General features: G+C 44.0%; 2 protein-coding genes across 2 annotated transcripts; both read right to left on the reverse strand.

The window, feature by feature from the left end:
- Window positions 1–10489: 10489 nt before the first annotated feature.
- LOC133446370 (trace amine-associated receptor 13c-like) lies at window positions 10490–11613 on the reverse strand. The gene is made up of 2 exons (XM_061724387.1): window positions 11441–11613; window positions 10490–11306 (listed from the first exon to the last, which is right to left on the reverse strand). Exons 1-2 carry the CDS (start codon window positions 11611–11613, stop codon window positions 10490–10492), a joined length of 990 nt encoding a protein of 329 aa, XP_061580371.1.
- Window positions 11614–44152: 32539 nt separating this feature from the next.
- On the reverse strand, window positions 44153–45276 carry LOC133446371 (trace amine-associated receptor 13c-like). Its single transcript, XM_061724388.1, has 2 exons — window positions 45104–45276; window positions 44153–44969 (listed from the first exon to the last, which is right to left on the reverse strand). The coding sequence occupies exons 1-2, from the start codon at window positions 45274–45276 to the stop codon at window positions 44153–44155; spliced, it is 990 nt and encodes a 329-aa protein (XP_061580372.1).
- Window positions 45277–72089: the final 26813 nt, after the last annotated feature.

Genomic DNA, 72089 nt, shown 5'->3' on the forward strand with positions numbered 1-72089 from the left:
CAGACACGCGCATCAATGCACATATATTTATTGATATGCATAGACTAGTACAGGGGTTCTTAACCTTTCTGACCTTGGGGCCCAATTTTTTCAGTACAGAGTGGCCTGGGGCCCATTAAATATAAACACTCTATAGCAGGGGTATTCAACTAAAACTGTAAGAGGTCCATTTAGAGAAAATTTACTCAAGCGAAGGTCCAGAACATCATAATATATATATATATATATATATATATATATATATATATATATATATGTGTCTGTGTGTGTGTGTGTGTGTGTGTGTGTGTGTGTGTGTGTGTGTGTATATATTCAAGTAGCCTCATAGTTGTATCAACATCTGCATCTGACTGTTATATTAAAAAAAGTACATATTTGCCAATGAACATGTTTAACTTGAATTAAACATATTTTTTTCTCTTAAAAATAAAGTAGATTTTATTTTATTTTTCAAATGCTATCTTATTTTATTTCTCTACCAGCAGTTTGAATTTCCCCTTTTCTTTGTTAATTGTCTCAACACATTTTTATACTAAATTAATATAAACACATCTTAACAATTTAACAGTTTTGCAGTTTTTCTTTCTTCCCCTCTTATAATCTTATGCCCCCCACTTTCTGTCGTTCAGTGAGAGAACTGAGCTCTAACTTCTCCTGTCAGGACTTTAAATCTGGGCTGGATGGTGTCAGGTTCTCATATGCATGTGGAGGTGCTCATTGTTGAGCCTGAAACGATATTTAGTTTTAATTATTTTCACTGGGCGTCAGCAGCATTTCGTGTCTATTTTTGAACAGTTCACTAATGCTTTGAGCTACGAGGCTGAAATTCTAGACTCTGTATCAGGAGGTGACTTTCATTCACTGTGCGGATTTTCAGACCTTCGGAAGTGTCAAAGGTCACGCTTTTCGGCCTGCCAAGACTATTTCGTGTCTTTTTTTGCATAGTTCACTAATGCTTTGAGCTAAGAGGCTGAAATTCTAGACTCTGTATCAGGAGGTGGCTCTCATCCACTGTGCCGAGGTCCAGACCCATGCGACCTTCGGAAGTGCCAAAGGTCACTGTGTGTGGTGCCTTTTTCGGGCCTTTTTTGTGTGTTTTTTGAATAATTCACTAACGTTTTCAGCTGGGAAGCTGATTTTTGACTATGTTGTAATGCAGAAGGCCCTTTGCTAGGATCTTTTGGTCCCGTGGCTGTACGACTTCCACAGAGCTAGTTGGCATTGCAGAGGGTTCACAGAGTTGAGACTTGGCAAGCCCAATCTAAGCCCCATATGGAGGCCACAGATCAAGTTTTACTTGGTTTGGTCAAATATTGTGGCAACGGTGTCCGTTCGAATGTTGGAAAAGGTGATGTTTCAAAGCCCCGCCCATCGAAAAGTACAGGTCTGATCTGCACCAAACTAACGTCTGTCTGATCAGGGGATGCCCCCAAACAACATATACAAATTTCAGATTTCTATGACTTCTGCAACAGTGTTTCCTCCAAAACGTTCTGGCTGGTTAGGAGGGTGGAGAAACCTCTAGCTCTGAGAGCCTCCTGACTAATGGAACAGGGCCTATTTTGTGTCTTTTTTTGCATAGTTCGCTAACGCCTTTAGCTAGGAGTCTGAAATTTATATATGTTGTTTGGGGGCATCCCCTGATCAGACAGACGTTAGTTTGGTGCAGATCAGACCTGTACTTTTTGATCCGGGTCCCTACTTACTAACAACCAGCCCCGTGATTGGCTGAGACTTACCAAGCGTACAAATCATTACTGGGCTACTCAAACAATTTGTTTCAGTTATCCATAACTGAAACAAATGGCCGGTAACTACTAGCAGGTTAATAGCCCCCCACTAGCCTACTTATGGGACTAAATAACGCCTCATTCAATGGGCTGATACCAGTCAACGGCACACGAACGAGCCATCTGTCACGTGTCCAGGATCCCCCCTCGTCCCTATGACGTAGAGGGAATTCCCAGAGGGTGTTCCAGAATCTTGAAAGTCAGTGACTTGGTAGCAAAAGGAATAGTCAGAAAAATGTATTTATACAATTCAAGGGGTATTATTTTAACCCCTCTACGTCTTTGTACTTTGGAACAAGTAGGCAGGGTACGTTTTTATGTGAGAGGAGTCGGGAGTGTAGTCTTTGGTTGTCATGGTGATTTGGTGATTACCCGCCCTGGGCGTCAAGTAATGCCGCAGAGGGGATTACGTTGGTAGATTGGGGGATCGGAAGAAAACGCGAAGGGGGCTTTGGGCGTCAGTCATGAAAGCAAAGGGGTCCTGCCAAAGCGTCCTTGTTGGACGCATCGGGGGTAGCGGAAAGGTGGGGGGAGGATATAAAGCGAGACGACGGCTACTAGTCCCCTATTTAAGTTTTTAAAATATATATACATCTCCCAAAAATGTCAGACAACTAGTAGGCTACAGCCACAGAATATATGGGAATTATAAACGCATGCATGCAATGCATTAAACTAAAAATATATTTTTCAAAAAGGCTGCTGTCGTTTGTTGGTGACCAATTCCATCCGCATTTCACTCTGGTCAAAGTGGAAAAATGCTTCTTAATAACTGATAAACCATGCATGATACTCACTGAACAGAGATTGTGGGATAAAAAATGCATATTTCTCGCTTGAAATGTCGTCAAACCACACTTTTAAGTACTGCTCTGAGCGTCACATATAGCCGCAGACGGGATTACATTGGAGATGTCATACAATTTGGTGTATTCTATTTGCGTCTGAAAATTTCTCGCTTGAAATGTCATCAAACCACACTTTTAAATTGAAGTATTTGCATTTTAAAAGAGGAATGAGGACACGGTGATCAGCTGCTCTGAGCGTCAGATATAGCCGCAGACGGGATTACATTGGAGTCAATTGGAGCCTACTTGCGTCTGAAAGAGACGCATGTGGGTACCTTTTGCGTCAGTAGATGTCGCCAATGGTTCGTGACCGTTCGTCGAAAAGCGACGCCTGCGGAGTGAGACTGTGTTGGATCAGATCATTGGAGTGGATATTATATGTAAATGGGTGTGTTGCATGAGCCAATGTACTACTAGTGTGTGGTGCATGTATGCGTGGCAAGTGATTCTATATAAGTGCTGTGTGTGTTCATACCTATATATATAAGATAAACAGAAAATGCAGCAGCAGGTTGGGACATAGAGGAATAAAAAAAGAAAAGAGAGGACCAAAAGGGAGGGTGAAAACAGGGAAAAAGGGTTGAGGGGGCGCGGGGGTGGGAAACAATCCTCACCATAAAAAAACCACCAGTGTGTGCTGTGTGTTATTGAGACGAGCAGTGTAGTAATTATTAATGATTAATATGAGCATACATTATTTATGTATCTATATTAATTACCAACATTGATGGAATACTTTATACTTATTAGTTCAGAGGAACCAGGGAGTGGTGTTCAGGTCCCGGTACAGCTGTCCGTTGACGTAAAAGCTTGTCAACGGAGATGACTCCCTGTGCGCTGCCCTCCATGAGTTTCCTGCGGATCGGAAACAGGAACCTGCGACGGTCCAGGATCTCTCGTTGGGAACTGATCGTTCACGCTGAAGGCCAGCACACGTAGATGCTGTCCATGGCTCCTCACCTGCTCCTTCTGTTTGAAGTATTCAAATTTGGCAACGATCAGTCTTGGTCTCTGGCCATCTGGCACTCACCGGCACTGATCATCCGGTTTCGACCCTGCCTGTCCATGACCTGTTCACCTGTCTCCGTTCTGGTAAACAACTCAGCCGTCCGTCGCCGACCACGAGTTCTGCCTGAGCGTCTCCCTGGGCTGCTCTGCGATTCCTCTGACTGATCAGCATTTCAGTTCCTGTGTTCAGGCTTCCATCTACTCAGCGGTCACACTAGCTGTTTTCTGGTACTCGCTCTCCTGCCACTCTGAGCGTTACCACGGTCCTGAGGACTGAACTCTGCTCTATTGACTACTGTGAGGTTGACTTTAATAAAGACTTTTACTCAACACTCTGTGCTGTTGTGCTGCACTTGGGTCCACGACACATCCTTGTAAAATGATAAAACAGGCATGTTTTTAGAATGCAACCAGGTTTTTGTGAATTTAAATAAAAATTAAGTGCTTCACACACTCAATTAATGGATAAAAAAAGTTAAATCACTGCTCTAAAATACTTAACCTGTGTTAAGTTGTGCTCTCAACCATATTATTTATAGTCATTTGAAGTTGTGTAATCTCAAGTGTTGATATGCTCCATATTACATGGTTTACCACCAGTTTGTTTTTGTATGAGCTTGTATTGTAAGCCACACGGCCAGCTTCCTGTGATGCTATTACTGTTGTGATTCTATTTTGTATGTTGAGACACTTTACGTTAATTCAGTGCACTTTACGGGTGAGATGTTAAGGAGCGGCAGCGGTTGTAACATGATATGCCATGGTTAATGCAGTGTTTTTACCGGTGCTATAGGAAGTCAAATAAACACAACATGTGAGACTGTTCCCTCTGTGTAATTCTTCTTATGGCTGACGAGGCTGAAAACGCCATACCTGCCATGGATGACGAAGCTGCAAATGTAACAACCTGTGTCAACTAAAATAACGCAAGCCTCTTGGGCTATTCCAAAATTAGTCCTCAAAGTAACCCGAAACTGTTGCAGGCCTGATGGAGGCTTGGAAAAATTGTGGTCCAAAGCTGTATGACCCTTTCACTCGCAAGCATAATATTTAATATTAACTGCATAATAATTTTATGAATTACCAAAACTCTGCAACTTTTTAACGTTTTACTGTTTTTATACTGAAAATTTTAGTTTCTCGTTACTCCTTTTCGAGCAAGTTGTCATTGTCATGTTGTACGATCTTTATCTTTAATATTATTTGTTTGAAATAGTGCATTCATTCATGCCTTGGTTTTATTAGCTATGCAGGCTTTGTGTCATAGTTTAGGGTTTTTGTTAGGTTTTGTCACTGAGGTGGTTCATAGCTCCTCCTCAGTGGCAGGGCACCGGGGGTGGATGACATTTGCCCTGAGTACCTCAAGTCTCTGGATGTCGTAGGGCTGTCTTGGTTGACACGCCTCTGCAACATTGCATTGAGGAAGGGGACAGTACCGCTGGAGTGGCAAACCGGGGTGGTGGTCCCTCTTTTTAAAAAGGGGGACCGGAGAGTGGGTTCCAACTATAGGGGGATCACACTTCTCAGGCTCCCCGGGAAAGTCTACGCCAGGGTACTGTGGTGGCAAAAATTGTTGTTCAAAAAGAATGTCAGGACACCTCAGCTGTCTTTCGGAAGTTTAATGAAAAGAGGAAGAACATTCAATTGAATGGAGCCACACAGAGCAACCGGTCACATGAACCGTCAGTCCGGAGTGAGCTGAAGAAGATTAGAGACAAGTTATTTTATACTTGGGAGCTGGAAAAGACAAAACATCACCCATCACCCTGGCAACCGTGCCAGGCTCTGTGTCAAAGGAACATGACCTCGGCATAGGAATGAAAACAGGCAACAGACAGTGTTATACCAAAATTTTCCATTACAGTACTGGAGAGGAGAATATGGCCGATAGTTGAACCTCGGATTCAGGAGGAACAATGCGGTTTTCGTCCCGGTCGCGGAACACTGGACCAGCTGGACCAGCTCTACACCCTCCGCAGGGTGCTCGAGGGTTCATGGGAATTTGCCCTGGAGAAGGCATTTGACCGTGTCCCTCGTGCCATTCTGTGGGGGGTGCTCAGTGAGTATGGAGTCCGGGGCCCTCTATTAAGAGCTGTCCGGTCTCTATATGATCGGAGCAGGAGTCTGGTTCGCATTGCCGGCAGTAAGTCAGACTTGTTCCCGGTGCATGTTGGACTCCGGCAGGGCTGCCCTTTGTCACCGGTCCTGTTCACAATTTTTATGGATAGGATTTCTAGGCGCAGCCAGGGGCCGGAGGGGATCCGGTTTGGGAACCACAGGATTTCGTCTCTGCTTTTTGCAGATAACATTGTCCTGTTGGCTTCATTGAACCAGGACCTTCAGCATGTGCTGGGGCGGTTTGAGGCCGAGTGCGACGCGGCAGGGATGAGAATCAGCACCTCCAAGACCGAGGCCATGTTTCTCCACCGGGAAAGGGTGGCATGCCTTCTCCGGGTTGGTGGAGAAGTCCTGCCTCAGGAACAGATAAGCGGCCGACGATGGATGGATGGATGGATGGATGGATGGATGGATGGATGGATGGATGGATGGATGGATGGATGGATGGATGGATGGATGGATGGGTTAGGTTTTGTTTTTTTATCCTTTTGTTTACTTGGCTCTTCTGGTTAAGTCTTGTGTTTGACTCGTTTCCTGTTTTTGTTTTTTGGTGATTTTTTTATTGAATATATGGACTCTGCAGTGGATGCTGTTTGTTTTGTACCTTAGCTCCCGCATCAAAATGAATGGTTTGTCAGATTCGTCTGATCTGGTCTGCTTACTTGTGGGGTTGCTGCATCTTTCTTCTCCTACTGCTTCAGCATCTCTGCCCTGACATCGCTCACCCACCGCCTCGGAAATACATCTACCGTGGCACTCGACGAAGCTACCACAATGACGAAATCACTACAATCAACTCCAGCTCTTTAGCAGCTCTTTAGCAGCTCTCTCCTCAGGTATGACAGCCCCTCAGTTTCATTCACTCCTCCTCTTAATCAACTGGTTACCCTTTACAATGACCATCTCCACACTCTGCTGAACTCACTTGCCCCTGCAAAAAATCGGACTGTATCATTCACCCACTCTCCTCCCTGGTTTTCACCTCTTCCGCGACAACTTAAAATGAAAGGTCGTCAACTTGAATGGCTCTACAAGAAGACTGGACCCTCTGTTCAAAAGGAAATGTACCACTCCCACATCATCTACTACAAAAACACTCTTCAGTCAAATCCCAGGTCTGATCAGTGCTGGTGATGTGAACACCAGGGCCCGATTCTCAGTGCTGAACTAAATACTACGCCCCCCAGACTCTTTTCCCCCTTATTTCTACTCCACTGAACATTGTAACTCCCTAATGTCATTTTTCAAATCAAAGGTAAGTAAGATGCCCCAGCAACTGACCCCTCACTCATCCTGCAATCCGTCTCCTCTGGCTTCTTATGCCCCCCTCTTTCAACCGTTCTTAAGCTTTCAACTCCCTTCTCCTATCGTAATTTCAGACCTCATCCTGAAATCAAAAATATCCACCTGCCAGCTCGACCCACTGCTGACCTCTTTAGTCACTGCATGCCTTCCTTTTCTGTTGCCCCTGATAACTGCTATCATTCACTCCTCCTTAACCTCTGGCTCTGTTCCATCATCTTTCAAATCTGCAGCTGTAACACCTATTCTCAAGAAACCTGGTTCTGATGCCAACAACTTCAATCACCTTTGTGTTCTGCTCCCGGGACGTGCGTCGCTCTCAGGGAGAAAAGACGACTGCAGCTGAGTGAGTGAGTGAGTGAGTGTGATTGAAGTTAGTTAAGATTATGAATCATTCAATGGTTAAAGTTGTATTTAAAGGGTTAAAATCCTGAAAATGTTTTCATGGGGTTTTTTTTCAATTTTTTTCCCCATTATATCACTCAGTGCTCCTACCTAAGTGACAGTCCTGGGAATTGCTCCCTCTACCAACCCCGGGAGGCCTTACACTGAGCTCAGGTCTCCTTCTTAAAGGGAACCCTGCATATTAAGACATGTAGTCCCTAATTAGCCACAATTGTTCTCTTATACTAAAATATGTTGTTAGAAACACATAAAATAATCTAATTGCTTTAAAAATCTACAATGTTTATTACATATTTTGACCTGCGGGAGGCGCCATGTTTTACCTGCGCAATGCATTCTGGGGGCGATGACGTACGACGGTGGCTCTGGGAAGATAAGCCCCATTAGTTTAACTGGGACAGGTATCTAAAACATAGTTGAGCAGCTCTCTCCCGGCCGTGGAGGCTGACGAGGGAGCCCATAAGACGTCTCGGTTCAGGCAAACTGGATCAAAGTTCTGTGATGCACGGGAGATCTGCAAAAATGATCAATGTTGTGCGCATCTTACCAGTGCATTAGGCTCCTGCGTAGACGGCGTAGCCTACGGCGTCGACGGCGTAGGCTACGGCGTCGACGGCGTAGGCTACGCCGTAGCCTGCGTAGGCTACGCCGTAGCCTGCGTAGGCGGGGCTCTACAGCCCGCAGCGCACCGCCATCCGCTCTCCGCTCTCCGCTCTCGCTACCGCCGCCGGGATGGAGACGCTGGTGGGCAATATGCACGTTTGGATGGGCATAGCCCACCCCTCTTCCCCCCTAAAACCGGCCTCGGTGCTGATGACAGACCAGCGGCTGAGGGGACTGGCCCGGGACTTTGACGAAACGGGAAGCGCAGACTTCGCTTCAAATAGTCAAGAACATCTTTATTTAATTTAATGACGCCAGATCTGGCTGGGGTTTTTATTGTAGCATCGGTTATCTGCTAGTTGAAACGTGTGGTCTGTTAGTCTCTGAGTTTTATGGTGTTTTTATAGTTCATGCTGTATGGGGCTGCACTTTTTTTTTATTTTATTTTACTTTTTCGTAGGTGCGCCGTCACCTTAATGTTCAGCTGTGTTTTCATCTGTGTTTCTGGTGCGCCGTCATCTGTTTAGCTGTGTTTTGATCTGTTTCTGGGTGTCAGAACAGTGGACGGGGGCCAGCAGGTGCCACCGTGTGACGTACTACCCAGCATGTAAAAAACAATGGCGACCTACATGTTAAATTATATTTTCAAATTTTATAAAAACGAAGACATCAACAAGGTTTTTTATATCACATTGTTATAATTGATACCAACATTTATCTTTTAAGACCTACATGTCTTAATATGCAGGGTTCCTTTTAACCTGAGGAGTGAGCAGGCCCCTAGTGGGGCTTCTCTGGCCGGACGTAGAGCGTGGAAGGATCACGTTATCCCCGCCAGACACTAAAAGGTTGCATCACATGCTTACTTTTAATGAATCAAGTGTCGATGTTGCTGCATGTTTTTCTTCACCCCTCTGATTGCAGCGACGCGTCTGAAGCTGATATGTTTATCATGTGACACTCATCCACACACGTGTGAACAAACTTCCCGTCTAGAGGGGTTCCCTGCCATTAAGTAGCCATTAGGAGCAGATAATGGACCATACAACATTGCTCACAGAGAAGCACGTTAAACGCACGCTTTCTTCCCTCATTTTGAATACCAGTTAGTCTATCTAGCTCCCTGATAAAATAATCTCTGATTCAACAAAATAGAGACATTTCATCAGTTTATTTCATACAATGTGCCAGTAAAAAAGAAAAAAAAATATACAGATCCTGGTTTCTGGACCAGTTGTTGTCATCAGAGACACCCGCATCTCTGTGGCTCACACCAGTCACATTTCCACTACCCTTAGATTTGCACAAAACCTAAATATCATGAAGAAAACCTTGTAATGGAACCTATAATTCGAAAAAGCTACCAAAAATCTTTTTATGTTTTGATGAGGTGGTTTTTTTCAAACTAGATAATTCAGTTTAGTGCTAAAATGGAATGGAAACACTTTTTGCACATTTGCAGTTGTGCATGTCTCCTGCATCACTGCATGTGAGGTCGCCGGTCAACTCATCAAAATCTAGTTTCTAGCTGTTACTGGCGCCATTTATATGATGAAATTGTGCTACAACACTACTTAATCAATATAAATTACATAAGGGCTTTGCCTCTAAATAACTTCATCATCTGGCTATTTTTTAAATGTTTTTGTCCATCTTCTTCAAAGCTGAGATCTTCTTTGTCATTGTTTTGAAGAGAGGTCTAGCAGGATTAATTATAGGAATACACGGAGAGAGAACTAAGAGTTACACAAATAAAAGGAAGGGTTAGGGTTAGGGTCAGGCTAAGGACTAATATTTCCATCACATATGTTATTACATTTCTTGTAGTTTTACCCCACTAACATTCAACCATTAAACAGATTTGAAGACAGTTCAGCATAGTGATCCGCCTGCCATATTGTGAAGGGCATATTAGGGGGCAAAACATTGTTCATAATGTGCTTCAGAAGATAAGAAACTCATGAAATATGCTTTAAAACTGCTCGTTCCGAGATTCCGAGGTGTATTGCTGGGTATAAAAGTCCCTGAATGCTTCATTTATTAGATTGATCTGTAGTTACAAGGCTATTTGGTAATCGAATCTTAGAAATATTTTGTTTAATCTTAGAGCTTTTAAGTTGGTTGGCTAATAATTTGTCAGATATGTCTCCATAAACATAAAATATGTTTGTACATGTGTATATATATGGATTTAAACATACATGCCTGTATAATAAACAATAAATGACACCAAAAGAAAACAGCAACTTAGTTGTTTGATGAAGTTATCAGCGTTATGATTTAAACACTATTGCTTAGCTTAAAATAAAAGCGGTAAAATGTTTTTTGTTAATGTACAATGTGTAAGAAGAAGATTCATTCACAGACTGCAAATTTCTGTAGTACTTGTATCGTCTCAATGAGTCCACCGTCTCTCTACAACACGCTGGCCTCAGAGGAGCCCGGTTGCAGTATCTGCAGAGTGACAATGAGTTTAACAGATTTTCTGAACCAGGCGTAAAAAAAGGCATAGATTAAAGGGTTTATACAGGAGTTTAAAAAAAACAGCACAAAGACAAAGGATGCATATGATGAACTGGTCACGTAAACCACAACAAAAGAGTAAACATAATATGGGGTGTAGCATATTAGATATACAAGTACAAGAATACCAAGAGTCCTGGCTGCTTTAAACTCAGATCTTCTTGGCTTTACGTTGATTGAATTCTGCAAGGTGAAAACAGTAGTGCGTAAGTGAACAACACGAGCCTGAGATAAAGCCGCCACAAACACTCTCATGTATAAAACCAAAATAACTGTGACTGGCAATATGAAGTTTAAAATGAGATCCACAGTTCGTGTTGAATGGTCAATAGCAAATTCACATTCTCCAATGCATGAATTACTCCTGCCTGGCTGAATCAGGTCATATCTCATGAAGAAAATGCAGTAGACAGCATAGTAGAGCCAACAGAGACAAACCAAACTTTTTGCTCTTGCCAAGGTGATTCTGATGGAGTAATGCAGGGGATGACAAATAGCCAGATAACGGTCAACTGATATGAGAATAATGTTTCCATTTGAAGCAGCTAAAGCGGAGCAGATCAGATAATAATACAGAACACAAATGTTATCCCCTAGAAACCAGCAGGATGTGCCCCTGAGCATTTCTGCAGGCATCAATACGAGACCCACGAGAAAATCTGTGACCGCCAGAGAGAGGAGGATGATGTTAGTGGGAGTGTGGAGCTTCCTGGAGGTACACAGAAAACATTGATTACCAAAAAATGACATTGAAATACCTTGCATACAAAAAACTTTCCTTAACAGTTATATCATGCAACCATATCTTTACATTTATTTAACCAATGATAGAATAAACTCTGCCTGAAGTGGGAGATTGAGATGATGACGAGCAGGTTGAGAGCTACAGTGATGGGAGAGATGAAGGACATCAGGATTTTCTGAAGAGCAGTTTCAGTCCACTGAAATGTCGGCTTCTTGCAGGAACTGTTGAGCAGTTGTGGAAAACAGAGCTCATCTCTATTCTGGACCTCCATGATGAGACAGCTGCATCTCCGGCAAGTCTCTGATCAGAGCTTTGACCTTGTCTGTTTTATCGTTTTCAAAAGGTCCCTCCCCTCTCTGTGTTCAGTCACCAAGGAAAAGTCTTCACTCCTCCCTCATTCTACACAAAATTAGATTTTTTTATCTTCTCTTCACTACTTACTTTCTTAATGTCTAATGGCAGGTCGTTTGTGTGTGTACACCTGTCAGGTGTCAATAATGATATGTATTGACATTTATAAACTGTTAGTAAACTCATCTTTGCCTGAACCGTGTCAAGTATGATAATGATGCACAGGCTGACACTGGCAGTGGTCACAGCAGTAGAAAATGAAGCTGTACTGTAATTGCAGAGAATTTAGAGGAGGAAGAGACCCCCTCCACCTCCAAGACGACCAGCATTGAAGGGCCCGATGGCCCAGGACTAGTAGCCCTAGCAGAGGAGGTCGACCTGGAGGGTTGGTCAGGGTGTTCCCAATGGAAGTCTGCAATGAGACGAGGGCAGAGGATGCGACCAGCAGGGACCCATGACCTCTCAGTCGACGAGGTATTGGAACCCCCGGCCACGACGACGGGACCGCAGCAGGTGATGAACAGAGTATGCTGGTCCTCCATCGATGAGGCGAGGAGGCGGTGGAGGAGGAGTGGGGGGCACCAGTGGGCTCCCCAAAAATGGCTTGACCTGAGAGACATGGAAGATGGGAACTGCCGCGACAAAGCATCAGGCTTGACATTCCGGGATCCGGGGCGATAGGAGAGGGAGAAGTTGAATCAGGTGAAGAAGAGGGACCAGCGGGCCTGGCGGGTGTTTAGTCTCTTGGCGGTCCGGATGTACTCCAAATTTTTGTGATCGGTCCACACCAGGAACGGTAGTCAGGTCCCCTCCAGCCAATGGCGTCACTCCTCCAGGGCCAGCTTGATGGCCAGCAACTCCCGGTTGCTGATGTCGTAGTTCCTTTCAGCAGGGGAAAGTCGTCGGGAGAAGAAGGCACAGGGATGGAACTTCTGATCCGAAGCGGCCCGCTGAGACAGGACGGCTCCCACACCGATATCGGAGGCATCCACTTCCACGACGTACTGGCGGTCAGGGTCAGGAACCTGAAGGATGTGCGCCGACGTGAAGCGTGCCTTGAGGGTCTGGAAGGCCTCGTCAGCCAAAGGGGTCCAGCGGAAAGGCACCTTGGTGGATGTGAGGGCTGTTAGGGGGGCGGCAACAGTGCTGTAGTTGTGGATGAAGCGGCGGTAGAAATTGGCGAATCCCAAGAAACTTTGCAGGTGCTTGCGGGAGTCTGGGATGGGCCAGGACGTGACTGCAGAGACCTTGGATGGGTCCATCTGCAGGCTCCCCGGACCCACGATGTAACCCAAGAAGGAGACAGATGAGGCGTGAAACTCGCATTTCTTGGCTTTGACGAAGAGAGAGTTCTCGAGGAGGCGCTGGAGAACCACCTGAACATGATTGACGTGCTCCTCACAGGACTTGGAGAAGATCAGAATGTCGTCCAAGTACACAAATACAAATCGGTCGAGCATGTCTCGGAGCACGTCATTAACCTGGGCTTGGAAGACGGCCGGGGCGTTGGTGAGACCAAAGTGCATCACCAGGTATTCGTAGTGGCCGGTGGGGGTGTTGAAGGCAGTCTTCCATTCATCACCTTCCCGGATGCGGACCAGATGGTAGGCGAAGATCTAGCTTGGTGAAGATGGTGGCCCCCTGGAGGAGCTCAAAGGCTGAGTAGACGAGGGGGAGTGGGTAGCGATTCTTAAGTCGTTGAGGCCCCGATAATCTATGCATGGCCTCAGTGTCTTGTCTTTCTTTTCGACAAAGAAGGACAAAAGGCCCCGCAGGATATGAAGAGGACCGGATGATGCCTGCTGCCAGAGAGTCATTAATGTAGGCTTCCATAGCCTCTTTTTCAGGGCGGGACAGAGGGTAGAGCCCTTGGGTGGCGTGGTACCAAGCTGCAGGTCAATGGCACAGTCATATGGGCGATGAGGAGGCAGGGATGTGGTCTTGGCCTTGCTGAACACCCCTTGAAAGTCATGGTATTCGGAGGGAACCCTGGTCAGGGTAGGCGTGGTGCTGGAGCAGGCTTAGTGCTGGGGAACGCCGGCGTGTCTCAGGCAGATCAGGGGGTTATGACGGCGGAACCAGGGGTACCCCAGAATCAGAGGAATGTGGGGAGAGGACAGAACGTGGAATTGTACAGTCTCATGGTGGTTGCCTGAGAGTAGCATGGGTACCGGGATGGTCTCATGGGAGACAGTTCCCGGGAGGTGTCCATCGAGGGCGCGAGCGGGGACCGGACGAGGCAGGGGAATGCGTTATATCCCCAACTGAAGTGCTAGCTCCTCATCAATGATGTTGGCGTCGGCCCCAGAGTCAATGAATGTAGCTAAAGGATGAGACCTGTCAGAGAAGAGGAGACTGGCATGAAATACAGGTCTTTGATGGGGGACAGTCTTAGAAGAAGTTTGGCTCAACAGTATGTACCCCCCTACTGGTGAGTCCTGGCTTTTACTGGACAGCGAGAGATGAAATGGCCGGCCCGACCACAGTATAGGCAGAGGTGGCTTCGGCCTCTGCTCCCCCTCCTTCCCCCCCCTTACACGATGCATACGCACATAGGAGAAGGGGCGAGGGGTCCGGGTCGTGGGGGGCATTGTCCCACGTGGCCCGGCACTCCCCGCCTCATGGTTTTAACAGCACTGTAGACACTGCACATTCAACACTTATTAAATACATTTGACAAGGACATTTAGTTCGGGAGGGGGGGGTCGGTGTCAAATTGATACCTGTCCTCCCCCTCCCTGTTTTTATGGCATTAATCACATGCACTCAACACCAGGGGCGGGAGGGGGTCCCACATCACCCCCGCTCCCTCGCCGGCCTGGGACAGGTGGGTCGCGACGCCCGGGCCTGGCGGGGCTCGCCGTGCAGCCTGGGGTGCTTTCTGGCAGTGCTGGACCCCCCCGGGGAGGGGGAAACGGTGCGTGAATGTGGGTCTGTGTCGTGAGAATGCGGTATGGAAGGGTCCTGCCATCGAGGATTTGGGCCTCCATTGGCAGGACAACAAAATTTAATAATTTATTAATATTATGTCATACAAAGATGGTTATTAATTATATTATTATTATTATTATTATATTACAATTATTATTATTATTATTATTATTATTATTATTATTATTATTATTATTATTATTATTATTATTGTGATAGTATATCATATTCTTATTAGTATAGATATCGGATAGGTGAATGGATGAATGAATGGGATGCCTGGGTCTGGGGCCCTCTGTTCTCGGGCCCGCGCGGGTGTCGCCCTGTTGGGGGGTTCCCTCTCTCCGGGCCCGTCTCCAGTCCCCCCCGCTGCCTCCGTGGCGGGGTGCCCCTCTGGTCTTGGAGGGCCACTTTCGTGGGGGTGGGTGCTCCTGCCCGCGTCGGCGGCCGGGGCGGTTCTGTCTCTCCGGCAGGCTGGCCCCTCGCCGGGTGGGGGTCGTTGGCCTGGAGGGTGAGGGCCTCCTGGCCACGTGTCCGGCCCGGACCAGGTGGCCGGGGATTGTCTGGGTCGCGGTCCGCCGCCGCGGGATCCCTGGCTGCTTCTTCCCGTGTTGTGGGGGCCCTGCCCGCGGGCCCCCTCGGCCACCGCCGGGGGGGGGCCTCGCTGGCGGTGGGTTGCCTCCTTCCTACAGTACCTCTCCCCTCTGTGGGGTTGCTGGTGGCCTGTGTTCCGGGTTCTTCCTGGTCGGCCCCTGGTCTCGTGGGTGGCGTGGTTGCTCCCCCCCCTCCCCCACTATAGATACACTTCAGGTGGAGCTTTGTTTGGTTTATTACACGCACACACACACACACACACACACACACACACACACACACACACACACACACACACACACATACACATACATACACACACACACACACACATACATATACATAGCGACATAGACATATACACACTCACGTATACATATTCATACATTCATGCATGCACACATACACACACATAGCCACACATATGCATACACACACACAGTTACATTTAGCCACACATACATATACACGCTCATACACACACACACACACTCACACATATATAGCCACTCAGTCACACACGTATACATACACATACACACACATACACAGCCACACAAACGTATACATACACACACACACATAGCCACAAAGACATGTACACACACACGCACGCACACTCACACACACACACACACACACACACACACACACACACACACACGCATGATCATATACATACACTCACACACACACACATAGACATACATACTGGCTTGTTCACCTGCATGCTCGCTCTGTAGTTTTTGGGGTTAGTTAGCGGTAGCTTAGCTCAGACTGTGATTTGGGTTGATTGCTGCTTGTGTTTTGGTCGGCTCCATATAGGTTTTGTTGGTTTTGTGTTTTGTTTGTGGTTTTTGTTGCAGATTTCCATTGCTTGACGTGTGCCTCTGTGTGTTCCTGCTTCCTGGATTGGCAGTGGATGTCACCCCCCCCAAAAAAAAAAAAATCACTGGGTTTGTATGTATATATTTATGTATGTATGTATGTATGTGTATGCGTATGTAGGCGTATATATGTATATATATTAAATATAGCAATAATGCACATATATATGCCTTTGGTTTTTACCTACATGGTATCAATCATTAATATGTGTGCAGACAAGGTTAAAAAAAAAAAAAAAAAAAAAAAAAGAACAGCACACAGAGCACACACTAAAGGCTGATTTATGGTTCCGCGTTACATTAATGCAGAGCATACGGCATACGGTACGGGGCGACCCGCACCGTACGTGGAAATGCGTACGGTACGGTTTTTTTCTGCTATTAAAACATGATTTGTAATGTGAATTTGCAACACTTTGCAACACAAAACTACAAATAATAGTTTTTGACGTGACATCAGAGATTGTGCATGCTCTCTGCGAAAGGATGAGGCAAATTGGGTCGTAGTATTGCTTCAACTGTGCGATACCTTCACGAAGAGCGACCAGGATTTCAAACACACTTGATTTTCTTGCGAGCTCACGATTTGTGATCGGGAGCTCGTCGTGAGGTGTTAATCTCTCGTCGTTACCCCACGTATACTGTGTGAGGCACGAGCAACGATTGGGTCGAAATCCGTCCCGATCCAAAAAATAGTCGCACGACTGGAAAATCGGCTCAAAATGAGCCGATAATCGCACAGTGTATGCCCAGCTTAAGACAGAAAACAAACAAACAGAAACAGGAACAGGCAGACCACTGACCACTGGAGGAGGCAGCCGAAACACCTACGGTGATGGACCAGGACTCACCCAAGCCCCAGCCACCCGGCGTGGGCCGATCACGCGGCCAAGAGGTCTACACCCTCCAGATCCCACAATAGCAACCCGGCGGGGCCACCCCAACCTCGATGCTGACGGACCCCCCCCCCCCCCCCCCACAGCCAAAAGCCCAGCCCAGCTGCAAGGAAGGCGGAGACGGGTACGGAGCGTGAGAACCCCCAACAATGAGCCACCAGGACAAGCCCAACAGCAAAAAGCCCCAAACCCAGGTTAGACAACGCTCACCCATTCATCCATCCATCCATCCATTTTTTAGACCCGCCTTATCCTTTGCAGGGTCACGGGGGTCTGCTGGAGCCACACCGCGGACTGGTCGCCAGTCCGTGCACAGCCCAGCACCCCCCCCCCCCCCCCACGGCAGCACAGCGAGCCCATACATGGGTCCGGCCAACAGCCCCTCCAATGGTCCCCCCGCCACAGGCCGAATGTGGGAAACATGGGTGGAGGAAGACCTCACTCCCGCCCCCACTGATGAGTGGGTGTGACTAATGCGGTTAAAACAGGGAAGGGGAGGTCAGGGCACCACATGGCTATGCCAGTAGCCACATTTGCCAGTGCCCCCCCCTCCAAAGACCCTATGTGCAAGTGTCCTTGTCAGGTGTATACATATCTGTTGAGTGTAGAGATGTCTAAGATGTTATTAAAAACTGAGGAGCAGGCAGTCCTGGGGTATGCCACGCCCCGGACTCCCCAACCCCTCGGACCTAAGTGAATGTGTGCGTGAGTCATGTAGGGGAGCAGCAGGAGGAGGAAAAGAGCATGAAGCCTGGAGGCAGGGCCAGAGGTACTGGCCCAAACAGGCACCCACGTTCCCCACAGGCCACTCCGGAGCGGGGATGCCCCGGTCAGAGTCGTCTGGGAGATTTGCGAGGCCCTGTGTGGAAAGGCCGGGGGGGCCCTCGTGCGCTCGCTACGCTCGCGCGCGCGAAATTTTGGGGTTTTTCGGGTCGGATCGGGTGTCTATATGCGCAATTTTAACTCTCAATTAGCAAAATACTGGATACCCTCCCCTGCCTCATCATCATTTGGCTTGCCTCGACGCGGGGCCCCGCGGCTGCTTGAGGTCGGATCGGTGATTTTTGTAACAAATTTATCAAACAAGCCTTTCAGAGAGGCATTAAACTCCTCCATTTTCTTTCGTTTTTTTCTTTTTTCCATCCCCTGATGGAAATTTCCTGAATCTGTCTCATTCTCTCGACATTGTGTGACAGTTTGTTCCACACTCCACCCGTCTGGATCAGAGCTCCTTGTGTCAATGCGCTTGGTCTGACGCAGTTGTATTGAACAACAGACACGCGCATCAATGCACATATATTTATTGATATGCATAGACTAGTACACATTTAGGTCTGTAATGGAACGTGACTGTTTATATTTATAAGGGAAAAGAGAAAAAAAAAACGAAAAAAAAAAAAATTGAAAAAGAAAACAAAAAACAAAAAAAAACAACCCATAGCGCGAGGCCCCTTCGGGCGCGAGGCCCCGTGCGGTCGCACGGTTCGCACACCCCTTGCGGCGGCCCTGTCCCCGGTCCACCAGGCCCGGTCAGCGCCATGCCACACCCCCAGGAGTGGGCCCCCGCCGCTGTCAGAGCCCCCAGTGTGGAGCGGGAGATGGTACAAACAGTCCTCCATTCACACCCAGGACAAAGAACATGGAAACCTGAGAATGAGTCCCCCAACTGCCGCGCCCATCCGAGTACCCCCCCGCCGGGGGAGACTTTTGTTTCCAGTTCTTTAGAGCCGTGATTCCCAACCCCCGGTCCCCGGACCGGTACCGGTCCGTAGAGGCGTTACTACCGGGCCGTGGAATGGCTTGTGTTCCGATCATAATTAGGGCTGCAACGATTCGTTGACGTTGTCGACAAAAAGCGATAATCAAAATTGTCGGCAATTGTCACCAGACGTTTTTTTCCCAATGGAGTGAGGCATCTCACTTCACTTCACCTCATACAATCTCTGCGTACAGCCGCGCTGCAGGACAGGGTCTCTCTCAGCGCAGCTTCTTTTTTTTTTTGCGTCTCAGCGCAGCTGCGGGTAACAAAACTTGGCACTGGCGGTTCTAGGATTTTTCTGAAACAGGGCCATTATGGGGCCAAATGTAACCTTCAGGGGCCAACAGTATTAAGCCCCTTTCAGGAGGGCGCAAAGCGGCGACCGCCGCCGGCTTTCCCATTCATTGTGTATGTACTACCGCGGCACAAGAGTGGACCGCTCTGCTGGCGAGCTTGGCGGCGCGCGAGAGGCCACCTTCCACGGGCGTTTCACCTGCCTGCGCCTGAATTGAACATTTTTTAATTTCATCGCGCTGTGAGGGCATCTCGGTGCGACCAATAGGAGAGAAGATGGTTGTCATCCTGCTGAGGACTCACTCCCCAGCAGGCTGTCAAACTGCTCCCTGTTCAATCTGAAGTAGACCTGGTCATCATTGAGCTGTAGCTCCAACGAGCCTCGATTCCCCCAAATCCTGTCTTCTCATGAGGATTTCATGGAGGGTCCATGAAATCCTCATGAGAAGACAGGATTTGGGGGAATCCTTGCTGCTGCTGCTCGTCTCCTCCTCAGAAGAACTAAAGCCAGGGCTTTTCTTTGAAGCAGGGACAGATACATTTTGCAAATTGAGCTGTAGCTATACTGTATGTCCAAACCAGTGGGAAAAGGGCGCCAGATCGGAAAAACTTTTTTCGGTCGCCTAGCAACAAACAGTACTGGAGTTGAGGGGGGATGAGGGGGGGTGGCATCCCCCCTGAAATAAAAACGGTCCAAATCATCCCCCCCTGAAATAAAAACGGTCCAAATCATCCCCCCCTGAAATAAAAACGGTCCAAATCATCCCCCCTGAAATAAAAACGGTCCAAATCATCCCCCCTGAAATAAAAACGGTCCAAATCATCCCCCCTGAAATAAAAACGGTCCAAATCATCCCCCCTGAAATAAAAACGGTCCAAATCATCCCCCCCTGAAATAAAAACGGTCCAAATCAACCCCCCTGAAATAAAAACAGTCCAAATCATCCCCCCTGAAATAAAAACAGTCCAAATCATCCCCCCCTGAAATAAAAACGGTCCAAATCACCCCCCCTGAAATAAAAATGGTCCAAATCATCCCCCCCTGAAATAAAAATGGTCCAAATCATCCCCTCTGTAAAACTGCCATCCCTCCTTTCCATCTCTTATGTAATTTCATCAATGAATGTGGTTTTACTGCTATTTCAACATTTAGAGTCATCACCAGAAAAATAACACCAGAAAAATAACTTATTTGACAATTTTCACCTGTTTCAAGTAAATTTTCACTTGAAATAAGTAGAAAAATCTGCTAGTGGGACAAGATTTATCTTCTCATTACAAGCAAAAAAATCTTGTTCCACTGGCAGATTTTCCTACTTATTTCAAGTGAAAATTTACTTGAAACAGGTGAAAATTGTTGTTTTTTATTTACTTTTTGTATGAACAGCAGCAAAGTTGAATAAAATATTTATTTTTTATTGAAGTAGCCATCTTTCTAGTGTTTATTATCATTTGCCACATAATTAAAGCAACCTCATACTAAATTTAAGAAAACAATTTTTGCATTTTTATGTCATATAATTAGGTTAGGTTCAGTCAGCTGCAGAGATGAGCGGACCTCAGCAAACCTCCATGAGCCGTTTCTTTACTGGTTGTTCGAGTAAAAGAAATAGTGATGAACAAGTGGAAAATCCTACCAAAAAGAAAAGCAAAAGCTTTAATCGCAAGTACGACATTATGTATATAAAATACGGATTTGTTGCAACGGGCGATTTGGAGACGCCAAACACACTATGTATTTTATGTGGAGAAACGCTCGCCAACGAAGCAATGAACCCATCCAAGCTCCAAAGACACTTAAATACAAAACATCCTTCTCTCAAAGACAAACCAGTGGATTTTTCGAAAGGAAAAAACGTGAGTTAGATTTGCAGAAACAAGTTTTAAAGGCCACAACATCAGCTAACGTCGCTGATGATAGCCTGCATTTTAAAATGCATTGTTTTTTTCTGAAATGTTTATTAAAATTGACATAAATTGTCAATCGGTCCCTGAGCTTTTTGTTTATACTTCTGCTGGTCCTTGGCACAAAAAAGGTTGGGAACCCCTGCTTTAGAGTGGTTTTCTTTGCGATACATAAGGCATTGATAACCAAGTGAGCCAAGTTAGGTTCCATGTGGATATCACCAAGGTGACCTAGTATGCATAGTGTAGGGCACATTGGAATTCTGTAATTGAGCCATGTGGATAAATCTTCACATATTTCCATCCAGAATCGTGTTCTATTAATGAATCGGTTGAAGACGTTAGCAAGTGGCCAAATGGGTTGTCGTCCCGGGGCGGTCCCTCCCCCCTCACCGCGGAGCTGTGGAGCCTCGAACCCGGACTGAGAGGGTCATGAGCGGCCAGCGGATCCCCGAGCTCCCGGAGCGGCTCCCGGAGGATCCGGAGCGGCTCCCAGAGGATCCGGAGCGGCTCCGGCCGGCCCTGGAGAGCCTGCGGCGGCGGGCGGAGAGGGTGTGCGGGGTCCCCGGGTCCGGAGGGGTCCCCGGGAACCCTCCCAGGTCCGGGGACCCCGCCGGCTTCGCCGACCGCTTCCTCCTCAAGTTCCTGCGGGCCAGAGACTTCGATGTCCCGCTGTCCCTGAAGGTACAAGCCGCCGCAGGAGCACGGTTGCTCTGAAATGATCCTGTCGGAATCCTATAAAACTTCAGTCCGCCGGTGGAATAGCGATTCGTACAACTGTATACGCAACAACCAGACATGTTGATGCTGGGAACAGTTTGTTAAATGCTTGCTAACCAGTTGCTACCTTGTGTTTCAGTCGTTAATAAATAATACATCCATGGTTTCATTCAGAACTGCTGGAGAACAACGCCACTTCTGTTGCCAACATGCGCGCGCAACATTATGTGACGTAGGCTGAAAAAGGGTCTATAGTCATTCAATGGAAATTGTCCTCTTTGCAAGTTAACTTTGTTTGTTGAAATTTGATCATTTGTCCTTACACATGCCTTGGGAGAGCTATATATTATCTTCCAATCTATCCAATCAATAAAAGATTTGCCAAATCCAAATTTCTGCAAAGTTGCCAATAGAAATTCCAGTTTACCTGATCAAATGCTTTTTTTTTTTCCAAACGTTTGGAAAGAGCTTTTGCAGATTACTTTGAGATCTACATTTATAAGGGATATTGGGCGGTATCTCAATGGGAGCGTAGGATCCTTGTCTAGTTTCAATAGGAGGCTGATATTAACAGAGTTCATATTTGAGGGTAAACTTTTATTCTCCTTAACGTTTAAGATCATTTTATGAAATGTTGATGCCCATATCCTCCAGAATTCCTTATAGAATTCGACTGGAAAGCCATCTGGGCCCGGAGCTTTATTATTAGGCATATACTGGAGAGCTTCATGGAGTTCTCCCATTGAGAGGAATTAATCTAAATTCATAACCTGCTCATGATGTAACTTTGACAGGTTGACATTTCCAAGAAACTGATCAATGGATTGGTCTGGTGGATCCATTTTTGATGAGTATAACTCACAGTAAAAATCTCTGAAGATTGAGTTTATTGAACAGGTGATATTCCAGGTTGATATTCACTGATTGATCCTTAATGGATGTTATAATAGTTTTTTTTTCCTTGTTTACTTTTAATTGATTGACTAGATATCTCCCTGATCTATTGGCATGTGCAAATTTCTCTAGACAAAGCCTTTGTACTAGAAACTGTGTTTTTGTATAAATTATTTTATTTAATTCTATCTTAGTTTTCCTTTTCCTTATTTTGTTAAGGATAAGAATGTATTCATCAGCAGAGGCCCGGTAGGCATCCACCAATGCTTTAATTTCACATTCTAATTCCCCTTTTTTTTTTCTTCTTTCTTTTTCTTATTTGAAAAGGAAATTATTTTGCTTCGCATTACTGCTTTACCTGCTTCCTACAGAAAACTTGCTGACGTTTCCGGTTGGTCGTTGTTTTGCAAATATATGTCCCATTCTTTTTTTTTTTTAATTAACAAAGATAGGATATTTAAGTAATGGTGTGTTAAATCTCTGTAAGGTGGTACGATTCCCTTCTTCACCGGAGTAAAAGAAACTCATGCATGATCGCTGATAATTATAGGATGAATTTTGGATTTTGAGATATCTCTCATCAGAGAACTGCTGACTTAAAAGTAATCTAACCTGGGATATGAGTGGTGGACTGCCGAAAAGAAAGTAGTCCCTGAGAGTTGGGTGGAGAGAACGCCATGCATCCCAAAGACCAAGATCATTCATATACTTGCGGACTGCTAACTCCTGTGGTTACCTGCGTTAATGAGCCTGTCCTCTCCAGGGTCCAATACCAGGTTGAGGTCTCCTCCAATGATGACTATCTAGCTGATCAGAGAGTGAGGACAAAAAAGAGTGGAAAAACAAGGAGTCATCAACCTATGTACCTATGATGAAAATCACAGGCCTCTCTCATCTTTTTAAGTGGGAGAACACAATTGGTGGCTGACTAAATACTTTTTTGCCCCACTGTACATTAGCAATACATAAGTTCATATTTTGAATGCATAAAACTAATATTATAAATCTACCCTCTGGGTCTACATGTATGTCCTTTACAATAACATTCACTTTCTTGTTAATGAGAATAGCCACCCCTCTTTGTCTGGAGATATAACAGACTGAGAACACATGAGAAAACTGTGCTGTGATGAATGTATCTACTATTGTTTTAGCTAGATGGGCCTCCTGTAATAAGACAATGTCTGCCTGCAGGGTTTTTATTTGATTAAATGGTTTTAGTCTCCTCTCTCTGGAACCAGCTCCAGACACATTCCAAGTAACAAACCTCAATGTGCTCATGATCAGACAACACAGTCTCACTCCGCAGGCGTCGCTTTTCGACGAACGGTCACGAACCATTGGCGACATCTACTGACGCAAAAGGTACCCACATGCGTCTCTTTCAGACGCAAGTAGGCTCCAATTGACTCCAATGTAATCCCGTCTGCGGCTATATCTGACGCTCAGAGCAGCTGATCACCGTGTCCTCATTCCTCTTTTAAAATGCAAATACTTCAATTTAAAAGTGTGGTTTGATGACATTTCAAGCGAGAAATTTTCAGACGCAAATAGAATACACCAAATTGTATGACATCTCCAATGTAATCCCGTCTGCGGCTATATGTGACGCTCAGAGCAGTACTTAAAAGTGTGGTTTGATGACATTTCAAGCGAGAAATATGCATTTTTTATCCCACAATCTCTGTTCAGTGAGTATCATGCATGGTTTATCAGTTATTAAGAAGCATTTTTCCACTTTGACCAGAGTGAAATGCGGATGGAATTGGTCACCAACAAACGACAGCAGCCTTTTTGAAAAATATATTTTTAGTTTAATGCATTGCATGCATGCGTTTATAATTCCCATATATTCTGTGGCTGTAGCCTACTAGTTGTCTGACATTTTTGGGAGATGTATATATATTTTAAAAACTTAAATAGGGGACTAGTAGCCGTCGTCTCGCTTTATATCCTCCCCCCTACGTCATAGGGACGAGGGGGGATCCTGGACACGTGACAGATGGCTCGTTCGTGTGCCGTTGACTGTTATCAGCCCATTGAATGAGGCGTTATTTAGTCCCATAAGTAGGCTAGTGGGGGGCTATTAACCTGCTAGTAGTTACCGGCCATTTGTTTCAGTTATGGATAACTGAAACCGATTGTTTGAGTAGCCCAGTAATGATTTGTACGCTTGGTAAGTCTTAGCCAATCACGGGGCTGGTTGTTAGTAAGTAGGGACCCGGATGTGGTTAATGGTAATCCTCAGCTACCGTTGCTATAGAGACGACGCCAGTCCGCTTTGCTTGACAAAATCGTTTTAACTAATCATTCCAAAATTAAACAGAATGTGAATGTGAGCAAGCGTTAATTAAAAGTGATTGATAATTAAATCAGTGTTTAAAGACATCAACCTTTAGTTTCACTAAACCACTGAGAGCATCATGCCAGCCAATCAGAATCCTGGAAAAAACATCAACAAATGACACGTGTAACTTCCAGTTAAGGCTGATTTATGGTTCCACGTTACACCAACGCAGAGCCTACGGCCTAGGGTACGCGGCGACGCACACCGTACGGCGCGCATCGCTGCGTACCCTACGCCGTAGGCTCTGCATCGATTTAACGCGGGACCATAATTCAGGCTTTACTTCCAAGACGGAACGAGTCTTTCGTTTGGAGTGACAGAGAAGTGGAGTTACTTTTAAGTGTGACTTTAGAATATTACATTTATTAATTATTATTTATTATTATTTATATTTATATTTATATATAACTATTTTAACATTTCTAAACACAAAAACACGAAAGTATAACGAATAGGTTCATGTTAAGGACATCCGTTTTAATTAGTTCTCCTTCGATTATGACATGTTATTAAAGCTCAGTAGGCACAGGAGGTGTGTTATGTATTGTTATGAGGCCTATTTCAATTAAATTCAATTCAATTTTATTTGTATAGCGTCTAATACAACAGATGTTGTCTCTAGACGCTTTCCAGAGATCCAGAACATGAACATAAACATAAACATAAACATAAACCCCCGAGCAATTATTACATAAACAATGGCAGGTAAAAACTCCCATAGTGGGAGAAAAGCCTTAAGCCAAACAGTGGCAAGAAAAACTCCCCTTTAGGAGGGAAGAAACCTTGAGCAGGACCAGGCTCATAAGGCCGAATGCTGAAGGCCAAACTGGGGGAGTCGGGGACGTCAGCAGCACACAGCAGGCAGGCGGAAGCAGCAACGGGATGACCAGAGGGGGGGGGCGTCAGCAGCATTTCGTGTCTTTTTTTGCATAGTTCACTAATGCTTTGACCTAAGAGGCTGAAATTCTAGACTCTGTATCAGGAGGTAACTCTCATCCACTGTGCCGAGGTCCAGACCCATGCGACCTTCGGAAGTGCCAAAGGTCACCGTGTGTGGTGCCTTTTTCGGGCCTTTTTTGTGTGTTTTTTGAATAATTCACTAACGCTTTGAGCTGGGAAGCTGATTTTTGACTATGTTGTAATGCAGAAGGCCCTTTGCTAGGATCTTTTGGTCCCGTGGCTGTACGACTTCCACAGAGCTAGTTGGCATTGCAGAGGGTTCACAGAGTTGAGACTTGGCAAGTCCAATCTAAGCCCCATATGGAGGCCACAGATCAAGTTTTACTTGGTTTGGTCAAATATTGTGGCAACGGTGTCCGTTCGAATGTTGGAAAAGGTGACGTTTCAAAGCCCCGCCCATCGAAAAGTACAGGTCTGATCTGCACCAAACTAACGTCTGTCTGATCAGGGGATGCCCCCAAACAACATATAAAAATTTCAGATTTCTATGACTTCTGCAACAGTGTTTCCTCCAAAACGTTCTGGCTGGTTAGGAGGGTGGAGAAACCTCTAGCTCTGAGAGCCTCCTGACTAATGGAACAGGGCCTATTTTGTGTCTTTTTTTGCATAGTTCGCTAACGCCTTTAGCTAGGAGTCTGAAATTTATATATGTTGTTTGGGGGCATCCCCTGATCAGACAGACGTTAGTTTGGTGCAGATCAGACCTATACTTTTCGATCCGGGTCCCTACTTACTAACAACCAGCCCCGTGATTGGCTGAGACTTACCAAGCGTACAAATCATTACTGGGCTACTCAAACAATCGGTTTCAGTTATCCATAACTGAAACAAATGGCCGGTAACTACTAGCAGGTAAATAGCCCCCCACTAGCCTACTTATGGGACTAAATAACGCCTCATTCAATGGGCTGATAACAGTCAACGGCACACGAACGAGCCATCTGTCACGTGTCCAGGATCCCCCCTCGTCCCTATGACGTAGAGGGAATTCCCAGAGGGTGTTCCAGAATCTTGAAAGTCAGTGACTTGGTAGCAAAAGGAATAGTCAGAAAAAGGTATTTATACAATTCAAGGGGTATTATTTTAACCCCTCTACGTCTTTGTACTTTGGAACAAGTAGGCAGGGTACGTTTTTATGTGAGAGGAGTCGGGAGTGTAGTCTTTGGTTGTCATGGTGATTTGGTGATTACCCGCCCTGGGCGTCAAGTAATGCCGCAGAGGGGATTACGTTGGTAGATTGGGGGATCGGAAGAAAACGCGAAGGGGGCTTTGGGCGTCAGTCATGAAAGCAAAGGGGTCCTGCCAAAGCGTCCTTGTTGGACGCATCGGGGGTAGCGGAAAGGTGGGGGGAGGATATAAAGCGAGACGACGGCTACTAGTCCCCTATTTAAGTTTTTAAAATATATATACATCTCCCAAAAATGTCAGACAACTAGTAGGCTACAGCCACAGAATATATGGGAATTATAAACGCATGCATGCAATGCATTAAACTAAAAATATATTTTTCAAAAAGGCTGCTGTCGTTTGTTGGTGACCAATTCCATCCGCATTTCACTCTGGTCAAAGTGGAAAAATGCTTCTTAATAACTGATATACCATGCATGATACTCACTGAACAGAGATTGTGGGATAAAAAATGCATATTTCTCGCTTGAAATGTCATCAAACCACACTTTTAAGTACTGCTCTGAGCGTCACATATAGCCGCAGACGGGATTACATTGGAGATGTCATACAATTTGGTGTATTCTATTTGCGTCTGAAAATTTCTCGCTTGAAATGTCATCAAACCACACTTTTAAATTGAAGTATTTGCATTTTAAAAGAGGAATGAGGACACGGTGATCAGCTGCTCTGAGCGTCAGATATAGCCGCAGACGGGATTACATTGGAGTCAATTGGAGCCTACTTGCGTCGAAAAGCGACGCCTGCGGAGTGAGACTGTGTTGGATCAGATCATTGGAGTGGATATTATATGTAAATGGGTGTGTTGCATGAGCCCATGTACTACTAGTGTGTGGTGCATGTATGCGTGGCAAGTGATTCTATATAAGTGCTGTGTGTGTTCATACCTATATATATAAGATAAACAGAAAATGCAGCAGCAGGTTGGGACATAGAGGAATAAAAAAAGAAAAGAGAGGACCAAAAGGGAGGGTGAAAACAGGGAAAAAGGGTTGAGGGGGCGCGGGGGTGGGAAACAATCCTCACCATAAAAAAACCACCAGTGTGTGCTGTGTGTTATTGAGACGAGCAGTGTAGTAATTATTAATGATTAATATGAGCATACATTATTTATGTATCTATATTAATTACCAACATTGACGGAATACTTTATACTTATTAGTTCAGAGGAGCCAGGGAGTGGTGTTCAGGTCCCGGTACAGCTGTCCGTTGACGTAAAGCTTGTCAACGGAGATGACTCCCCGTGCGCTGCCCTCCATGAGTTTCCTGCGGATCGGAAACAGGAACCTGCGACGGTCCAGGATCTCTCGTTGGGAACTGATCGTTCACGCTGAAGGCCAGCACACGTAGATGCTGTCCATGGCTCCTCACCTGCTCCTTCTGTTTGAAGTATTCAAATTTGGCAACGATCAGTCTTGGTCTCTGGCCATCTGGCACTCACCGGCACTGATCATCCAGTTTTGACCCTGCCTGTCCATGACCTGTTCACCTGTCTCCGTTCTGGTAAACAACTCAGCCGTCCGTCGCCGACCACGAGTTCTGCCTGAGCGTCTCCCTGGGCTGCTCGGCGATTCCTCTGACTGATCAGCATTTCAGTTCCTGTGTTCCGGCTTCCATCTACTCAGCGGTCACACTAGCTGTTTTCTGGTACTCGCTCTCCTGCCACTCTGAGCGTTACCACGGTCCTGAGGACTGAACTCTGCTCTATTGACTACTGTGAGGTTGACTTTAATAAAGACTTTTACTCAACACTCTGTGCTGTTGTGCTGCACTTGGGTCCAAGACACATCCTTGTAAAATGATAAAACAGGCATGTTTTTAGAAAGCAACCAGGTTTTTGTGAATTAAAATAAAAATTAGGTGCTTCACACACTCAATTAATGGATAAAAAAAGTTAAATCACTGCTCTAAAATACTTAACCTGTGTTAAGTTGTGCTCTCAACCATATTATTTATAGTCATTTGAAGTTGTGTAATCTCAAGTGTTGATATGCTCCATATTACATGGTTTACCACCAGTTTGTTTTTGTATGAGCTTGTATTGTAAGCCACACGGCCAGCTTCCTGTGATGCTATTACTGTTGTGATTCTATTTTGTGTGTTGAGACACTTTACGTTAATTCAGTGCACTTTACGGGTGAGATGTTAAGGAGCGGCAGCGGTTGTAACATGATATGCCATGGTTAATGCAGTGTTTTTACCGGTGCTATAGGAAGTCAAATAAACACAACATGTGAGACTGTTCCCTCCGTGTAATTCTTCTTATGGCTGACGAGGCTGAAAACGCCATACCTGCCATGGATGACGAAGCTGCAAATGTAACAACCTGTGTCAACTAAAATAACGCAAGCCTCTTGGGCTATTCCAAAATTAGTCCTCAAAGTAACCCGAAACTGTTGCGGGCCTGATGGAGGCTTGGAAAAATTGTAGTCCAAAGCTGTATGACCCTTTCACTTGCAAGCATAATATTTAATATTAACTGCATAATAATTTTATGAATTAACAAAACTCTGCAAATGTTTAACGTTTTACTGTTTTTATACTGAAAATTTTTGTTTCTCATTACTCCTTTTCGAGCAGGTTGTCATTGTCATGTTGTATGATCTTTAACTTTAATATTATTTGTTTGAAATAGTGCATTCATTCATGCCTTGGTTTTATTAGCTATGCAGGCTTTGTGTCATAGTTTAGGGTTTTTGTTAGGTTTTGTTTTTTTATCCTTTTGTTTACTTGGCTCTTCTGGATTGGTCTTGTGTTTGACTCGTTTCCTGTTTTTGTTTTAAACAATTTTGTGTGATTTTTTTTTTTGTGATTTTTTTTAATTGAATATATGGACTTTGCAGTGGATTTTTGCGGCGCAAAAATGGTGCTGTTGGTACCTTAGCTCCCACATCAAAATGAATGGTTTGTCAGATTCGTCTGATCTGGTCTGCTTACTTGTGGGGTTGCTACATCTTTCTTCCCCTACTGCTGTCCGGAACTTTGGGCCTACTCCTGTCAACATGAAGATCCACATTCCTGCCGTGAGGTTCGTGCTCGTCTGGACTGTCCTGTCCATCATACTTAATCCATCGTCAGCCTTAATCCATTACACGACTGCTGAGCTCCTCCAGTTTCGGCTCCGACAATGCAATCCTACACTGCTTCAGCATCTCTGCCCTGACATCGCTCGCCCACCACCTCGGAAATACATCCACTGTGGCACTCGACGAAGCTACCACAATGACGAAATCACTACAATCAACTCCATCTGGTCCACAACTTGACATCCTCCGAGAAACTCTGGTAGGAATATGGACCGCTGTGTATTAGCCAGCCTAGCCAGGTCGGCTAACGTCACCAACAAGTGCAGCAACGCCAAATTTTGACCATTTAACATCCGTTCCCTTACGGGCAAGGGACAACTGCTCCGAAAACTCCTCTGCGATCGCAAGTATGACTTTTTATGTCAAACTGAGACATGGCAACAACCCAATCATGTCTCTCAGCTCAATGACTCTGTACCACCTGGGTTTGTTTACATCTTCCAGCCTCGTCTCACTGGCAGAGGAGGAGGTCTCGCGATAATCTACCGAAGGTTTTTTTGTTTGATTCAGTCTGCAAATGATGACGTAAACATTCTGGGAATTTTTTCTGGCCCTCGGTCGCGAAGTCAGCATCTGAAATCCCTAGCTTTTAAGGGCTAGATTCATACACACTACCCCTCGATATGCCCACTACCCCTACATGCAAAGAGGAATTGGGACACCACTACCCTCACGGGAACGTGCAAAATTTAGGGGTAGGGCTGAAAAGTAGGGCTGGGGGGTGTATTGGGACTGGCCCTAAATCTCCTTACTTGAGGAGTGAGCAGGCCGCTTCTTTTCACCAGACAGGGTGGGGCTTCTCTGGTTGGACGTAACGTGTGGAAGGATCACGTTATTCCGGCCAGATCCGGCCACAGAGCCCACAGTGTCCCCGGCGGGAATTGAACCCAGGACCTTCTTGCTGTGAGACGGCTGCACTAAAGAAAGTAGAAATGTTTTTCTTTTCACATGGCACAACAACAAGTGGTCCTCTGTTGGGGTATCAAGGTACACTCCTGGATGCTTGCTCAGTGCTCTTTTACAACTCTTTGTACAGCTAAAACATCCTCTTTGCTCTGCTGTTTGTTGCTAAGCAGGTAATGTAAGGTTTTTGAACTAGTTCATCAAAAGTGGCGGATGCAGTTACATTTGTGAACCAAAGCAATGAAGTTGTGTGAAACATCAAAGAAAAGAATGAAAGAATGAGTTAAGACAGTAAAAGACTCCTACTCCTATCAGAGAAAACATGCAAAAGTTTGACTAATGAAGGAGTAAAAGTTCATTATGGAGTTTTCTCAAATGACGAGGAAAAAAGAAACACTAAACAAAGGTTGCATCACATGCTTACTTGTAATGAATCACGTGTGGATGTTGCTGCATGTTTTTCTTCACCCCTCTGATTGCAGCGACGCGTCTGAAGCTGATATGTTTATCATGTGACACTCATCCACACACGTGTGAACAAACTTCCCGTCTAGAGGGGTTTCCTTCCCGTCTAGAGGGGTAGGTAGCCATTAGGAGCAGATAATGGACCATACAACATAGTTAACAGAGAAGCACGTTAAACCCACTGGGACCTCTGTGTGTGTTTGTGTGTCTGAGTTACGGAGCTGCTAATGACCACCAAATACATGCAGACTTCAGAGTTAACTTTCTTTACCAAACTCTGAGCTATGGAGAGATGTGTTCTTACATGATAATCTTAGCTGACCCCATACAAACATTTTCACACAGTATTAATATTTATTTTGTCTGAAACAAAAAGGAGCACCATTTGCAAGTGCCATATCTCTTCAAAAACTTATACGTCTACGTCTACGCTATCGTATCCATTTCTCAGCTTAGATCACAGTGGGCACTACCTTCCACGATGAAGTGACTCTACAGATGTTTTCTGTCTTTCAGACAGAAACTGTTTATTAAATTCTGTATCTGAACAAGATAAAACATACCTTTAAGTCGACCTCTGTAGCTTTCTTCCCTCATTTTAAATACCAGTTAATCTATCTATCTCCCTGATAAAAAATGCTCTCTGAATCAACTAAATTAAGACGTTTCATAAGTTTAATTCATACCATGTGCCGGTAAAAAAAAGAATGCAGATTCTTGTTCCTGTTACATAGGCAACAGTTGTTGTCATCAGAGACACCGGCATCTCTGTGGCTCACACCAGTCACAGTTCCACTAACCTTAGATTCGCACAAAACCTAAATATCACCTAAACCTAAATATCAACTTACGCTTCCATGAGGTGGTTTTTTCAAACTAGATAATCCAGTTTAGTGTTAAAGTGTAATGGAAACACTTTTTGCGCATTTACAGTTGTGCATGTCTCCTGCATCACTGCATGTGAGGTTGCCGGTCAACTCATCAAAATCTAGTTTCCAGCTGTTACTGGCCCCATTTATATGATGTAATTGTGCTATAACACTACTTAAAGGAGACCTATTATGGCATTTAATGTATATTTTAAACAGGCCTTGAATGTCTTAAAAACAATCTAAAGCTTGTTTTTTCTACATAAATCATAAATCCAGCCTGTGGGCCCTGTCACTAGTTTTACCGCTTCTAACCTCTTTTTCTGCGCCTCATTTTTAGGGAAGGGGGGGGGTATGATAATGAGGCTCTGTGCTGATTGGCTCCCTGAATGACGTGTAGCAGGGGAGGAGAATAAACCTGCTCCGCCAGAGCAGCCCGAGCCTGTAAATAAATACAACACTGAATTTTCACAAATGGCAACTTTATTGTTAAAAAAATAAAATATGAGTTGTATATAAATAACATTTATGCACTATTTAAGCCGGATCTGCCCGGCGGAGTCTGAACGCTGGCCGCGGAGCCAAGCCAGGCGCCCGGGATCAGCGCTGCTGGATCAGCGCGCATCACCGCGGCTTTAACCGGGAAATATGACCGGTTCCCACCGGCCGGGACCGCAGAAACCGGCCTGGACTGGTAGCAGGGACTCCCGGGGACCGACCAGCGGAATTTCAGCCGGATCTGCCCGGCGGATGCTGCGCGACGGGCGCCGCAACTCCACGGCGGGCGCACAGATCCGCTCCGGAGCGCATCCGCGGCGCATCGCCCGTTACCGGGGATCAAACCGACAGATTTGCCTGAAAATCTCGAAGGGTGAAGCTGGTCCAGCCTGGGACAGACCCCCGAGGACCCAGCTCCCAAATCACCCGGGAACCTGCATGATTTAAGTCCGACTGGCTGAAGGATGGACCGCTCCAGCCAGAGCCAGAGAGCTGGTTGTGGGCGTGGTTTCAGCAGCGGAGGCTGAACCTATGGAAATGAGCGCCTATGGTGACGTCACCATAGGCGCAGATTCAGAATGGCTCAAAAAAAGGCCATGTGACACTGGGGACTCAGTCCGGCGGGGGTCAGAGAGCTTGCAGAAATTCATGGTATTTTGTCTCCCCTGTGCTGGCAGGGTGAGGGGAGACCACTTTATATATATGTTAAAACAAGAAAAAACATGTTTTTCATAATAGGTCACCTTTAATCAATATACATTACATAAGGGCTTAGCCTCTGAATAATCATTTGCATGATCATCCGCCTCCTTCATCATCTGCCTATTTTCTCAACGGTAGTGGCAATCACAATAATTTGTCCAAGACTAAAGATGTTTTTGTCCGTCTAGATGTCTAGCAGGATGAGTTAAGGGAATACACAGAGACAGAACTATGAGTTGCGCTCATAAAAGGAAAACAGGGTTCAATAAAAACACTGACCCCCGCAGTGGTACCTTTGTCTCAAATTGAGATTCTCGCTTTCCTTTTTGCGAAACAATTTAATGAAATCCAGCTACAGCCGCTTCTTTTCACCAGACAGGGTGGGGCTTCTCTGGTTGGACGTAACGCGTGGAGGGATCACGTTATTCCGGCCAGATCCGGCCACAGAGCCCACAGTGTCCCCGGCGGGAATTGAACCCAGGACCTTCTTGCTGTGAGACGGCTGCACTAAAGAAAGTAGAAATGTTTTTCTTTTCACATGGCACAACAACAAGTGGTCCTCTGTTGGGGTATCAAGGTACACTCCTGGATGCTTGCTCAGTGCTCTTTTACAACTCTTTGTACAGCTAAAACATCCTCTTTGCTCTGCTGTTTGTTGCTAAGCAGCAGGTAATGTAAGGTTTTTGAACTAGTTCATCAAAAGTGGCAGATGCAGTTACGTTTGTGAACCAAAGCAATGAAGTTGTGTGAAACATCAAAGAAAAGAATGAAAGAATGAGTTAAGACAGTAAAAGACTCCTACTCCTATCAGAGAAAACATGCAAAAGTTTGACTAATGAAGGAGTAAAAGTTCATTATGGAGTTTCTAAAATGACGAGGAAAAAAGAAACACTAAACAAAGGTTGCATCAAATGCTTACTTGTAATGAATCACATGTCGATGTTGTAGCATGTTTGTCTTCACACCTCTGATTTCCAGTGGCCAACCGCGGTACTGCAACCAAAAATCCCATGCAGCCCAGAAAGCTTTTTTCCCATAGACCGCAATGGTAAAAGAGAAGCCTCTAAAACTGTTCACAGGACACCTCCAGCTGTAATCCCCGGCAATTACTAATCTTTGTATTCTATATTTTTAAGTCATGGACTTTATATCCGTCAAAAATGTTTTATAACGGCCAGAAAAGTAAAAGAAAAGTCTCTTTCTGGGCGTGACGTCACGGCTGACGTCACAGCCGTGTCCGTGCATTCCACGGATGTTTTATATTAATATATATTATATAATTATATTATATTAATACATTAATAATATATGTAATGCTATACATGTAATAATATACATTAATTAATATATTATATTAATACATATTATATTAATATTCGCGTCATTGCCCCAGGGCATGATGGGAGGCCCCAGAGCATCATGGGAGGTGACTCAACTGCGCATGCTCCATGGGCCGCATAATGCGGAAGTAAACCCGGAAGTCAGAGATTTTTTCAGCGTATGCCAGCTGTGTCACTACCTGATGTGAGTCGCTACCCGATTTGAGTCACGCATGCGCAGTCGCGTCCAACAACAGGGAATGTTATGCTATATAAGGGTATTGATGCAAAAAATCTTTATATTATTTTTGGCAAAAAATATTTATATTATTTTTAGCAAGCATAGCTAAGCATGATAGCCAAATTACCTTTCAAGATGTAATTACTCATAGAAGGAGTAATCTTCCATTTGTCAGCTTTTCCCAAACTGGGATGGAACTTTCCGGATTCCATGTAGGCATGGAGATGATGGAAAACATTAAAGTCGCTCATTTTAATCAATAATCGGGCAATGACAACACTACTTCTCCACTGAAATGCACATGTTGGACGCGACTGCGCATGCGTGACTCAAATCGGGTAGCGGACTCACATCAGGTAGTGACAAGCTGTCGCCATAGACATATATAAAGGCTAGATGACTCACGGCGGAGTCTCCAGCGTCGTTCACCCGCGGCCATCTTGCCACAGGAGACTCTCTGGTGCGCATGCGTGCGCTATAGTTGTTGCTGTTGGAGGGTGAGTGGTCTGTACAGACAAAAATACTCATAACTTGCTGAAATCTTGACGGATTTACAAACGGATTGGTTCATCATAAACGTCATTAACGTGGGTATGATTCGGGATGCTTGGACAGGTTGAAATTGTATCTCTTCGTTGCGAAAAACGACCTAATCATGCAGCATATACAATAGTTGTGTATCACCACTAACTAACGTTAACGTTACCTGCCCAAGTTATCAAGGGTGACCACCAGTACTCAAGTTGTAAAAAAATCAGGGGGGATGGTGGATTTTATCATATGGGGACAGATAATTTGTGCTGATTACAAATAATATAATATATTACAAATAATAGCAGTGACCAAAACAGCTGCAGAAATACTGCAGGAATGACATAGCAGCAGTTAAATGCAGCCTTCTGTAAGCTTTAAATATCCACTGGGCTTACATCAAATACATCAAAACACAACAATAAAAAACACTTTTCTGAACTTATCAATATGACTCTGTCCTTCACAGGATAAGTAACATGGATCACTGCAAAAACTCACAATCTTAACAAGAATATTTGTCTTATTTCTAGTTAAAATGTCTCATTTTAGTAAAAAAAAAAATCTCATTACACTTAAAACAAGACTCATCACTGGAAAAAACAACAATTTTCACCTGTTTCAAGTAGATTTTCACTTGAAATAAGTAGAAAAATCTGCCAGTGGAACAAGATTTTCTTGCTTATAAGAAGTAATAAGAAGATAAATCTTGTCTCACTGGCAGATTTCCCTACTTATTTCAAGTGAAAATTTACTTGAAACTGGTGAAAATTGTCAAATAAGTTATTTTTCTGGTCTTATTTTTCTGGTAATGACTCTAAATGTTGAAATAGCAGTAAAACCACATTCATTGATGAAATGACATAAGGGATGGAAAGGGGGGGTGGATGGGTGGATGGATGGATGGATAGAGGTGTGTATATATATATATATATATATATATATATATATATATATATATATATATATATATATATAGACACACATATGTAATGTCATGATGTAAATACATCATAATGTAATAATATATTAATATGTTATGTCATATGAATACATGTTATATGGTAATAATATGTATATATATATATATGTTACATGGTAATAATATATATATATGTTATAATGTAACTATAAATATTACTAAGAATACTATAGAAATATTGATTAAATATGAAAACCATGTCATGGCTATCTGTTTCTGGTTATTTTCATATAAAAGTACGTTTTTCAATGTTTATAATTATTCACAAGTATGCAGTGTCATAACTACATCTCTGACGTTCATAACAAACCAAACTGTTTGAAAATCTGTTGAGAATTGAGCAAGTTAAGGCTGTTTAAGCAGTACATGCTCCATTGAACACAATGTTATTCTGAGCGAGTTCTCCTGTGGCAAGATGGCCGCCGTGTGACGACGTCGCTCTCCATTGGCAGCAGCGCGGACGAGTCATCTAGCCTTTATATATGTCTATGGCTGTCGCTACCTGATTTGAGTCCCTACCATGGATGTATTATATAACTGGATACCGGATCGAAAATGGCCGCCCATTCATTTCAATGGAGTTTGCTCACCCAGCGCATCCGCCGAAAAAATTTCTGACTTCCTGGTTTACTTCCTGGTACACGGGCCCATAGAGCATGCGCAGTTGAGTCACCTCCCATGATGCTCTGGGGCCTCCCATCATGCCCCGGGGCAATGTGAACGAGCGCTGCGCGCTCAGGACAAGCGCTGCGCGCTCATGAGTCCTTCAGACCGGTAATGATAGATGTACACAATGAAATTAGGGATTTATAGGGCAAATCAACCGATGCTGTTCTCAAAGTCATGGTTATAGACTATACATGGTTCATTTGTGTGTTTTTTTTAATTAAAGATAAAACGAGTCATTTTTATTTAAGATGAGACACCCCAGGTTAATAGGCTAAAATAGGGTAAAAATGTAAATAGCAGGTATCACCATGAAACTTCCCAAGTTTATTACTTACATTAAGACAAATATTTTTTGTATTACAAGTTTTGTCAAGTATTATGTTTAAATATGTCAAATATTATGTTTAAATGTGGTTAATTTACTGCGTTACACAGAGGCTACGCCGTAGGCTCCGCGGCTCCGCGCACCCTACGGCGTAGGAGCCGCGGAGCCGCGGACTGCCCACTGCCCACTGCCCTGCGGGCACTGCCCGGCTTCGCAGTGCCCGCGGAGCTGCGGAGGCGCAGCTTCCCCGGGAGCACTGTCATAAAATAAGCTGAGGATTAAGGGTTAAGATGATGTTAAACACATGACATCTAAAACTCCACGGCACCGTCGCAACAACTACGACACATCTCTCTCCCTGCACGTTTGCTCAAACCTGATGGAGGTCAGTTTTATTGTGAGGTGGGGATCTCACGCCACAAGCTCATTTTGTTAATATTGACCCTCATTTAGTCCCGTGCAGGGCGCTGCCTCCAAATGAAAGAGCAACAGAAGAATACATATTTGAAGTGCGTTAGGTGTGTGTGTGCAGGAGGATCTCAGTGGAAACACCCACACCTGCGCCTCCGCGGAGCCGCAGATGATCTACAGGATCATTAGAATGCTTATGAATGTGGTCGAAAACGCAGATCTTCGGTTATGTGTGGATGCAAATGTTTTTATAAACGGAGGGGGGGGAAATATTCGTTTTTAAAAATACCCGGCTACGTGTGGACAGGGTCTTAGACTTGTGTTATTCCTGCCTGATATCTTATTTTCACAAACCATACACCGTTGGCTACAACGGAAATGTTTAAGTACAAGAATGACAAACCATTATTATTCTTGCTATTAAACATTTCTGTTTGGTGCAAATTGGCAATGCAATGTGTTTCTGAGTGATTATTCCGCCGAACGGCTTAGTTTCAGCCATCCTCGTTCCCGAGACACACACGACCGCGCTTTGCGAGTCCACGGCACAGCCGTGACGTCACGCCCAGAAAGAGACTTTTCTTTGACTTTTCTGGCCGTTATAAAACATTTTTGACGGATATAAAGTCCATGACTTAAAAATATAGAATACAAAGATTAGTAATTGGTGGTGATTACAGCTGGAGGTGTCCTGTGAACAGTTTTAGAGGCTTCTCTTTTACTATTGCGGTCTATGGGAAAAAAGCTTTCTGGGCCCCATGGGATTTTTTGTTGCAGTACCGCGGCTGGCCACTGGAAATAATCGGCGTGCCTGCTGAGCGCGAGACTGGGGGCCTGGTCCCCATAGACATATATAAAGGCTAGATGACTCGTCCGCGCTGCTGCCAATGGAGAGCGACGTCGTCACACGGCGGCCATCTTGCCACAGGAGAACTCGCTCAGAATAACATTGTGTTCAATGGAGCATGTACTGCTTAAACAACCTTAACTTGCTCAATTCTCAACAGATTTTCAAACAGTTTGGTTTGTCATGAACGTCAGAGATGTAGTTATGACACTACATACTTGTGAATAATTATAAACATTGAAAAACGTACTTTTATATGAAAATAACCAGAAACAGATAGCCATGACATGGTTTTCATATTTAATCAATATTTCTATAGTATTCTTAGTAATATTTATAGTTACATTATAACATATATATATATTATTACCATATAACATGTATTCATATGACATAACATATTAATATATTATTACATTATGATGTATTTACGTCATGACATTACATATGTGTGTCTATATATATATATATATATATATATATATATATATATATATATATATATATATATATATATATATATATATATATATATATATATATACACCTCTATCCATCCCCCCTTTCCATCCCTTATGTCATTTCATCAATGAATGTGGTTTTACTGCTATTTCAACATTTAGTCATTACCAGAAAAATAAGACCAGAAAAATAACTTATTTGACCATTTTCACCTGTTTCAAGTAAATTTTCACTTGAAATAAGTAGGAAAATCTGCCAGTGGGACAAGATTTATCTTCTTATTACTTCTTATAAGCAAGAAAATCTTGTTCCACTGGCAGATTTTTCTACTTATTTCAAGTGAAAATCTACTTGAAACAGGTGAAAATTGCTGTTTTTTCCAGGGATGAGTCTTGTTTTAAGTGTAATCAGATTTTTTTACTAAAATGAGACATTTTAACTAGAAATAAGACAAACATTCTTGTTAAGATTTTGAGTTTTTGCAGTGATCCATTTTATTTATCCTGTGAAGGACAGAGTCATATTGATAAGTTCAGAAAAGTGTTTTTTATTGTTGTGTTTTGATGTATTTGATGTAAGCCCAGTGGATATTTAAAGCTTACAGAAGGCTGCATTTAACTGCTGCTATGTCATTCCTGCAGTATTTCTGCAGGTGTTTTGGTCACTGCTATTATTTGTAATATATTATATTATTTGTAATCAGCACAAATTATCTGTCCCCATATGATAAAATCCACCATCCCCCCTGATTTTTTTTTTTTTTTTACAACTTGAGTACTGGTGGTCACCCTTGATAACTTGGGCAGGTAACGTTAACGTTAGTTAGTGGTGATACTATTATATTGATATTGATATTATTGTATATGCTGCATGATTAGGTCGTTTTTCGCAACGAAGAGATACAATTTCAACATGTCCAAGCATCCCGAATCATACCCACGTTAATGACGTTTATGATGAACCAATCCGTTTGTAAATCCGTCAAGATTTCAGCAAGTTATGAGTATTTTTGTCTGTACAGACCACTCACCCTCCAACAGCAACAACTATAGCGCACGCATGCGCATCAGAGAGTCTCCTGTGGCAAGATGGCCGCGGGTGAACGACGCTGGAGACTCCGCCGTGAGTCATCTAGCCTTTATATATGTCTATGCTGGTCCCTACCCTATTTGAGTCACACATGCGCAGTCGCGTCCGACGTCGTCGGCCATCTTGGAAAGCAAAATACGGCAAAACCACTTGGACAAACTATATACATAAAAATAAATGGGAAAAAAAGTCAAACCCTCCATAATATGTTTTAAAAACGAAATAAAAAATTATATAACATCTATAAAGGTACTATCAAAAGAAAAATCAGTCTAAGTTACAATCTTGCTACGCTTAAACAGTTTTGTTGAAATGTCAACCCCTGTGATTATTTTATTTTGTGATTATTTTATTTTATTTTTTTTAATTTAATCTTAGAAGATTATCTTGGAAAAAATGTATAGGTATACTTATTCGCTTGTGTGTTGTGAACTTGTTATGTTTCAGTTGCAAACAAATGTTTCCTCAAAGGAATTTTGTACTTTTGATATGTTAAATAAAGTTTATTATAAGAGCAGTGTATATATATATATATATATATATATATATATATATATATATATATATATATATATATATATATATATATATATATATATATATATATATATATATATATATATATATATATATATATATATAGTGTGTGTGTGTGTGTGGTGTGTTTAGATATGATCATATATAGAGAGAGATGCATAGATATGTTCATATTTTTTCAGTTGGGAATGGTATAAACTAGCACATTTTTAACATTACATATGTTAAAAATTATATACTACTCACAATAAGTTAGGGATATTGTGAGAGACTATTTTTATTGTCTAAATTTTTGGGGTAATATTAAACTAATGAAAATGGTGTTTCTTCTCATTCATCATTAGTAATATCAAAGGCAACTTTTACTTATTTCATTAAAATTCAGACCAAATAGGAAAAGCAATCATGTATTGTAAATAATAATATCCCTAACTTATTGTGAGTAGTTTTTTTTATAATAAACTTTATTTAAAGTATTTTCTGATCTGAATTCTGATCTGAATTAACATATCAAAAGTACAAAATTCCTTTGAGGAAACATTTGTTTGCAACTGAAACATACCAAGTTCACAACACACAAGCGAATAAGTATACCTATACATTTTTTCCAAGATAATCTTCTAAGATTAAATTAAAAAAAAAATAATAAAATAATCACAAAATAAAATAATCACAGGGGTTGACATTTCAACAAAAGTGTTTAAGCGTAGCAAGATTGTAACTTAGACTGATTTTCTTTTGATAGTACCTTTATAGATGTTATATCATTTTTTATTTCGTTTTTAAAACATATTATGGAGGGTTTGCCTTTTTTTCCATTTATTTTTATGTATATAGTTTGTCCAAGTGGTGTTGCCGTATTTTGCTTTCCAAGATGGCCGACGACGTTGGACGCGACTGCGCATGTGTGACTCAAATAGGGTAGGGACTCAAATAAGGTAGTGACACCAGCCATGGATGTATTATAGAAACGATGCCAGCCCCCGGGTCTGGCAGTCAGAAGGCGCGCCGATTTTTTCCAGTGGCCAACCGCGGTACTGCAACCAAAAATCCCATGCGGCCCAGAAAGCTTTTTTCCCATAGACCGCAATAGTAAAAGAGAAGCCTCTAAAACTGTTCACAGGACACCTCCAGCTGTAATCCCCGGCAATTACTAATCTTTGTATTCTATATTTTTAAGTCATGGACTTTATATCCGTCAAAAATGTTTTATAACGGCCAGAAAAGTAAAAGAAAAGTCTCTTTCTGGGCGTGACGTCACGGCTGACGTCACAGCCGTGTCCGTGCATTCCACGGATGTTTTATATTAATATATATTATATAATTATATTATATTAATACATTAATAATATATGTAATGCTATACATGTAATAATATACATTAATTAATATATTATATTAATACATATTATATTAATATTCGCGTCATTGCCCCGGGGCATGATGGGAGGCCCCAGAGCATCATGGGAGGTGACTCAACTGCGCATGCTCTATGGGCCGCTGTATGCGGAAGTAAACCCGGAAGTCAGAGATTTTTTCGGCGGATGCGCTGGCTGAGCAGAATGCATTGAAATGAATGGGCGGCCATTTTTGACGTCCGATCCAGTTATTATTATAGATCCATGGTATGCACTGGCTGAGCAGAATGCATTGAAATGAATGGGCGGCCATTTTTAGTGTCCCATCCAGTTCTATAATACATCCATGGTCTGAAGCTGATATGTTTATCATGTGACACTCATCCACACACGTGTGAACAAACTTCCCGTCTGGAGGGGTTCCCTGCCATTAGGTAGCTATTAGGAGCAGATAATGGACCATACAACATCGCTCACAGAGAAGCACGTTAAACTCACGCTTTCTTCCCTCATTTTGAATACCAGTTAGTCTATCCAATATCCCTGATAAAAAAAATCTCTGATTCATCAAAATCAAGACGTTTCATCAGTTTAATTCATACAATGTGCCATTAAAAAAAGAAAAAAAAATATACAGATCATGGTTCCTGGACCAGTTGTTGTCATCAGAGACACCTGCATCTCTGTGGCTCACACCAGTCACATTTCCACTACCCCTAGATTTGCACAAAACCTAAATATCATGAAGAAAACCTTGTAATGGAAACCTATAATTCGAAAAAATGACCAAATATTTTAAAAATCTTTTTAAGTTATGATGAGGTGGTATTTTCAAACTATATAATCCAGTTTAGTGCTAAAGTGTAATGGAAACACTTTTTGCGCATTTGCAGTTGTGCATGTCTCCTGCATCACTGCATGTGAGGTCGCCGGTCAACTCATCAAAATCTAGTTTCCAACTCTTACTGGCCCCATTTCTATGATGTAATGGGGCTACAACACTACTTAATAAATATAAATTACATAAGGGCTTTGCCTCTAAATAATCATTTGAATGATCATCCACCACCTTCATCATCTGGTTATTTTTTGAATGTTTTTGTCCATCTTCTTCAAAGCTGAGATCTTCTTTGTCATTGTTTTGAAGAGAGGTCTAGCAGGATTAATTATAGGAATACACAGAGAGAGAACAAAGAGTTACGCTAATAAAAGGAAGGGTTAGGGTTAGGGTCAGGCTAAGACTAATATTTCCATCACATATGTTATTACATTTCTTGTAGTTTTACCCCACTAACATTCAACCATTAAACAGAATTGAAGACAGTTCAGCATAGTGATCCGCCTGCCATATTGTGAAGGGCATATTAGGGGGCAAAACATTGTTCATAATGTGCTTCAGAAGATAAGAAACTCATGAAATATGCTTTAAAACTGCTCTATTACTCTTTGGATCATTTCAAATAAGACTAAGCAGTGACCTTGGAAGTTAGGAAATTGTAGTTTGTGCTTTTTCCGTTTTGATTCTTATGTGTATATGTTTACATATGTGTACATGTGTATATGAATTTAAACATACATGCCTGTATAATAAACGGTAAATGACATCAAAAGAAAACAGCAACTTAGTTGTTTGATGAAGTTATCAGCGTTATGATTTAAACACTGTTGCTTAGCTTAAAATAATAGCGGTAAAATATTTTTTGTTAATGTACAATGTGTAAGAAGAAGATTCATTCACAGACTGCAAATTTCTGTAGTACTTGTATCATCTCAATGAGTCCACCGTCTCTCTACAACACGCTGGCCTCAGAGGAGCCCGGCTGCAGTATCTGCAGAGTGACAATGAGTTTAACAGATTTTCTGAACCAGGAGTAAAACAGGGCATAGATTATAGGGTTTATACAAGAGTTTAAAAAAAACAGCACAAAGATAAAAGATGCATATAATGAACTGGTCACGTTAACCACAACAAAAGAGTAAACAAAATATGGGGTGTAGCATATTAGATATACAAGTACAAGAATACCAAGAGTCCTGGCTGCTTTAAACTCAGATTTTCTTGGCTTTACGTTGATTGAATTCTGCAAGGTGAAAACAGTAGTGCGTAAGTGAACAGCACGAGCCTGAGATAAAGCCGCCACAAACACTCTCATGTATAAAACCACAATAACTGTGACTGGCAATATGAAGTTTAAAATGAGATCCACGGTTCGTGTTGAATGGTGAATAGCAAATTCACATTCTCCAATGCATGAATTACTCCTGCCTGGCTGAATCAGGTCATATCTCATGCAGAAAATGCTGTAGACAGCATAGTAGAGCCAACAGAGACAAACCAAACTTTTTGCTTTTGCCAAAGTGATTCTGATGGAGTAATGAAGGGGATGACAAATAGCCACATAACGGTCAACTGATATGAGAATAATGTTTCCATTTGAAGCAGCTAAAGTGGAACAGATCAGATAATAATACAGAACACAAATGTTATCCCCTAGAAACCAGCAGGATGTGTCCCTGAGCATTTCTGCAGGCATCAATACGAGACCCACGAGAAAATCTGTGACCGCCAGAGAGAGGAGGATGATGTTAGTGGGAGTGTGGAGCTTCCTGGAGGTACACAGAAAACATTGATTACCAAAAAATGACATTGAAATACCTTGCATACAAAGAACTTGCCTTAACAGTTATGTCATGCAACCACATCTTTACATTTATGAAACCAATGATAGAATAAACTCTGCCTGAAGTGGGAGATTGAGATGATGACGAGCAGGTTGAGAGCTACAGTGATCAGAGAGATGAAGGAAATCAGGATTTTCTGAAGAGCAGTTTCAGTCCACTGAAATGTCGGCCTTTTGCAGGAACTGTTGAGCAGTTGTGGAAAACAGAGCTCATCTCCATCCTGGACCTCCATGATGAGACAGCTGCATCTCCGCCAAGTCTCTGATCAGAGCTTTGACCTTGTCTGTTTTATTGTTTTCAAAGTCCCTCCCCTCTCTGTGTTCAGTCGCCAAGGAAAAGTCTTCACTCCTCCCTCATTGTACACAAAATGTATTTTTTCAGGTGTCAATAATGTCTTGTCAATAATTACATGTTTTCACATTTCTAAACTGTAGTTGCTGTTGGTAACATAATGATGTACAAGCTGAGACTGACAGTGGCCACTGCAGTGGAAAATGAAGTTGTAATTTGGGAAAAAATAATAGCGTAATATAAACACGTTTCAATTTTATGAATAATTGTAATATTATGTAAAAAAAAAAGAGTCTAATCCATCTTCCTCGGGTGAAGAGAGGGGCTGAGCTGTCAACTGATCACCACCTGGTGGTGAGTTGGGTGGGCTGGCAGAGGAGGAGGCTGGACAGACCGGGCAGACCCAAACGGATTGTGAGGGTCTGTTGGGAACGTCTGGCTGAGCCCTCTGTCAGGGACGTCTTCAACTCTCACCTCCGAGAGAACTTTCTTCCCGGGGGAAGCAGGGGACATTGAGTCCGAGTGGACCATGTTCTCTGCCTACATTGTCGATGCGGCAGCTCGAAGTTGTGGACGCAAGGTCTCCGGTGCCTGTCGTGGCGGCAATCCTCGAACCCGGTGGTGGACACCGGAAGTAAAGGATGCCGTCAGACTGAAGAAGGAGTCCTACCGGGCTATGTTGGCCGGTGGGACTCCTGACGCAGTAGATAGGTACCGGCAGGCCAAGCGAGCCGCGGCTCGGACAGTCCTGGAGGCAAAAACCAGGGTCTGGGAGGAGTTCGGGGAGGCCATGGAGGAAGACTTTCGGTCGGCCTTGAGGAAATTCTGGCGGACCATTCGGCGCCTCAGAAGGGGGAAGGAGTACTCTGCTGGCACCATTTACGGTGCGGGTGTTGAGCTGTTGACCTCGACTGGGGACATCGTCGGACGGTGGAAGGAATACTTCGAGGATCTCCTCAACCCGACTGACATGCCTTCCACTGAGGAAGCAGAGAGTGTGGACTCTGGGGCGTGCTCATCCATCACCCAAGCCGAGGTCACTGAGGTGGTTCGTAAAGCTCCTCAGTGGCAGGGCACCGGGGGTGGATGAGATTCGTCCTGAGCACCTCAAGTCTCTGGATGTCGTAGGGCTGTCTTGGTTGACACGCCTCTGCGACATTGCATGTAGGAAGGGGACAGTACAGCTGGAGTGGCAACCGGGGTGGTGGTCCCTCTTTTTAAAAAGGGGGACCGGAGAGTGTCTTCCAACTATAGGGGGATCACACTACTCAGCCTCCCCGGGAAAGTCTACGCCAGGGTACTGGAGAGGAGAACACGGCCGATAGTTGAACCTCGGATTCAGGAGGAACAATGCGGTTTTCGTCCCGGTCGTGGAACACTGGACCAGCTCTACAACCTCCGCAGGGTGCTCGAGGGTTCATGGGAATTTGCCCAACCAGTCTACATGTGTTTTGTGGATCTGGAGAAGGCATTTGACCGTGTCCCTCGTGCCATTCTGTGGGGGCTTGGTTAAGCCCCCTCTATTAAGGGCTGTCCGGTCTCTGTATGATCGGAGCAGGAGTTTGGTTCGCATTGCCGGCAGTAGATCAGAATTGTTCCCGGTGCATGTTGGACTCCGGCAGGGCTGCCCTTTGTCACCGGTCCTGTTCATAATTTTTATGGACAGGATTTCTAGGCATAACCAGGTGCCGGAGGGGATCCGGTTTGGGGACCTCAGGATTTCATCTCTGCTTTTTGCAGATGATGTTGTCCTGTTGGCTTCATCAGACCGGGACCTTCAGCATGTGCTGGGGCGGTTTGAGGCCGAGCAACACGGCAGGGATGAGAATCAGCACCTCCAAAACAGAGGCCATGGTTCTCCACCGGGAAAGGGTGGCGTGCCTTCTCCAGGTGGGTGGAGAAGTCCTGCCTCAGCTGGAGGAGTTCAAGTATCTCGAGGTCTTGTTCACAAGTGAGGGAATGATGGAGCGTGAGATTGACGGATCGGTGCAGCGACCACAGTTATGCGGCCAGTGTACCGGACCGTCGTGGTTAAGAAGGAGCTGAGTCGAAAGGCGAAGCTCTGGATTTACCGGTCAATCTATGCACCTACCCTCACCTATGGTCATGAACTTTGGGTAGTGACCGAAAGGACAAGATCGCGGATACAAGCGACCGAGATGTGTTTCCTCCGCAGGGTGGCTGGACGCTCCCTTAGAGATAGGGTGAGGAGTTCGGTCACCCGGGAGGAGCTCGGAGTCGAGCCACTGCTCCTTCACATTGAGAGGAGTCAGCTGAGGTGGCTTGGTCATCTGTATCGGATCCTCCTGGACGCCTCCCTAGGGAGGTGTTCCAGGCATGTCCCTCCGAGAGGAGACCCCGGGAAGACCCAGGACACTCTGGAGAGACTATGTTTCTCGGCTGGCCTGCGAACGCCTCGGACTCCCCTCGGAAGAGCTGGAGGAAGAGTCTGGGGTGAAGGAAGTCTGGCATTCCTGTTGAGAGTGCTGCCCCCGCAACCCAGGAACAGATAAGCGGAAGAAGATGGATGGATGGATGGAAAAGAGTCTAATCCACCAATACTCTATGAAGTGCTTTTTTTTGTCTCATCAGACCACATGACCTTCTCCCATTCCTCCTCTGGATCATCCAGATGGTCATTGGCAAACTTCAGACGGGCCTTGACATGCACTGGCTTGAGCAGGGGGACCTCGCGTGCGCTGCAGGATTTTAATCCATGACGGCGTAGTGTGTTACTAATGGTTTTCTTTGAGACTGTGGTCCCAGCTCTCTTCAGGTCATTGACCAGGTCCTGCAGTGTAGTTCTGGGCTGATCCCTCACCTTCCTCATGATCATTGATGCCCCACGAGATGAGATTTTGCATGGAGCCCCAGACCGAGGGAGATTGACCGTCATCTTGAACTTCTTCCATTTTCTAATAATTGTGCCAACAGTTGTTGCCTTCTCACCAAGCTGCTTGCCTATTGTCCTGTAGCCCATCCCAGCCTTGTGCAGGTCTACAATTTTATCCCTGATGTCCTTACACAGCTCTCTGGTCTTGGCCATTGTGGAGAGGTTGGAGTTTGTTTGATTGAGTGTGTGGACAGGTGTGTTTTATACAGGTAACGAGTTCAAACAGGTGCAGTTCATACAGGTAATGAGTGGAGAACAGGAGGGCTTCTTAAAGAAGAACTAACAGGTCTGTGAGAGCCGGAAGTCTTACTGGTTGACAGGTGATCAAATACTTATGTCATGCAATAAAATGCAAATTAATTACTTAAAAATCATACAATGGGATTTTCTGGATTTTTTTTTAGATTCTGTCACTCACAGTTGAAGAGTACCTATGATAAAAATTACAGACTTTTGAACTGTGTCAAAACTACAAACATTCTACAGAGTGAGCGAGCGAGCGAGCCGGCCGGCCGGCCGGCTGTCCGGCCGGCCGTCCGTCCATCTGTCTGAAAATTGTCCTACATCAGTCCTACTTGTTGATGTCTTCTTACAGGTCTACAGACCAACATCACAGTACCAATTAAATAATAACAATTGAAAAAAAATTGTTATCAATAACAATATGGTCTATGAACAAAATGGATGTGGACCAGTTTTTGGTCGAATAAAAGGTTGAGTCAATTACCTTAACTATCTAGAGGTTAGCGATTGGCTTCTTTCTTCTACAAACCGGATTCGGTTGAAGTTGGGAAATTGTGTAAAATGTAAATAAAAACAAAATACAATGATTTGACAATCCTTTTCAACCCATATTCAATTGAATACACTACAAAGACAACATATTTAATGCTCAAACTCATAAACTTTATTTTTCAAATAATAATTAACTTAGAATTTCATGGCTGCAACACGTGCAGTAGAAGTTGGGAAAGGGCATGTTTACCACTTCGTTACATCACCTTTCCTTTTAATAACACTCAAACGTTTTGGAAGAGAGGAGACTAATTCTCTTAGCTTCTCATATGGAATTCTTTCCCATTCTTGCTTGATGAACCGCTTCAATTGTTCAACAGTACGGGGCCTTCTCTGTCATATTTTACGCTTCATAATGCGCCACACATTTTCAATGGGAGATAGGTCTGGACTGCAAGCGGGCCAGGGGAGAACCTCGACTCTTTTACTTCGAAGCCACGCTGTTGTAACACGTGCAGAATGTGGCTTGGCATTGTCTTGCTGAAATAAGCAGCGGCGTCCATGAAAAAGACATTGCTTGGATGGCAGCATATGCCCCAAAATCTGTATGTACATTTCAGCATGTATGTTGCCTTCACAGAAATGTAAGTCCCCCATGCCATGGGAACTAATGCACCCCCATACCATCACAGATGCTGGCTTTGAACTTTGCGTTGATAACAGTCCGGATGGTTCTGCTTCCTCTTTGGTCCAGAGGACACGACGTCCAGTGTTTCCAAAAACAATTTGAAAAGTGGACTCATCAGACCACAAAACACTTTTCCATTGTGCATCAGTCCATTTTACATGAGCTCGGCCCCAGATAACCCGGCAGCGTTTCTGGATGTTGTTCATAAACGGCTTTTGCTTTGCATGTTTGAGTTTTATCCCGCATTTACTGATGTAGTGATGAACTGTATTTACTGACAGTGGTTTTCTGAAGTTTTCCTGAGCCCATTTGGTGATATCCTTTACACACTCATGTCGGTTTTTAAGGCAGTGCCGTCTGAGGGATCGAAGGTCAAGGTCATTCAGTCTTGGTTTCTGGCCGTGGCGCTTACGTGCAGTGATTTCACCAGATTCTCTGAACCTTTTGATGATATTATGGACCGTAGATGTTGAAATCCCTAAATTCCTTGCAATTTTGCTTTGAGAAATGTTGTTCTTAAACTGTTCAACTATTTTCTCATGCAGTTGTGGACAAAGTGGTGACCCTCGCCCCATCCTTGCTTGTTGTTGAATAAAAAATTATTCAAAACCAAACTGAATATGTAAACTGCATGTGCCGATTAACTAAATGTGTCTGTGTGAAACTAAAGTGCATTCTTCTGACTTTAGACTGAGACAACCATTCTGTAACAGGCACAAGATAAGGGGGGCCCCTAGCAATAAACTTTGGGCCACCCCCCTTTCTCTAAGAGTAATAAAACTTGTTCTCGGACAGAGAGCGGCAGATCTGGCAGGACGATTGAAGAAGCAGGCTGCAGGAGCTCTGATCTCCCTCATGAGGCCCTCTTTAATTATATCCCAGTCTTGTGTCTTTATTTAACTTTTCCAGCTCAATCAACAAACCTGGGGTGATCAATTCGATCACAACAATTTGGGGGCTCGTCCGGGATTGAGAAAGAGGAAAAGAGGTAATTATGAAAGAACAGCTGGTTACGAAAAAGGCCAAGGACACGGGCCGCGGCACTTTCAGGGTAAGCAGACCGTTTTTTCTGCATTGGATATCACTCAAATCAAGACCGTGTCCAAAGTCTTAAGTAAATACCCAGCTGTTGAATTTAATAACTGCTAAATTTAAAGAATGATAACTGCTGAGATTAATAACTGCTAAATTTAAGGAATGACAACTGCTGAATTTAAGAACTGCCAAATTAAAGAACAATTGCTGAATTTAATGACAACTGCTAAATTTAAAGGAGCTTGAGGCCGGATTGTGGCAGGATTTATGAAAAAAATCTGTATACATTTTAAGTTTTCTAGTAATAATGTCAGATGAAGCGTTCCAAACCTAAAAGAATGAGCCCTCTAGTGTATCTCTCCTTTGCCTTGAACAGGCTGTGTGCTGCAAAATGTGCTGCAATTCGGTCCCGAATTTCCCGCGCTGGGCTGCGGATTTGACGTCACATGACACTGCATGTGCGTTCTCCCCGTTCTCCCGTGCCGGCTTCACTGTTGGCTGCAGTACCCCCAACGGCCGTCGTGGTGAAGGGTGGCGCTAGAGAGTCTCATTTCTTAAAAGCTCCTTTAATGAAAAAACAAGGACAGGGGCTGGAATAGGAATTAAAGAGGAAATATATAGAAAGGGTTTGAGGCCCATAAGAGGAAGATTAAGGGTTAAATCCCAGGATGTTGGGGTTAGAGGCGCTTTTTAAGGTAACAGGGTTATTGAAGAACCCTGTTACCATAGACATTCTAAAGTCAGAGTCGGGCGACTCCAACCGTGATGTCGACGGGCGCATGGATTTTGCTGGGTTTGAGGCCCCGGGATTTGACACCCCAAAATTACTGTTAAGAGCTGCCAAAGAAACTTAAATGTTGATGGTATGCATTTGAGGAGAGGGAATAGGGGGTCTGGGACCCCCCCTTTTTTTTAGCTAGAGATTTTAAATGCCCAAGAAACTTGAATGTTGAGGGTATTTCGCCGTGAAGATACTGTAAGATATATGTTGACATGAGCCTGAAAAACAGAAACAGAGATGATGATACTTTGAAATTATATGTGAAGTTCAGCAGCGGCTGCTGGCCTTGCTATGTGGGTGTGAGGGGCTGCGCTTGTGGGTGAAGCGCCTGTGTTTATGTGTGTGCTGGTGTGTGTATGTGTGTATGTGTGTGTGTGAGAGACGGAGAGAGAGTGAGAGATAATGTGTGTGTGTGTGTGTGTGTGTGTGTGTGTGTGTGTGTGTGTGTGTGTGTGTGTGTGTGTGTGTGTGTGTGTGTGTTCATGAAACTTTGTGAACAGCTGAAATATATTCTGTCATTTTAAGAGAAAGAGAAATATGATATAATTGACTTTGTAGTTGGTTTTAAAATGGGAAATTGAATAAAGACAGAAAAGGTCAAAGAGATACGTAAAAGTTGCAGGTTCAAATGCCATGGTCGTAAAAGTCCTCAGTCAGATCATGATCTGCTTTGAGCGATAGCAGATTTTATGGTGCTTGGAGAAGCAGAGAAGCAGGGACCACTCCTCTCCTCCTCTGTTTCCCAACAGAAAGGGGAGGGGTCAGTTGGGTCTGTTTGGCAGCACAGATAACCAGTAATGTTTTAAAGCTAGAGATTATTCAGATAATAATCTTATTTAGGGGTTGAATAGGTGACAAATTTTAGAATATATTTGGATATTACAAGATAATATGTTAAGAAGTAAAAAGCTTAAATTCATATGAGCCTCTCTGTTGACATTTTTGTTAAGATAATATGAACAATGAGCTTCTTTAAATGATGCATTCTGTGTCTATAAAGGAGACTGTTTTATCTGTTAAAAATACATGAGCTTCAGCTTCTCTTTTGACATTTTTTAAGATAATATTAACACTGAGCTTCTTTAAATGATGCATTCTGTGTCTAATAAAGAAGACTTTTTTATTTGTTAAAACATACATGAGCTTCAAGAGAGGACTTTTTGGGAGATGTGAACAGGTTGACGTTTCACTGTATAAGCATACCCCTGTTTGTTTGTTTAGGTCAAGAATAACGTTTGTCCGTGTACTTTTTTACAGTTATTAATATTAGGACAGTCAGTGGATACTTTACTTTTACATTTTTGAACAGGGTTTGTCACTTTCTGTTTACTGTATCTGTTGCTGAGAGAGAAAAAAAAAAGTATGGCTTCTCTATAATAGTTTGCTTCATGTTCTGATTCACACCATTATCCTTGTTTAATTACCGGTAGGTTATTCAGGATATCCCAAGTTCCTTTTATATTATGTTTATTTTCATGTAATAACTTTTTATAATATAGCTTTTTGTAAGGTCGTATTATATCTCTTAGTATATTTTGGTTGATTTTATATCTTTTTCCGGCTTCTTTGGTCTTTAATTACAAAAGAAAAAAAATGGAACCAAGGAGTAAATACAAGTTCATTAGTGAATTAAGGGAGTGAAGCTGGATTCAGGATAATAGGGAGGGGGTCGTAAAAGATAACGACAGAATTCCATGGTGGAAGATACTGGCGAACACGGTCGTAAAAAAATCAGGTACTCTCTTTCTCCACTCGAAGGATATGTTGGTGAAGACGTAAACCAGGTCGTAAACATGTCGGGTGAAACAGGAACAAAATAAAAAAAGGAGGAACTTTCGGAGTGCCAGGCGCAGGGTCAATGGCTGGGGTCAGGCCAAATGCACTGTTAGTAAATCAGGCATTAAACACACACAAGAATTGTACAAACCACCTTAGTCACCACAACCCCACACTACCATTACGCATACAGAGGGAGAGGGATGGGGGTTCAGAGGCCTGGGGGTGGATGAGGGGGTTGCCATAGAGGCCCAGGAGTTTCACGCCCCACAAAGAGACACCAGGGGACTGGCTGCTTCGGAGAAAAAACAGACTTTACCATTCACATGCCCCCCCAGGATGAGGGTGGGGCGCAAACCCTGAGACATTTTTTCTCGTGTCATACATAGCTCCCTGTGACCTGATGGGAAGAGAGATACTAATCAGGGTGAGGATGACGATTCACTGTGGATCCAATTGTTTGACATGCCTTTCTGGACGACTTTTTCTAGGGCCGCAGAATGCGCCCTACTTGAAGGAGACTGACGAATATCAACAGGGTCAGAAAGCTCACTTCTCCGAACTGCAAAGTTTGGTATAAGCTTACTCCAAACAGGTCGGGGTCGGACACGGACACGGACCCCACAGACAGAGGGGGCAGACAGAGGCCCTGTGAGTCATCAAGTGACAGTGGTCGGAGCCGAGGTGGACAGGACCCAGAACGGACCTCCCACGTCATCAGACTCCACAGGAAAGGTGACACGTGGTGTCACTAGTCGCAGTGGGCAACACCGGACCCCCACGAAGATCAGAACCCCAGATCCGGCAGGATTTGGCGCAGCAGCGGACTTCAGACCTGAGCCCTCAAGAAAGGGGCAGAATAATCCCCTGGGCGGGTCCACCGGGTGATCAGAGTAGTCTACCTCTGACCCTGAGGAGGAAGAAGAAAGAAGAAAGAAGATACATAGGGTGATCTCTGATTAGAGATCAAAAGGGGATTGTTGAATAAAAAATAATTCAAAACCAAACTGAATATGTAAACTGCATGTGCTGATTAACTAAATGTGTCTGTGTGAAACTAAAGTGCATTCTTCTGACTTTAGACTGAGACAACCATTCTGTAACAGGCACGAGATAAGGGGGGCCCCTAGCAATAAACTTTGGGCCACCCCCCCTTTCTCTAAGAGTAATAAAACTTGTTCTCGGACAGAGAGCGGCAAATCTGGCAGGACGATTGAAGAACCAGGCTGCAGGAGCTCTGCTCTGCTAGATCTCCCTCATGAGGCCCTCTTTAATTATATCCCAGTCTTGTGTCTTTATTTAACTTTTCCAGCTCAATCAACAAACCCGGGGTAATCAATTCGATCACAACATTGTGAATGACTGAGCATGTTTGACTGAGCATGTTTGGGGAGGCTCCTTTTATACCCAATCATGGTACCCACCTGTTCCCAATTAGCAATTTCCCAACTTCAACCGAATCCGGTTTGTACTATGAAGTGGGAGGATAACAAAAAAAAACAGCAGTTAATCATTGGGATTATTAAATAATGTGATTTGTTGTATTGTGTAGCAGGGTGGATGCTACGGAGCCCGCCCGACCAGCAGCCCTGCGCGGGCTGCTGGTCCGCCTCCAGGACCGCCTCTTCCCCCACACTCTGCTCTGGCCGCAGGTCCGGCCCCGTCTCCGCGGGACCCGCCGTCGCTGGCGGCTGCGCCTCCGAAGCCGCCTCCCCCGCCAACTCCGCCTCCGCCTCCGTCCCGGGAGCCGTCGCCTGGCGGCCTGCAGCCACTGCCTCACGGCCGGTCGGCTGCAGCGCCACCAGCGCTGCCGCGGCGAACCTCAGACGGGGTGCAGGGATGGGTCGCTCCGCGGGTCCCGCCGCCTCGGGAGCCGTCGCTTGGCGGCCCGCAGCTTCTGCCTCCCGGCCTCTCAGCGGCGGCGCCGCCAGCTCCTCCCGCGTTGCTGCGGCAGCCCTCAGACGGGGTGCAGGGGTGGGTCGCCCCGTGGCCACCAGGGCTTCTATGGCGGCCAGCTGCCGCTCGCCCTGGTCCCGGAAGGCGGCCGCCATGCCCGCCATGGCCCGGGCGAGCATGTCCAGGGCCCGCTCCGTGCCTCTCTTGTCCATTCTTCGGGCCCCACGTTGGGCGCCAGATGTAGCAGGGTGGATGCTACGGAGCCCGCCCGAAGGATGGAGAGACACGGAGTTTGCGTGCAGAACCTTTATTTCGGCTTTTTCACCAACAGCAGATCACCCAGTGCACAAGCACCTCACGCCGCCGCTTCTTCATTCTGAGTGTCTTATGAAGGCTGGCAGAGTGGAGAGGCTGATTGGGCCCACCTGTGCCCTAATCAGCCTGAGTGGCTGCAGCTCCTCCACCCTGCCACATATTGTTTTCTTTTTTTTTGTTAACAATTTTTTATTAGTTTTATGCCAACTTTTATAAAGAAAAAGGGGGCAGACAGTCACAAGCACAGCTCTACACACTTGCTGTAGCAACATGTCCACTGTACACCTGAAAAGAACAAACGCAAAAAACAGGGGAAAAAATGTGTCACAACAGTTAGAACAAAACAAAAACATTTCATATACTGTACATATTTACGCTTGTCTGTCTCCTCCTTGACCCACATACATACACATACACGCTCTCACACAGACACACATTCTATATTGTTTTCTGTTGTTGTTTTTTTTAAATATATTTTTATCCCAATTTCTTTCCCCATTTTATCCCCCAGTGCTCCTACCTAATGGCCCCGTTTGTTTTTCCACAGCCAGGTGAGTAGTGGGCAGGTTGGGGTGAAGCTGCTGTGCAGAGGTGGACAGAGTACTCGACTCCAGTACTTGAGTAAGAGTACAAATACTACTGGTCAAAATTTACTCCGTTACAAGTAAAAGTAGCTCAGTCAAAATATTACTCGAGTAAGAGTAGAAAAGTACTTGCTTTTAAAGGTACTTAAGTATCCAAAAGTAAATGCTTTTAAATTTACTTTAAGTAAAATTAAGAGTAAGAGTAAATTTCTTATTTTCCACATCAGTAAATTACTATATTTTTTCTAAATTAATTAAAGGATCTTTTAACTCTTGTTTCTAAGAATTTGATGTTGAGTTGTTGAAAGCAGAGAGGTAGTTCTGCTTCGGCAGACACAATAAACATTTGAAAATAAATGTCTGTGGTTTGTCTGTGCCCTCGTTTTTTACTCTACCCCCAATAGGATTTTAGGGAAGAAGAAAAAAAGAGCAGACCTGAAAGTAACGAGTACTTTTCAGCCTTCCTAGAAATTTACTCGAGTAAAAGTAAAAATATTTGTCTTGGAAATGTATTCAAGTAAGAGTAATAAGTACCAAAGAAATCTAATACTCAAGTAAAGTACAAATCCTCTGGATATGTACTTAAGTACAGTACTCAAGTAAATTTACTCCGTTACTGTCCACCACTGCTGCTGTGACATACTCGATTGCGCAACCCTTTGTTCGTGTCGGCGCTGATGAGAAATCAGCTGGAACCGCGAGCGGCTGAGAGTAAAACAGCCCGTCTATATCCCTTTTTTAATTCTCTCGTCAGCCACCATGTTTATGAACATCTGTACCTCAGAGTTGGATCACCAAACAGACGTTTTGAGCTTTATAATAAAATTGCCGTGAGCCGCGAAACAGTAGCTCTCGCGCTGACTCCCGCTTCCTGATTCAAACGTCTGACGGCCCCGCCCCCCGACTAATCAGTGGCGCGGAGGGTGGTGACGTCAGAAATAGTCCCGGGCTCAGCCCGGTTAGAACCTCGCCAGAATAGTTACAGAAAAACTATCTGCTTGGAGCGGCTCGGGTAGAAGCGAGCTGAGTAGATACTAGTGCAAAAGCGCTATAAGTCAGTCCTGGGCATTGCTCCCTCTACCACTGAGCTCAAGTCTCCTCCTTACTTGAGGAGTGAGCAGGCCGCTTCCATGTAGCGCCCCGGCTGGCCAGAGGGGGCATGTGTAGCCCAGGACTGCTGCATGTTTTTGTGAGAATAGCCCACATTAGCTACCCAAGGGAACACGAAGAGAACATGCAAAATCCACACAGAAAGGCACCCACAGCGTCCCCGGCGAGAATTCTAGCTGTGAGGCGGCTGCACTACCAGCTGCGCCCCCGTGCCCCCCATTCGTTGTAGGGTTCAATGATTACCTCCTCTCTTTTATGTTTCTGTCCCTTCCTTTCTCTCTTACTCATCCTCATGCCCATCTTTACTCTTTTGCTCTCTTTTTCTTTATGTTCCTCTCCTCCCTTTTCTGTTCTTCTCCTGCTCTTCATGACTGTATTCGATGAGTGTTCCATCTGCTTTTCTCTCTGTCCCAGCCCGAATATCGTTGTGACATTTAACAGCCTGAATGACACTTCTCAACTAGCAGCCCCGCCCCCTGGGGGCGATTTCAGTCAAATTTTAAATTGCCCTCTCATAGACTTGCATGTTTTTTCCCACATTTTGGACCCTACAATTCATTTCTAGCGCAAACAGTCAGGCAGCAAGATCAACCTTGGCTAGCAACTCTAACTCTATGGAGGTAGATTTGTGTCTTAATTATTCAATCAAAAAATATATTTTCAATAAAAAAAAAATTCACTTCAATCAATAAAAATTATTTCAATCAAAGAAAAAAAGTGTTTGAATGCAAAAGAATATTTGAGACTAAAAAAAAATGCATTTTAACACTGTTTTTCTTTAATTGGAAATGTTTTCTTTGATAGAAGTGAAGGTTTTTTTTTTTTTTGAAGCAACTTTTTTGATTGAAGTAGTGTTTTTTTGTGTTTGGGCCATATTATGGGTAGGACATTTGTGTCTTTATCATCTTATCAAAAAAGAAGTTGCTTTAAAAAGGAAAAAAAAATATTTTCAATGAAAAAAAAAACGTAAATAAAAAAAACCTTTTTCAATCAAAGAAAAAGTGTGTGAATGCAAAAAAATATTTGAGACCCAAAAAATTGCATTTGAACACTTTTTTTAAATATTTTTTTTGATTTGAAGTGATTTTTTTTTTTGATTGAATCATTTTGACACAAACATCCCGCAGTGGGCGGATGCTTCCCCATTGGTCAGCCCATAGTCAGACATGTTTGAGTGACAAGTGTCTACACTAACCATGTCTTTCTGACAAGCAAGTTATGGTCGCCAGCAAGACCTGCGTGAAGCTGCCCCGCCACCCCACACAAAAATATTCTCAATCGTTTGTGCTGGTTTGTGCAGAAAGACATTTTGTTTGTGCTGCTTTAGTTTTTAAGATATCGCTCCCTTAGAGATAGGGTGAGGAGTTCGGTCACTTGGGAGGAGCTCGGAGTCGAGCCGCTGCTCCTTCACATTGAGAGGAGTCAGCTGAGGTGGCTTGGGCATCTGTATCGGATGGATGGATGGATGGATGGATGGATGAATCCTCCCTAGGGAGGTTTTCCAGGCATGTCCCACCGGGAGGAGACCCCGGGGAGACCCAGGACACGCTGGAGAGACTATGGGCCTTTCTATATACAAAGAACGCAAAGAATAGGTTTGTGTTCTTGGAGAGAATGTTCTTGCTAGTTGCAAAAAGGCTCTAGAAATACCATGGCGCGCTGACTTACAACAACACACACACAAGCATACAAGTGTGGGTATTTAAAAATAGAGCGGGAGCAAAACTTAGTTTGATTGTGCTTTATTTAAGTTGTTACCATCGTTATCGTAATCAAACCCATCGAAGTCTTCATCCTCCGTTTCTGCATTAAACAGCTGCGCTAAATCAACTGTACCAGTCCCACTTTCCTCGCTGTCAGAGTCACTTTCCGTGCCGTGCGGCCCCTCGGACATGCCGGCTTTTGCGAAAGCCCGAACAACAGTCCAGCCTAACAGACACGTCAGCCCACGCATCTACAATCCATCAACAGTAAACGACGGAGCCCGCCACCCGAGCAACCGCCAACCTCCCCGCCCGCGAGGAACCTTCGGCTGCCCCTCGGTCGGCGGTTCCTCCGGAACGCACAGTGTTTCTCAAAGCGCTCCACAAGGGAGCCGCAGTGAGAGCTCCCAACAACACACATTCGGCGCACAAAATGAACTCATAACCAAAGATGGAACAGTCTTCTTCATAGAGGAGCATGAGAGACTGTACTACATAAGAACAGTAAATAACCACCAATAAGGTGTTGATGATTCAGTTAAGGATATGATGTCCAGTGACAAAATCATTTTAACTTATGATGTCAAAACATGGCATGAGGTTTTGGGACACTGTAATGTGGATGATGTGTTGAAGTTACCAAGTGTGGTAGACGGTATGAGGATCACAGGTAACATTTTTGGCCTGACAGTACGGAGTGTGACCTTTTTTAAGATAGTACTAGGGTTAAACAATGCAATGTAACACTGTAAAGTTAGATGACTTTTATGTTATATTATTTTACCCATCATTGCAACAGTTGTCAGGAGTCGCCACTGATATTCACACAATTAGGACAAGGGCTATTACTAGCAGAGCACAGCAGTTGGCTCACCAAGTTCCCGTCATTGCCAACGCTGATGCTATCTGTGGCGGTTATCGCAGGTGCCAACAAGCTGATGTCCTCCTCCTCGTCTGGCGGCACCTCGCAGCTAGCTGCTGATTGCAAAGGTCTGTGCTCAGACTCCTTCCTTCACTGTTAAGCATGGGATATACTTGCTGTCGGTGCTTGTGTTCGCGTCCGTTCACATGCACCACCAACCGCAACGTCGCTCGCGTAGTACGCGAGGAAAGCGCGTCATACCGGCGGTGACCGATAGGGGGCAGTAAGCAGAGCAACAGTTGGAAAAGTGATTAAATATTTAGTAGTAGCGGTAGTAGCAGTTGCAGATTAGATCATTCATTTTGATAAGTCATCTTATTTCTTAATTATTAAAAATTATTGTGAGAATTATTAATAACTCTTTAATAACTGAACCAGCACCCCCTTTGTGGCATAACAACATAGTGACGATAAGAAACTGACTCTAGCCCCTCTGAGAGGATGCAATCAGCTGTGGAAAACACTTGTTTTGCTTTGGCACAGCCTTTTTGTCAAAGTACCACCAAAGGGTTGGTGTTGTTGTGGTTTAAGATGTTCTGTAATTTTGGATAAAAGGGCTCTGTAGAGAAAAAGTTATTTCAAAACATGTAAGCTGCAGCAGCTTTAGATAATGTAGCGGTTCCTGCAGCCAGAAAAACTGTTGTGATGTTGACTGCTAAAAGCAATCACTTTTGTCTCATTTTAAAGAACATCCGGATCTGATGGTGCAGTTGGGAAATGAATCAGTGTTTTCTTACATCAGCTAACTTTTAAAGAGTAAGAAGAGTTTTGGTTTGTGTTTCTTTTCACATGGCAAAACAACAAGTGGTCCTCTGTTGGGGTATCAAGGTACACTCCTGGATGCTCTTTGTACAGCTAAAACATCCTCTTTGCTCTGCTGTTTGTTGCTAAGCAGGTAATGTAAGGTTTTTGAACTAGTTCATCAAAAGTGGCAGATGCAGTTACATTTGTGAACCAAAGCAATGAAGTTGTGTGAAACATCAAAGAAAAGAATGAAAGAATGAGTTAAGACAGTAAAAGACTCCTACTCCTATCAGAGAAAACATGCAAAAGTTTGACTAATGAAGGAGTAAAAGTTCATTATGGAGTTTTCTCAAATGACGAGGAAAAAAGAAACACTAAACAAAGGTTGCATCACATGCTTACTTGTAATGAATCACGTGTGGATGTTGCTGCACGTTTTTCTTCACACCTCTGATTGCAGCGACGCGTCTGAAGCTGATATGTTTATCATGTGACACTCATCCACACACGTGTGAACAAACTTCCCGTCTAGAGGGGTTTCCTTCCCGTCTAGAGGGGTAGGTAGCCATTAGGAGCAGATAATGGACCATACAACATAGTTAACAGAGAAGCACGTTAAACCCACTGGGACCTCTGTGTGTGTTTGTGTGTCTGAGTTATGGAGCTGCTAATGACCACCAAATACATGCAGACTTCAGAGTTAACTTTCTTTACCAAACTCTGAGCTATGGAGAGATGTGTTCTTACATGATAATCTTAGCTGACCCCATACAAACATTTTCACACAGTATTAATATTTATTTTGTCTGAAACAAAAAGGAGCACCATTTGCAAGTGCCATATCTCTTCAAAAACTTATACGTCTACGTCTACGCTATCGTATCCATTTCTCAGCTTAGATCACAGTGGGCACTACCTTCCACGATGAAGTGACTCTACAGATGTTTTCTGTCCTTCAGACAGAAACTGTTTATTAGGGCCCGAGCACTGAAAGTGCGAGGACCCTATTGTATCTGTGATGTTTATTATTAGGGCCCGAGCACTGAAAGTGCGAGGACCCTATTGTATCTGTGATGTTTATTATTATTATTATTATTATTATTATTATTATTATTATTATTATTCTCGCCGTAAATAAATTGCCTTTTTGGAGGCCTTAAAATGCTCCAAAACTCACCAAATTTTGCACACGCTTCCAGAGTCGCGTAAAATTACGTATTTTATGGGCGACAGGCATGGGTCAAAAAGGATTAGGCTCTATAGCGCCACCTATTTTATGTTTTTTGACGAGCCCCACAATATGGTTTGACTTACAGCAATGTCCTTTATGTGTCTATTATATCAGACAAAGCCCTACAAAAAAGTCTCTTGGACCCATGCTCTAAGTTACACAGGAAGTCCATCATTTTGAACAGAAAATGTCATTTTTCATGAATTATGGTCATTTCCAGGCCTCGTACTTTAACGAACTCCTCCTAGAGATTTTATCAGATTGGTTCACAACTTGGTTTGTACAATCTAGACACATGGCCGACGCTAAATTGCGAAGCTTTTAAGTTTCTGCCAGAGGGCGTGACCGTAGTGATCTGGCAAAGTTTGAGGTCATTTTTAAGCCTCGCCATCAAACATCAATTGGCTGTAATTCAGCAATACATGATTTGATGTGGTTGAAAACGTATGTGCATGATTGTAAGTTGAGCCTGAAGACATCTATGGTGGAATATTCAGGATCGGTTGTAGCGCCACCTGTTGGCACCAGGAATTGTCATGTCTTGTAGTATGCATCTGTGCTCCAAGCGAGATGAGTGTATTGATCTCAAAGTTGGTCAGATAAATAGGTAAGACATTGACGATGGCTGACAGAGAAAACTGTAAGTTCTTATCAAAGGGCGTCGCTGTCAGAGGTTGTCAAATTTCGGTGTCTCGCCATGAACATAAAAGTTGTTTTAACTTTCAAATATTTGATCCAAATTGACCCAAAATCCGTACATTTAATCAGGCTTCCATTCTGAACAAGTGGATATGACAATCTTGGATGAACTCACTCACTTTTTTCAAAATATGAACTAATCTCCAAATAAATTATAATTTTGTCATGCAATGTCCAGTCAACTTCCAACTTTGCAAATATGTTATTTATTGTGATATAAAAACAATGTCGATTTGAGCAGTTTAGATCAAACAGGCGATTTGTAATGATTTTTTCTGGTTTGAATTGAAAGCTGAGTTTTCATCCCTGTGAGAAGTGCAGCTCTCACACTGGAGAGGGAGGCGGGGCTGAGTTTTCCCTGCAGCGTCGGCTCCATGGATGTATTGGTCGGCTCTGACTTTTTTTCTAAGTTAGAGAGTCGGGCCAGGCCAATCAGAGGCCACTTAGGCCAGTAGCTTGTGAGTAGGGCAAGATGATTGGTTTGTTCCGATTAACACCCGCCCCAACAGCCCGTATCAACCAGCGTGGAGGAAGGTGTGTGCGTCTGTGCGTGTGTGCGTGTGTGTATGTGTTTAGCAGAGAGGAGACGCGCTCGACATGAAGCTGAGCTCGTTCCAAAGATAAAGTAAGTTAACTTGAAATTAAAATAAGGATTTAGATTTTAAAGTGACTGATTTACAAGACACTTCATTATAATTATTATTTACTGATTTTGAAAGTTATTCTTGCAACAAATGGGATATATAATCAGTAGGACTACTCGAGTTGAGGGGGGGTGAGGGGGGATGGCCTCCCCCCTGAAATAAAAACGGTCCAAATCATCCCCCCAGTAAAACTGTCATCCCCTCTTTCCATCCCTTATGTCATTTCATCAATGAATGTGGTTTTACTGCTATTTCAACAGTCCGGACGCCGTCCTCCGCGGACCCAGGCACTTCTATTTTAACCAGCGCAGCGTTACTTTATGGCATTTGTTCAGCAGACCTTACAGACCAATTGCATACGAGTTAAGCCATCCCACGTGATGCTGCTCAGCCAATCAGATCTGTGTAAACAGCGTGACTGGGTCAATGACGTGACGCCTATATTTTCTGAAAAAAACTTTTTTTTTTCGATTCAAAAAAGGTTTAAATGGATATAAAAATATCATATATATGAACTACCTGTCCCACATATGGACTCACTTGAATTTTACAAAATATACTAGTTACTTGGGATTTTGTTGTTGTTTTAAGCGTCAAAATGTCATGTGGTGCGACCGTCCGACCAGGACTCTGGTTTTGAAAACTTTTTTTGAGATCACTAATGTATTTAAATCAATCTTCTGCTCAATCTGGCATGGCATCTGGCGCGACCATTAAAAAAACAACCATTTTTGTAAAATACTGAAAACTTGTACAAAAAAAAGATGTCAAGATGTTAAGGAAATTAATTTATTTTAATATGAATCATGGTTGTACCACATTACCCTTTTTAAGGCTAGTGCCAATTCATCTTGACAAAAAACTCAATTAGAACTTTTTAATATGAATTTATGTGTACACAATATTCTTAATGTTTGAACTACTGCAATAGATTTTTTATTTATTTATTATGATGTATTATGTTCTGGACCTCCGCTTAAGTACATTTTCTCTGACTGGACCTAAAGTTTTAGTTGAATACCCCTGATTTAGAGTCATCACCAGAAAAATAACACCAGAAAAATAACTTATTTGACAATTTTCACCTGTTTCAAGTAAATTTTAACTTGAAATAAGTTAAAAAAAATCTGCCAGTGGGACAAGATTTATCTTCTCATTATTAGCAAAAAAAATGTTGTGGGATAATACCAGATTCAAGTGACAAAGAAAAAGTACACATTAAAGGAACAATAATTGATCAATAATTGATCAACTTTTTTGATCAGATAGGCTGTAATATCATCATGGCCAGCAGAAGAAGTTTTAAGGTTCTTAATATCAAGTACCTCCAAAGGCTTTATTGGTTCAAAATGATTTAAAGAGGGATAACCTTGATTTATAGAGCTTGTTTTTCCTTATAGCGAATTTCCTAAGTTCTATATGGTTTGTTAAGGTTTTCAGAGCTTCTTTTATCTTTATAAATAAGATAAAGGTTGTGTTTAGAATTGCACTGTGTGGCACGAAGCTTTCATCCATCCAGTGTGCTGTTAAACTTAAAAGTAAAAACGTTTTACTACCTCCTCGAAACACTGACTTTGCAAGTATTGCAAGTTGCAGTCGCATGTGCTGGCTGAGGTAATGTGACAAAATTCTATATCGCAGATCCTTTAGCTCGCTCCATTTTGAAAAGTGTAGACTTCCGCACGGCGTGCTGACATTACGTGACTAGCGTGTGACAACACTCACAGAGCACACATAGAATTAGAATTGAATAGATCTGCTCCTATGGATTGGCCCATTGTTACCGATACCCGATCTAGAGTTGTTTTTAATATCGATCCCGAAACAAAAATACAAATATCGGATCGGTGCATCCCTAATAGTGATGTTTATTTTTCCATATGAAATTAAAATGTATTCTATTCATTTCTTAGGCCCTCCAGAAAAACGCGATTGCGCGATCGCATAATTCATTGCATAATCAGCCAAATGGCGCAGATTACGCGGGGATAGATTTATTCCTAAAAGGGCGCATATTTCCCGCGATAATTGCATATGTCCGCGCTAAATATGCGATTATGCGGGGATTATGCCGGGCTCGCTTGATTTCCGCACATTTTCGCATAAAGTTTGGAAAAGGGGGAAGTGTTGTGAGTGACATGTTTGGACGCCCGGTCGCAACGTGCGGGACCCGCCCGGGGACCTCCGCACCCCTCACAGAAGCCGCCACCCCCCAAACAGCAGCTCTCACCCGCGGGGGTGAGAGGAAAAAGGAGAGCCGTCTCCGTCCAGCCCCCCGCTTGCGCGGTGGGCGCGGCTGCCGGTGGACTCAGGATCCGCGCTGACCGCGCACCACTGCGCACGCTCCCATCCACTTGGGGATCTTGGCGGCGGACGCGTGGGGTGACGCTCTGGCTCGTCCCCTCACCGCGCCGGTGCGCCCGGCAATCACCCGAGCACCGAGCCGCGGGCTGGAGGGGAGAGACCAGGCGGGGACCGGCCTCCGGGCTGCCTCCGCCCCGCTCTCCTTTTTTTTTTTTCGTCTACGACCTCACATCAGACGAGACAGCCCGCTGAATTAAGCATATTACTAAGCGGAGGACAAGAAACTAACAAGGATTCCCTCAGTACAATCAGCATTCTTTTAATCTGTGTTCTTATGTATTGAGTGTTGTATGTTTTTATCATGGACCTCGAGTCTGACTAATAAACGATGATGATGATGATGATGATGTAGCGGCGAGCGAAGAGGGAAGAGCTCAGCGCCGAATCCGCAACTTCCTGCATATTTTGCATATTTTGCAACTTTCCGCATATTCCACGACTTCCCGCATATTCCGCAACTTCCAGCATATTCCGCAATTTCACCGCATAAAAGCACATAAAAAACCCGCACATTTAATCGCATAATAAATGATTTTAGCCCGCATAATCAATTATTTTAGCCCGCAGAATCAAGGATTTTTGCCCGCGTTTTTCTGGAGGGTCTAATTTCTTTTATAATCTTTGGTGGGATTACAAGAGAGTATGCTGGATAGATTAACCTGGATAATGATTCAATTTTGGTTAACAATTTTTTTCAGAGGTTTTCAGAGCTTCCTTTATCTTCCTTTATCGGTACACACCTGTATCATGTAACAACTTAAAGAAAAGTCTCTTGGCGCCATGGCCGAAACCCAACAGGAAGTCGGCCATTTTGAACATTTTGAATTAATCGTGTAATTTTGGCGCAATTTATGCCATTTCTTCGGTCATTAATGCGGCCCGAACCGTAACGTGCACCCAGGTGTGTTATACATCAAAATGTGCGTCTCCATTTTCCGACACCACGCATTACTTTTCTCTTTCAAAAGCGTTACCGTGGCGACGCTAGACGGCAAAAAGCGCGCCCACCCTTCATCTGATTGGTTCAGACAGAAAAAACTTTGCGCCTCAAGCCCCACAATACAGTTTGACGTACATGCACGAAAATCGGTACACACCTGTATCATGTCGCAACTTAAAGAAAAGTCTATTTGCGCCATGGCCAAAACCAAACAGGAAGTCGGCCATTTTTAATTAATTGTGTAATTTTGGCGCAATTTATGCCATTCCTTCCGCAATTAATACGGCCCGAACCTTAACGTGTACCGAGATGTGTTATACATCAAAATTTGCGTCTCCATCCTGCGACTACGCGCATTACTTTTCTCTTTCAAAAGTGTAACCGTGACAACGCAAGATGCCAAAAAGCGCGCCTCCCCTTCATCTGATTGGTCCATATTTGATTGTTCTCCAAAAGCCACCAAATTTTGCATGCAAGCCAGGACTGGCGATAAATTTGATATTTCATGGTTTGCATTAATGGGCGTGGCCTAATGGCTCAACAGCGCCCCCTAGAAAACTTTTCTCTGCCATAACTTTTGAAAGGTTTGACATAAAGAGTTGTGGGTGGTGTCATGGGACTCAACATTGAGTCCTTGACCAAAATTGGTGACAATTAGCCCAGTCCCTTTTTCTGATTGGTTGTCCCTATTTCATGCTATAACTTTTGAATGGTTTGACATAGGAAGTTGTGGGTGGTGTCATGGGGCTCTGTAATAGGTCCTTGAGCTTCTTTGGCCTTAATTAGCCCCGCCCCTTCTTCTGACTGGTCGTCCCTTTTTTCTGCTATAACTTTTGAATGGTTTGACATAGGAAGTCGTAAGTGTCATTTCTGATATGCTTATGGGGGGCGGTTGACGTGAGTGCGAGGGCCCGTTCATCGCTGCTTGCAGCTTTAATTAAATTCTGTATCTGAACAAAATAAAACATACCTTTAAGTCGACCTCTGTAGCTTTCTTCCCTCATTTTAAATACCAGTTAATCTATCTATCTCCCTGATAAAAAATGCTCTCTGAATCAACTAAATTAAGACATTTCATAAGTTTAATTCATACCATGTGCCGGTAAAAAAAAGAATGCAGATTCTTGTTCCTGTTACATAGGCAACAGTTGTTGTCATCAGAGACACCGGCATCTCTGTGGCTCACACCAGTCACAGTTCCACTAACCTTAGATTCCCACAAAACCTAAATATCACCTAAACCTAAATATCAACTTACGCTTCCATGAGGTGGTTTTTTCAAACTAGATAATCCAGTTTAGTGTTAAAGTGTAATGGAAACACTTTTTGCGCATTTGCAGTTGTGCATGTCTCCTGCATCACTGCATGTGAGGTCGCCGGTCAACTCATCAAAATCTAGTTTCCAGCTGTTACTGGCCCCATTTATATGATGTAATTGTGCTATAACACTACTTAATCAATATACATTACATAAGAGCTTAGCCTCTGAATAATCATTTGCATGATCATCCGCCGCCTTCATCATCTGCCTATTTTCTCAACGGTAGTGGCAATCACAATAATTTGTCCAAGACTAAAGATGTTTTTGTCCGTCTAGATGTCTAGCAGGATGAGTTAAGGGAATACACAGAGACAGAACTATGAGTTGCGCTCAAAGGGCCAAATCCACAATGTGGCCGGGTGGAGAGGTTGACGGGACACGCACCTGTGTCCCATCCACCTGAGTGGCTGCCACGCCTCCACCCGGCCTGCCTTTATAAGGCAGAGCTGGACAGCGGCAAAGAGGTCGGAGGAGCTGCTGTCATGTTTTGTGCACTGTGTGTGGGGTGTTTAAGTGACAAATAAAGGGTCTGCACGAAGCTCTGTGTCTCTCCGTCCTTCGGTCGGGCCCCCGTGGCACGCACCCTGCCACATCTGGCACCCCCACGTTGGCTTCGAGGGACGGACGGAGAGAGGCATGGAGCGGGCCCTGGACGCGCTCGCCCAGGCCATGGCGGGCATGACGGCCATGTTCCGCGACCAGGGCAAGCGGCAGCTGGCCGCAATGGAGGCGCTCGTGGCCGTGGGGAGACCCACCCCTGCGCCAGCAGCGCGGGAGGAGATGCCAGCGGCGCAGCTAAGCGGCCGGGAGGCAGGAGCTGCGGGCCGCCAGGCGACGGCTCCCGAGACGGCGGGACCGACCCATCCCTGTACCCCGTCTGAGGTTCGCCACGGCAGCGCTGGTGGCGCAGCTTAGGGGCCGCGAGGCAGAAGCTGCGGGCCGCCAGGCGACGGCTCCTGAGATGGAGTCAGCGGCGGAGACGGAGGGGGAGGCAGAGTTGGCTGGGGAGGCGGCTGCGGAGGCGCAGCCGCCAGTGACGGCGGGTCCCGCGGAGACGGGGCCGGACCTGCGGCCAGAGCAGAGTGTGGGGGAAGAGGCGGTCCTGGAGGCGGACCAGCAGCCGGCGCAGGGCTGCGTCACAAAGGAGGGCGTGGTCCGGGACGCACCAGCTCCAGAACGGGGCTGCGCCGTGAGGGACGCGGTCGTGGACGCACCGTGTGGCCCGAGGCCACCATGGGCCTGGCCCCGAGAGCGTCTTCTAATGATATACCGGAGCAAACACGCCCATAAAGTTTTGCAGTAACTTCATTAACACCGGATCGGGATCAGATCAGGATCTGACGGTAATTCATGTTCTGTGTTTTGCTACACACACCTACAGGTCAGCTGTTAAACGCACACATTCTAGATTTATATGTTTATATGGTGGAATTGTTTGTAATAAAGCAGCCCCTTACTGTATGGATGAATCCTGAGCTCCGTCCTGTTATTTTTATTTTTAAATCCGAGATAAGTCCACAACCCCACTTGATCTGACTGTGTACAGTCATGTCTGACTGTAGATTTCACCCTTAATATCATTCAGTATCACACAGGCTTGAATGATATTGAAGAGAGAGAGAAACAGAGCCGCAGGGGGAGTGAGGAGTGAGTTTGCGCGCAGTTAATACACGCTTCGAAAAGACGGTATTTGCTCCACTATTTTTGCGTGTGGCAAATAGCGCTGGCCTTTGTGAATTAGACGGTTTTTGCAATGAGGCTTATTTGCATAGAAATTTTGCGCCCAATGTATGAATATTACCTAATTTACATGCATGCAAATGGCACAGGCGCACCATGACAATCTATCTATCTACCTATCTATCTATCTATCTATCTATCTATCTATCTATCTATCTATCTATCTATCTATCTATCTATCTATCTATCTATCTATCTATCTATCTATCTATCTATCTATCTATCTATCTATCTATCTATCTATCTATCTATCTATCTAATCCGTGGTTAACAGGCCTGGGAAAATGGAAGTTTACAAAGCTCCACTGCATTGAACTGCGAGTGAAACTTCTCTGTGACATGGTGGAGATAGTCAATCATTTTTTGAGAGTCATTAAAAAAATACAGTAACTGTTTTCAAAGTATCACTTACAAAAACCACCGTTGCTTAGGGCGAACTAGCTGAAATGCTTATTGCTGGTGGGCTGTAGTGTGGGAAATCTACCATACAACAAATACCATTCATCCTTACATCCATTAACAATGAAGCCCTGACCTTCCTCTCCCCAGAAATGTCCATCAGCACAATGCATAAGCACAGGTGAGAGTGGGACTGTAGATGGACCAGTAAACACCACAACTGACTGGTGAAGAGTCTGCATTACCGCAGATGCCGCACCAGTTCACTTGTCAAGCTCCAGCTCTCGTCACTTGTAAAAAAGAAAAGGCCCAGAAATACTTAAACTCCTCCACTTGAGGCAGCACCTTGTCCATTAGTGTGAGAGAGCATTCCACCTTTTAGGAATGAGAAGCATGGTCTCAGATTTGGAGCTGTGGATTCTCATATCTGGTGCCTTACACTTGGCCGCAGCTGAGTGCTCATTACAAATCAGACTACGCAGACGTGCTTCTGCTGAACTAATAAGACGCCATTACCTTGGAAGTCAAGCGAGTATGGTAATGTTATGTTTAGAACAGATATAAATTGAACTTAATTTAATTCACTGCATATGTTCACAAACCCCAATCTACCACCAGGCTGTTTATGGGAGCCTCTTAAGCTCAAAAAAGAGTCCTGTAGCTTTCACAGCACAAACGGATCGAACCAGAGTTCGTTTAGAGCTGTACCGAGACCACCTCATCCGAGCAGTATTGATAAGGCCTCTTTGGTGCACAAGAGTGTGGTTGCTGTGTTCACACTGACACAAGTGAACTTTTGGGTCAACCTAAATGGTGTCAGTGTGAAAACACCATGGCAAGAGAAGAAAATCACCAAATCTGTCACATCTTTTTTATGGACGGATCCGCCGGCAAAAATGCTTTATTCAGACTCACAAGTTTATAAATTGAATTCACATTTGCATGTGACTTAGACAGAAAATGACTCATGCCCAATATTTGGCTTTGCTTAAACACAGGGGTCATCTTTGACTTCACCACCAAAACAAGTGTGAAATGAAATATTTCACCTTAAACATTCGCCAGCAGCTCCTCCATTGTGGATGGGCTGATGGAGTTGGTGGCCACGGCTCGCACTGACATAACGTGGGCACTTTCAAGTCGGCTTCACGTGCCTGTTTGCCCATTTACAACATGGCACCCTGCATTATGAAAAAAGAGAGACGTGAAAACTGCTTTTCAGATAACCCATGTTGTCGCGGATCATCTGTCCAACAATATTCAATTCTACGGCCAGTAGAAATTTCCATGTTACCAAGTCGCTCCTGCTACAAGTGTATGCAATGCTTTCACGTTAATGCACTGCATACATTATATGATGCATGCACAACATGGACCGGAATGTAATCGGTAAAAGTGAGGGTGACCTGCCGGTCACGGGCCAGGCTGGTCAGGCTAAAACTCTATCAGTGCATCTCTAATCTACACCAATCTATTCTTCTGTTTTATTTTATGGTAACGTGATAATGTTTTGTAGGCTTTTGAACTAGTTCATCAAAAGCAGCAGCTGCAGACAAAAGTTTTAGAACCAAAACAGAAAAATTGTGTTTTGCATAAACAAGACAGAGTTAAACAGTGTAACGTGGCATGAAGCTTGAGACAAAAACAAAGCTATGATGATGAGTCCCTGAATGTGAAATTTCCATGGATACTGCTATCAGAGAAAACTGTTTGACTGATGAAACAGTAAAACTTCATGATGGAGTTTCTCAAGTGATGTGAGGGAAAACAAAAGACATTTAACGAATGTTGCATCACACGCTTACCTGTAATGAATCACGTATAGATGCTTCAGCATGTTTTCTTCACACCTATGATTGCAGTGAACCTGATCCACACAGGTGTGAACAAACTAACCGTCTACAGGGGTTTCCTGCCATTAGGAGCAGATAATGGACCACACAGTTCAGAGAGAAGCATGTTGAACCCGCTGGGACCTCTGTGTTTGTGTGTCTGAGTTCTGCAACTGCTAATGACCACTGAATACATGCAGACTTCAGACGTTATGCGCAGCAAGAGTTGTTTTCCTTTAACAAACACTGATTGACGCAGGAATTTTTATATTTTAATCTTATGAGCCCACATTAACTTTATTTCAACAAAAATTACAGCCTGCAAGTTTCATAACCGTAATGGATTAGTTTTATATTATTGTAAAGGAGTTTCTCATGTTAAACTAGTGACTCGAACTCCCA

The sequence above is a fragment of the Cololabis saira genome, chromosome 6 (assembly GCF_033807715.1).
Source record: "Cololabis saira isolate AMF1-May2022 chromosome 6, fColSai1.1, whole genome shotgun sequence".
Classification (NCBI taxonomy): Eukaryota; Metazoa; Chordata; class Actinopteri; order Beloniformes; family Belonidae; genus Cololabis; species Cololabis saira.

Excerpts from the sequence above, each read along its gene's own strand:
- LOC133446370 (XM_061724387.1), bottom strand. The coding sequence starts at position 11,613 with ATGGAGGTCCAGAATAGAGATGAGCTCTGTTTTCCACAACTGCTCAAC. Across the intron at positions 11,307-11,440 it reads ATCTCAATCTCCCACTTCAG|GAAGCTCCACACTCCCACTA; the intron begins GCAGAGTTTATT and ends GTGTACCTCCAG.
- LOC133446371 (XM_061724388.1), bottom strand. The coding sequence starts at position 45,276 with ATGGAGGTCCAGGATGGAGATGAGCTCTGTTTTCCACAACTGCTCAAC. Across the intron at positions 44,970-45,103 it reads ATCTCAATCTCCCACTTCAG|GAAGCTCCACACTCCCACTA; the intron begins GCAGAGTTTATT and ends GTGTACCTCCAG.